The sequence below is a fragment of the Poecilia mexicana genome, unplaced genomic scaffold, assembly GCF_051168715.1.
Source record: "Poecilia mexicana isolate PSO_F unplaced genomic scaffold, ASM5116871v1 scaffold_17, whole genome shotgun sequence".
Lineage (NCBI taxonomy): Eukaryota > Metazoa > Chordata > Actinopteri > Cyprinodontiformes > Poeciliidae > Poecilia > Poecilia mexicana.
In genome coordinates, this window is record NW_028263386.1 from 11,515,916 (window position 1) to 11,571,686 (window position 55,771).

General features: G+C 37.4%; 2 protein-coding genes across 2 annotated transcripts in view; both read right to left on the reverse strand.

Annotated features, from left to right (window-relative positions):
* pter (phosphotriesterase related) overlaps window positions 1-69 on the reverse strand; it is a 7,420-nt gene extending 7,351 nt beyond the window's left edge. The window contains exon 1 of the mRNA XM_014998290.2: window positions 1-69. This exon is cut by the window's left edge and continues 16 nt beyond it. The gene's annotated coding sequence lies outside the window, so the exon portion shown is untranslated.
* A 27,841-nt stretch (window positions 70-27,910) lies between these two features.
* On the reverse strand, window positions 27,911-45,734 carry mmp16b (matrix metallopeptidase 16b (membrane-inserted)). The gene is made up of 10 exons (XM_088014706.1): window positions 45,589-45,734; window positions 41,466-41,614; window positions 41,162-41,176; window positions 40,781-40,897; window positions 39,380-39,684; window positions 35,742-35,903; window positions 34,871-35,317; window positions 33,274-33,424; window positions 31,177-31,292; window positions 27,911-29,582 (listed from the first exon to the last, which is right to left on the reverse strand). Exons 1-10 carry the CDS (start codon window positions 45,715-45,717, stop codon window positions 29,221-29,223), a joined length of 1,953 nt encoding a protein of 650 aa, XP_087870832.1. The 5' UTR covers window positions 45,718-45,734; the 3' UTR covers window positions 27,911-29,220.
* Window positions 45,735-55,771: the final 10,037 nt, after the last annotated feature.

The window sequence follows — 55,771 nt, forward strand, 5'->3', positions numbered from 1 at the left end:
GTGCTCTACTTCCACCACCAACCGAGCTCGGACAGCCGCTGCAGCAGATTAGCTCCAAAACACGTCGCGTCGAAGAGTCAATTATCGCGAGAGAATTCGAGACTATTGTTCATTCGACGCTTACTTTCAAGGTCTCCATCAGAATCTGGAACAAGGAATTTGATTTCGGTTCAAAACAGAAGCATTTAGAAAATAAATAGCTATATTAATATTACGAAAAATATATTTTATTTGTCTTTTTGCTGTGTTTAGATAAAAGAGGAAAATGAGGTTGAATTTGTGCAAATAGTGTCAATCCAGGGCACTGTGTCAAAGGTTCATAAGAGAGGCAGCCTGAGGGAAAAGTCTAAACAGTTTGTGTACAGGATGTGTCAGGTTTGCAGAGTTTTAAGCTGCTCTTGTCCTGAACTTAGACCTATTCAAATTTTGGAAAGAGATGATTAGCCCTTATGATCTTCTTTGCAGACCTAATTGTTTGTTGTGGTTTGGAGTTGACCTGTTTTCTGGATAAGCCAAACCATAGACATGAATTCACAAGCCAAACCACACAGTGATGGACAAATAAAGCACAGACTGAATAATGGCAGAATAGAAGATAAACAGCATCTCCCATGATATATTGTGTACTTCTTAAGTTTCTGCAGTAAGTAAGTCTGCTTTCTTCTGAACAAAACATCCACTGTGTGTGAGGACCTTCTCAGGTTCTGAGAAAGGGTGGGCCAACAAACTGGATCAGAATAACAGTGAAGTCATCTGCAAATTTCAGGAATTTCACAGATTGCTCTGCAGAGGTTTGTGTCCTTTGTGTCCAGAGTGAAGAGGAATACGAACTCTGGTCCGCCTGTTCCCTAGGTGGTGCAGGATGTAGTTTCAAGATGACTGCATATTCTGCAGAGTTGTTTGCCCCGGCCTGTAGTCATTTATCCTGGTGATGTTGCATTCTTGTTGACCATAATGATGGCGAAGCGCTTGAAGCAGGACTGAGCCTGAGGATTTGAGTTAAGATGGGGGTCAGCACAGGCTTCCGGGCGCAGGAGGAGAAATTGTCAGGCTCTGCAAGTTTCTTGCTCTTCTTATGCTCAGCGAACCTATTTACATCTTCTGAAGAGATCATATGTCCAGGCAGGTGGTCTGAGGAGAGAAGAGCGGCTGGTGCATGGGGAGCTTTCGTGTCAGAGTGAGATGTGGATAATGTGGTGGTGGGAGGTGTGAACGGCTGCTTTTTAAACCTGAGGTAAAAGCTGTTGTGGGTCGTCTGCCAGATAAGGATTCCGCTCAGGGTTATGGGATGGTCCACTGTATAAATGCATTTAGACATTTGTATTGTTCTTTATGTTGTTGTTAATAAATGGTTGTTTCCTATCTAACATGGACTAATTTATATGAAATACAGGTGAATAAAACTGTTAATAATTGCTTTACTAAATACAAAATGGAACAATTTTGGTATTTAGTGGTAAAGTAATAACTTTAAAATAATAACTTTGGAAGCTATTTGTTTATTTATTGGTAAAGTTTGATTTTGCTCTCCACCTATGAGTTTTGATTGTTTTGGGGGCAAAATTTTATAAATAGTAGATCAATCTTATGCTTTTGGTTAATTCATTTAGAAATCACAGGTGCAGATCTTCTGCCTTTATCTCACCCTATTTCCAGCAGAACCCTTCTTCACTGCATTCATGAATCTTCTCTGTCATTCCTCTATTTTCCTTCACCAAGGAAGTTTCATTTTAAACATCCTTAGTCCAAACCATAACAGCATTGCCTCTCTAACTTCATCTCAAAACCTGAACTATCCTGCAGGAAAACGTATTCCTTATCCTGTTCATTTTAGCCACTAACAAAGAAAATGTCACCCTGCGACATCCGGCTTTGCCCCTGTCTTTTTGCTGGTGCCACCATATCTAACTCATACATCACAGCAGGACTCACTGCCATTTTTCCCTTTCACCGTTTCTTTCACGCCTATTGCTATCCTTCTGACACAAATCATCCCTGACAATTGCTTACCTCCACTTCACCCTTCCTTCACACTGCCATTCATTTTTCTTGTGCACTGGTTTTGAATTGTTCAGCCAAGGTGCTTAAAATCTGTTAATTTACCTGCCTCCCCCTCATTTACACAAATTCATCTGAATTTTCCTAATTTTCCATCTATACCATATCTCTACCTGTGACGGCTCTTTTTTGTTTCTAATCCCTGCTGTCGCAATAGATCAGAATCTCATTCTCATGCAGTTCAACACTTGGACTGTGAGAGACTGGATTGTATCTTGTGCCAAATTCTCAGATAATGTCTCGGAAAACCCCATAGAGACATTATAAATTCTTCTGTTGTCCTTTCTACTCCCAGTTATCTCTCAAAGAAAATATTACATCTTTATACTCTAAAATCATACTGCTGCTTTCTGTAGGTCACCTCTTTTCTGGACTGATGAGCTTCAATATATCTTGCTTATGGCTCATCAACCTTATGTAAATTTGTACATCAGTATCAGAATACTTCTCTGTCCCTCAGGCACCCCGTCCCTCTTGATGATTGTGTTTTGTCCTCTCTCACTCTGACATATCCAAACCTTTACAGGTGATAGAGGTTGATAGGAATATCCAACTTCCTATTTTTCCACTAACGTCCAAACTCGATGAGTTGGCTGAAAAGCAGTTGCTTCTCAATTATTTTACAGATGCTTCAAATATGTGACTCTAAATATCTAATAACAAAACAATTTAACTATCGGTAATCTTTTCTAATCTGTGTTTTGTTGGTAAAAGAATATACATGTATTAATCACAGCCAATTAGATGGATTCTTCACATGCCCACATTGACACAGTAAACACGTGAAGATGATGCATGCTCCAGGAAACAGATTGTGACTTTTTCTGTTTGCTCTCCACTCAGCAGATGGTGTCCACAGCAGCATTTGGTCAATTGTTGTAGGGAACTGCCCTGTGCACAGTCACCACCATAGCTGTGAATGGTCAAGCAAATTCACAGACTGTGGGACGTATATGCCACTAATTTGTCGCTACAAATCAAGAAAGTAAACAGGGTTGAATGTGTTTGACGTTGACGATCAAAGTGGTTAAGTGTTATTTTGTCTTTGCTATTCTGAACCAAAGCAAGCTATTTGGATGGTTATTCATCTCTTGTCTGGAGACTAAATTATTTCAGTTTTCTCTCACATGTTTTATCCAGCAATAAAAGGTTAAAGTTGTGTTCCTTAAATCCCTTCTATTTTCTAGAACTAAAACTAGCTGAAATGTTTGACTTGCCATTAACAGCCTATGAATGTAAGCTTTAGTTGTTTGTGGTTATTTCTCTTTTTTATTCCTTGTTCATTTATTTTAGTACATACTCTGTCCTCTTTAGTGGGAGCGTGGGGGGGTAAGTCCAGCCCAGCAGTCAACCAACAAAAGGTGAAGTACACTCTAAAAAAGCTGGCAGTCTGACAGAGTGTATCTCTGTGTTATTTATCATTATCGTCATGTTGACTACTTTTCTTGTTTAACACATCTGATCTGTCCATTGAGTTGAAATGACAAATGTAAGCATGTCTACAGTCTTGCAAGATGAGCTCAAAATGTGTTTATAAAAAATTGTTATTCGACATGAGAGTAAGAGAAAAAAATCAAAGTGAGCAAATCAAAAAGATTTGCGTAATAAATCTAAAAAGATGGACATTGAAGCCAGAATAATAAAAGCACAAATAAATTCATAAATAAATCACTAACTTTAAGGACAAACAATCAAAAAAAAAAAAAAAACCAACAAAAACATAAAATCAGCAGATTTCATGTTCAAAGTTACAGTATTACAAAATGTTGTTACTCATAAACCTGGAGTATCATTCCACTCCGGGGGTTTCTTATTACAGACAAGAGAAAATGTCACCTCCCATTCATCTGTATGACTGACATGTTTCAGACGGACACAGCCACAGGGAGCCTCTTAAATAGGGGGCTGACTAAAACCATCTCACTCATGTCGACAGGCCTCCAGACGAATAGCTCAAGCGGTAACAAGTGTTTTCATCTCATGTACGGTTTGATGTTCTGAGACTGATTTACTTGCACAGTTCTGATGTAAATCAATAATTGACCACGGCACAGAAAACAAAAACTAAACTAATAGATGGGCCTTAACAAACCCATAATTTAGTTTGTAGCTTATTGTGCCTCTCCACATTTACATCTTGCAGCTATGTCAGAATCCAATATTGGATAAACAGAAATTGCTACAAAATATTTCAGTGACAAATATTTTCCTTCTAAATGAGGAGTGATTTTGTGGATCTGACCAGTCTCATCCAAATCTCCAAAAATCTCTCTCTGTCTTGTTGCTGAAAATGTGCTATATAAATAAAATTACCTAACCTATCTCTATTTCTAGCTTTCTCTCTATTTATCTCTATCTATCTTTCTATCTATCTTACTTCCTTAAAAACATTTATGCTTAACTTTATGACTTTATCTTGAAAGCCGGAGCAAAAAATGCAGCGAAGCTTTGTTTCTCAGCATTCTGTATGCAAAATGAGCAAATAAAACATATCTTGTGATGTGCTGCCCCCTGCAGATAGAGATGGGACACAGTATTTCAAATTAAATGTGACGGAGCGCATTTAAAGGCCACATCCAGCCTTTATTGGTCAACAGAGAATCTGAAAGTAAACAAGCAACATTAAAGTGTTGGTTCCACTCGCAAAGACAAGCATACTGCTTTTACTTGATAAAAGCAACAACTTTATTTTGAAGGTGAACGTGTCACCTATAGCAATATGTGTGCACTTTACTAATATTGCAAAGGACTGTTTGCCATGTAATATTTGTTGGAGTAAGAGCTGGCTGGCTGCCAGTTATTCAAAACGTAAGTGTTTTACTTATCCTTAGCCATTGTGGCTTAATCTAGCACATGTACATGACTCTTTGATGTTGTTTAATATGGATGGTCCCTTGATGGATAAATTCAAATTCATGTGGTAAACAAAGCTCTCTAGTTGTCCTTGTGAATTTCTTCAGGGTTAATTTTCTATGCTAAAGATCTCCTTGTGTTTCTCCTCTTAAAAGGCAACCCTCGAGCTGAAGCCTACACCAGGGTTCCCAAATTTCAGGCCTCGAGGGCCGCTGTGCTGCAACTTCTAGATGTGTCCCTGGTCCTAAACATCTGAATCAAATGGCCAAATTACCTCCTCAGTATGCAGTCGCATTCTCCAGAGTCTTGCTAATGACCTAATTATTTAACTGAGGAAGTCTAATAATGACCTGTCCACCCTCCAACATTTCAATTTACTCCTCCACTCCGTTGTTGTGTATAAACTGATTTAGATCTTATTTGGCTGACTGGATCTACTTTACGGCATTTAGTAACTTTATAAGTCATAGCAAACAAGAATCAAATGTGAGATTCCTCAAGGCTCCATTCTTGGATCACTTTTATATGAAATATATGATCCCCTTAGCTCAAAATGTGAACTACTACAGTTCATTCAATATCTATGCTGATGACATACAATTATATTTCTGTGGCAGCACTTGACCATAGTCCAGAGCAATTACTCTGTGTGTCCAAAATATCCAATGGATGGGTCAGAAAATCCACTGGCTCAATCCAGAGAAGACTAAAGTAATTGTTTGCTGTTTTTCTTTTTTAAAAAAAAAATCATGTTATCAAATAGAACACAAGGCTAAAAACCAAAGATCATCAAATCTGAATTTAAACCAAGTAAATTATTTTTGCTAAAGCAGCCTACTCCCACTTTAAAAACATGGGCAGAATAAAGTGTCCATTTAACACAGGAGACATAAACACAGGCACAGGTTGAGTTTTTGTCATGGGGCTTTTACTGGTTACTGTAAAAATGGATCAGGCAGCAGCACAGCTCCTTGAAACTTTTACTGCCAGAGTCTATTATTCGATCCGTGCTCATTCTGTTTTCCTGTCAAGGGACAGGAATTACCTTTAGTATGAACACTGCTTTACAGATGAATTTGCCTAGTCTATAGGTGTTGAATGTATTTGGGACTTTGATTCTGAGGCTTTTAATGACACTTTCAGACATATCCCACTGTCCCACTTTATAGTGAAATCATCAGCGATTCAAAGTTGAAATAGCTGTAGAAGAAGCTGCAATTTGAATCTAGTTTATAAATCAGATGACATAAATAAATAAAAACACCATATACTTTTTTTCTTTCAAATCATGATTTCTTTGTGACCAACCATCGATGCAGTCCCTGCAAACTTGTCACACAAATCCATTTTTCACAGCTCCACATGACAAGCCAATGGTTTTCCAGGTGCTTCTTCACATGACTGGCTTGTATAAATCATTTTCATTCGAAACATCCATTCAATACTTCTGGAACAACGAGAGACAAACAACAGCTATGGCTACAAGGACCTTTGTAGTGGTAGTCGTGTGCACTCTCTTTTTGGGAGTGTGCATGATCACAAGTGGGAAAGAAGACAATATTCCAACAACAAGTGCCTACTGCAAGATTGTCTGGTAAGACTTCAGCTATCTGTTTTTTTTTTTAGAGTTTTGGATGACATAAATGTATGAACTTATAATGAAAAAAAAAAAATATTCCACTCATTTTCAGGCTACTTGGAATATCATGTGATCAAGTTAATGTCGCCATTGTCACGCAGATTAAAGCCATGGCTTCATACAAAGTAAGGCAAACAGTGTCTTTTTTCACGATATATTTGCCTGAAGCACAGCATCATCTTAATTTCTCTATATTTGTGCTCCAGCTTGTTTCAGTGACTCCAAAACTAATTCAGGCCAATCACACATCTGGGTTTGGTCAACTTGAGAGAGTTAACTTCACCATGATACCGACCTCCATGATCCTGGGCTGCCATGTACAAGTAAGAGATGCAACTATGGCGACGATGTTTGGCCAGTGTTTCCAAACACATTTAACTTTTTTTTCACGAAATCTTAAGTGTGTTGTAATGGAGTTTTATTTGATAAATACAGAGGAGGGCATAACTGTGTTTACACATGAAGTGTAAATATTTTTAGCTTAGTATGACCTGTTTATCATGGATACTCAAATTTTCCGTTTCTAGATTTGGACAGCTGTTGGAGACATATTCTCAAAACTTGCAGCTGTGATAGCTAGAAAGGGTGTTTTTACAGAGTATTAAATCAAGGGGAATCTATACTAATCCATTAATCACTGATCAACATTTTATTTGAAAATACCTTAATTTTTAAACATAATTTTCTTTTCTTCTAATTCATGAGCATGAAATACTTTCTCTTGGTCTATCACCCAAAAATCCCAAGAAAATACAGTGACATTTGTGATTGCACTATGACTAAATGTGGAAACATTTACAGGGCTGTGAATATTTTTGAAGGCATTACATATTCTATACAAGTTATATGCAAGTTTTATTTTTCCTTAGCCCTGCATCAAACTGAAATAATCCTCTTTTCTGATCTGCAACTAGGGAATATCTGTGTCAGCAAATTGGTTCAGCCTGTTTGATAACGGCACCAACTACTGTAACCTTCGCAATGTAATCAAAGGTAAGAAATGATTTCACTTGATAGTGGAAGAATTTCTAGATCCACTTTTAAGTGCTCTCCAATTTTAATTCTGATCTTTTCTCTCTGAGCAGGAAGCGCGCTGGACAAAGCTCCCGGCTTCTTGGAGTTCACTAACGAATGGCTGTGCCTTAGCTGCGGATTGTCAGCCTGCTGATCATTCCTGAGTCCTAAAATGTGTGCAGAAATGTCAGTTTCAACATACAACACAGTGAATTGGTTAAATAAAAGCCCTGCTTGTAAAGATCACGCGTTTTTCTTCAGCGTTGCAGCATCTTTGCTGTGACCAAATATGCATGCTCCCAGGACTAGAGCTGGAAAATCGTTTTACTTGTGGAAAGCGTAAACATCCTGTCACAATCTAAGCCATAGTTTTGATTTTGACTTAAGACATGGGTTACACACTTTCCATGAGCTAGAAAGTTAGATAAAACTGATCTGATGGTATGATCAAATTCAACCAAGTTAATTAGTGAATGATATTTGTTGAGAACAAATAAATAAATTGAATTTTTGATTAGTTTCATTTGGTTTTATATATTTGGAGCAGTTTTTTAGAGTCCTTGTAATGCACTCCAGAAGATTCCATTGATTTCCAGCTTCACCCCCTGTACAATGGGTCCTCATTCAGTAATCACCCTCTTGATATTCATGCCCATCATCATTTTTGATTTATTGTCAGGTCTTTCTGATTCCATTTGGATTACGTTGTTACATCATGTTATTGTTAAGCTTCATTTACTATTTTCATTTTACAATGAAATCCTTTTCTCTTTGCACCTTCATAAACAATTCTGAGATTTATATGTGTGTGTGTATATATATATATATATATATATATATATATATATATGTCTGTGTGTGTGTGTGTGTGTGTGTTAAAAAGACCAGCTTTTTAACCTACAAGGTTAGAATAAATAAGAACAGACGTGTTCTTCATGTAACTCATATTTTTATCTTTAATTTTCTTGTAAACTGGTTAATTAAAGCAAGATCTCATCTTTTGCTGAATATTTTCAGAATACATAGCTCTAAAAAATGCTGGTCAAGATTGAGGCTATTTTTAGTTTCCAAATATTTCAACCCTTTAGCCAGCTGGTAAGTCAGAAAACAAGGAATAGGAGTGGAAAACTCAGCTTGAATTTGAATACTTAATGTAAAACAGGAGAAAATCACAGGATGGAGACAGAGGCCCATGCTGCGTTTATGACAACGTTGGCATGATGCCACTGCAAGATGACACAATGAGTGGCCTATTATGGAACTGTTCTCACATCAGAAGCTCTGAGGCGAAAAGTCATTTTGCAAGGTCACAACACAAAGTTTCTCTCAAAATGTATCAGAATCGTTCAGTATATTAAATATCCTCATTGAAGAGGCACCACACCTAAATCTTATTTCGGACACATACCAGGTTAAAAATGCAGCAAAAAAGGAACTAATGACGTTCCATGGCTTCTTCTGCAGAGTCGTGTCCTGGTTGTCCTGGACACCGGCATGTAAAGAAGGGAATTAATCCACAGTTGGCATCTGGCGCCCTCTGCAGACAGATTTAATGCGGTGTTCAATAAGAGGAAAGTCTTGCTATCTCCATTCAGAGTGCTGCAATAGGTATTTTCTCCCACTTTTTGTCTGGTTCAGGCCCTCAAACAAATCAGGCAAATAAAAAGGAAAAAAGTCAGAGGAATTGCAAATTGTATGCCGCTTCCTTGGTGGGAACAGCTGCCATCAAGTGTGATGACTAGAAATGAGTCTTTTTACATCATGGATGCTGAATGTGTGGCCCACAATCTTATGAGCAGAATTGTTTTAATTCAGCAAAGTGACCAGGGACCGCCTGTTTAAAGCAATGCTCTTCTTCTATCTATGAAGCTGAGCATGCAAACTATTTAGCTGAAATTATCCCTCAGGATTTTCTGTCAGAGATCAGAAATCATGGTTCCATTAAGTTACATCATGTTGTCCAGATCCTGAAGCAGCACAGTAGCTCAGACAATCACACTACCACCGTTATGTTTTACTGTGAGCTGTGGCATACGTTTTCTGAACAGGGACATTCCAATAATTTTTTTTTATTTTTGTTTTGTCAGTCCGCTGAATACTGTTTATTTTATTTTATTTTATTTATTATTTTTTTTTTTTTTACAAAAGTTATGACTTTTTAAGAAATACGAAACAGATCTTTGTGTTCTTTTGGTCAGCAGTGGCTTTGGCAGTTTCCACTGAGTCTTTTTTATTTTTAAAATCATGACACTTAACTGAGTTAACAATGTTAGCTTAACATTGCTTTAAATTCTGAGAGGTTAAATGACCTCCTACATGAGTCACTCATACACTCTTTAGTAACTGTGGACAATGTGTCATGTTTGGTATGAAATGGAGGATCCAAGTTCAGAGAACTGGCAGATAAAAGATTTTAATGAACAAGAATAAAAAATAAATTTACAACAATGTATATATGGAGAACACTCAGGAAACCACTGGACTACAGCAATCACCGGGCACCAAGGAAGGACAGGAAGAGCAGCAGAGTGCAACAGATGGAGCTCGTAAAAAATAATGAAACCAGGGAGCTTAAATATACTATGAGGAAATTGAACAGGGATGACGACACAAGACCCAGAGAAACTAATTACAGGTGAACGGATGCAGCTGGAGAAAGAGCAGGTGGAGCCAAATGAGGAAATGATTATCAGCTGGGACTGGGAGCAGAATGGTACGCTGAGGCGAAGTGAAACATGAACAAAGAGAATGAAAGAAGAAAGGTAAAGAAACAAACATAATCTAACATCTATTTTAACAAAACAAATCAAAAACACAAGCAACTAGAACTGAACCAACACAAAGAATACCTCCATTGTTTCCGGTGTTGCTAATCCAATGTACTTAATTGCATTTTCACATTTCCTCATTTTCTATAACTGATTAATTTGTCTTAATTGTAATCAGTTAGTGTGCCAGTCGTTTTTTTTTTTTTTGTCTGTTTGCTTAGTTAGCGTCATTTTGGTAATTTTATTTTTTTTGTGTGTCTGTATTTTTTGTATGATAAATGTCTGTTTATGGTTTTACACTCGCCATTATGAAAAGTGCTCTGCAACTAACCTTTGTTCTTAAATTTCTGTCAATCGGGACACAGTGTGTTGCTTTTTGAGGTCTTTTACTCTACTTTGTGTAAAGATGCAGATTCTATGAAGTGATTTTTTGATTCTACAAGTTTGGCAGTAACATTTTGATAATGAAGCCATCATGTCGGCATGACATTTTTTAGTTGTTATATTCGCCTGATACTAAAATTACTTTGATGATGTGAAACATACATTTTATTCACATTTTGTTAATGCCCCTGTCCTAATTATTTCTGCAAGTTCAAATGAGAAGAATGGCATTTAAAGTCAGCAGATTATTGTGGTTTCCCCTTTATTCTCCCTCCCTCATTTTCAAGCCATTTAGGCTGGGGAGGCTTCTGGCACTTTGAATTAATGAGCCAGTTTGTTGCTAGAAATAACAGCGGGATAATGGATGTTAAGAGCTGTGAAGTGTGATCTATTCCACATCGACCAAAGGGGCAAGCGGGATTGTGCTTGGTTGTCCGTCTTGTGTGTCTCAGCGTTGGCTCTCCAACTAAATCTGCCCAGGGTTCACTTGCCTCTTTCCCTGTGACAGCTGGGGAATAATCCACCCACCACCAACAGCAACCTGAACAAACTCAAACAGGGATGATGAACAAGTGAAGAAAATTTCACAGATGAACAACTAAATCATTTTTAAGCTTCTTCATCACACCCCACATTTAACAAGTGTTAAGAAAATAAATTTAAAATAATGTAGTTTTAAAACTTAACATTGATTGGAATAGCCTAATTATAGTTTTCAGATTAATAACTTATTCTGCCCTGTTGACCTTTACGTTACCTGTAGTTACAGCAGATAGTTTGCTAAGATCTTTTTGAACTGCCCTTTGTCTGTGTGGGAAACAATCAGGAGAAGTTCCGGTTTTCACACTGATCTGTGAAAAGCCTTAAAACAGCAGGAGTCCAGGCCAGTAGAGGAGAGTCTCTGATTCCACTTTGTTTAGACAAAGGGAGCAAATGGCCTTTGATCTTGGAAACAAATTGTAGGGAGTTTCTAACTTTAGAGAGGGTCAGAGATAGCTCCTGGTTGGATGAGCAAAGATACGCCTTATTTGAATAAATTAAAAGACAAGAATATGCCTTGACTTTCTACACAGGAGTAACAAATTAGAGTTGCTCTTGCAATTCTCCAATGACGTCTTTGCACGTCTTTGCTTTTCTTTCTATTCTTTCTTTCTTCTTCTTTTCCATTTGTCTCAGGTAAATGAATGTATGTCTCTGTTGTTCTGCAGTTTCTGTTGTAATTTCATATGTTGTCTTCTATTGGATTAAACTCTGTAATTCTGTGACGTCAACACTCATTGTTTTCTGTGTGGCTTCACTTCGGCCCGCCGGGAGAACCTGGGATCCAAGAGAGGAAGATAGAGCCAGAGATTTTCCAAAAATATATTATAACTTAAAATCTTCAACACAAGCAAAAAAAAAAACAAAAAAAAATATTTCTGCTACAGTGTCCTCTTAATTTCTTAAGTAATGGGAGGGTCCAAAATTTAACAAACCAAATCACAACTTTTAAAATATAATAATTTATAGACTTAAATTCCAGGCTAGTCTGATAAACCAGCCTAGTGGAGCTTCACAAATATTTTTATTTTCTTTTTCTATGAAATTTGCCAAGGAAACAGTGCAGAGGTGAAGCCGAAAGTACACATGTACTTCCATAGCCGTAACATCATAATCTGGACTTTCCCAAATAACCTGGGAAATTAATTTTAGCTTGCCAATCTGGAAACGTTTGATAGAGTTCAAACACACTTTAAAGGACTCGTGCCTTGTGCACATACGAACCACAAGTCATATTACGGATCAAATCAATTTCAAGCAGAGAGTTTCTATCTTCTACTTGTTCACAGCTCAACTGGATTAGTCATGGTGCAGACCAACAATGTGACAAAGAGTCACATGCATCACATAACCACAGCGGCTTAAATTCTTCTGGCATCATGACAAAAAAACAAACAAAAAAAAAACTAATACAAACTGTTATGGTTAGAGGTCAGAAGAGAAATGTTACACCGTCTTTTTTTTATACGACAATGTATTTTATGTCTTACTGATATAGCATCTAGTTACCACAGATCTATGGGTAGCATTTTCTTGGGTACACTCATCACATTTCAGTGCTAATTATTTCAACTTAATTTATGAGGAACTCATTGAGTTCTTGAAAGGGGATGATCTGCAAAAAAAAAAAAAAAAATATATATATATATATATATAGCTTTTAGCTTTTTTTAAAAAACTTTTTAAGATTTTCATATATATTGTAATCTTATAGCTTTGTGCGCACTGACTGAGACTGCCATTAATATGGTTGTGAATCTGTAGATAGATTCATGGCATGATGAATACTGTAGGAAAATATTAAGATTGTGTTACAAACCATACCTCTGTCATAATTATTGTGAACATCAAATCATAAATTTACAAAATAAAGATGGAGGATTTATTTTCCATGTTAGGGTTCACATGGATAAAGTAAGGAAAATTGAACCGTGACTTGTGTCACCTCACAAGAGGCTAGAACCTGAACTTTACTTCAATGTGACATATATATACTTTAATATGGTCATGTTCTAGCCAAGGCCCATGGGTGCAAACTTCTTTAATCGTCCTAGTTCACACAAGATGCTCTGCTTACAGTTGGCAGGTTTGAATACCTTAATAAAGCTGTAGAAAAAACTGAATTTCACAAGTGACTTTATTTACAGTTGCTCCATATGTCATTTAGACCTGATTTGTTTCATTGCTTTTGTCAATGAGAAAGTAAACACAAATGCTTGCTGTTCTTTCCAGATTTTTATATGGAAATCATTTGGAAATCATTTCTTTCATGTCACAATCATGGACAAAAACAGCACTTTGTGTTGATTTACAACATATATCACCATAAAATGCATTAATGCTTGTGGATGTAATGTAAAAACAAATGGTACAGTGCATATGATAGGAGAAACTCAGTCCTAACTTTAGATTAATCAGTCTGATGTCTTTTCTGACATACAACAATAAAAGACAAAATAAACTCAAAAAGATATCCAAAAACTTCTGACTTATGCATTTTATCCAACATTATTATCAATGTTTATATTTTCAATATTTTCTGCTTTATTGTAACCAAAAATCTCAAAAGTTTTTAAAAAGTATAGAACCACATGAAGAAATAAGATAAACAGACTTTATTTCTCAGTAGAAAATTATATAAAATAAAATAAACTCCCTGTTAGCTACGTTGGTGAATCCAGAGCATTAATTGTTAATGGAACTCCATTAATATCAGTAAGAAAAGAAAACTGCTTTGTGGGAATCAGTTTATGGAAATAATCTTTAGAGAATATTTAGACACATAAAACCTAAAGAAAAAGTGAAATGAGGAACACAGACATCTTAGAAATTACAATTATTTGTTGCATGTTGCTGATTCCATTGAAGGACATAAGCCTTTGTTGCAGATCTCCATGTAGCCTGGTACCTGGCTCAGACCGCTTCCTGTTGTGTAGAGATAAAGTTAGAGACTGGAGAGACAAACAGACTGTTAAACACTGTTTTGTGTAATATATATATATATATATATATATATATATATATATATATATATATATATATATATATATATATATATATATATATATATACACACACAATTTGCATACCATTAACAAGATTGTGGAGGAGGCAGTAAGGATTTGTCACTGCGGGAGACAAAGTGGTTGCGAGGCCCTGTGCAGAGTTAATAAGCAGCTCTATTACAGACAAATCTAGGCACCATAAAATGAAAATGGCATGGTGCATGAATTGATTGCACAATCAAGACATAATACAGATGTTTTTAAAAAAAACAAAAAAAACAATCAAAAAACAAAAACGTACCCTCATTGAGCAGAAGGAGGGAGATGCAGGTGGCTTGAATGTAAAGTTAAGGTTTGATGTTTTCTGGCTGCTCAGGTAAGTATGCTTGATCTCAAGATAAGAAGGCATCTTCTTTACAATCTGGAAGAAAAAAAAAATCATGTGAGAAATAAATACATTTTGTTACAAATCATAATATTTCTAAATCTCCTAATAGGATGCTGTAATCACCTGATAGGCACACTGCTCTTCACTGTCGAAGCACTTGTAAGTGCTTAAAGCTTTCACCTGTTCCACCATGGAGCTCTCAGGTTTGGTGCAGGGCACCTTAAAAATCCTTTGGGAAAGGGAAAACCAATTCACCCTTATTTAATCTCTGCAAATACCAGGCAGAATATGCCACTATTTTTTATTTTTTTATTTTTTTACAATACTTACCACACTGCTTTGCATGCTGATGGATCTGCAGCAGAAGAAAGCAGAATATGAAGGAGCAGAACGAGAGAAAATGCTCCAAGTAAAACTCTGAAACCCATCGCTGTAGTGCTTAATGGAGCTTGGTGAAGTGATCAGCCTCTTCTGAGCCTAAAAGCCTCAAGAAATACCTCGTTCAGGTCTTTAGGCTCCTCCCAGCCTTGGGCACATCACAAGATTGCTTCAAACAAGCACAGAAAATTCACCAGACAGTAAAATAAGGACATATTGTATCAAACGAACTAAATTGTACCAGTTCAGAAACTGAGATAAATCAGTTGTTCTGAAAGTGGGAGGCATCTAACAAATGCTGTCGCATTTTGCGCGTTTTGCTTGATTAAGCTTTCTTTTGAAGTCATGAGATTCAATGACACATGAAAGGCTTTCTACGACTCAGTGAGCTGACCACATGTAGAGACGTTATTTATGAGAGAACATGCTATGTGAGCAAAATGTTTGATGGAACCACAAAAAAAATCAAATCATAGTATTAAATTTACCATTCATTTATTAAAGATGCTTTTTTTTTTTGTTTACAGAAATTTGCTTAACTTGAATACTTTTTTGTTGAAAAGGTTGTTTTGTCAAAGACTATGAAATGTGAACATACAATTGTACTTTTAATTCTATATAGTTTTTATATGGGACATCAAGAAAATCATGAGAATAAACTTCTTTGTTAACTGACAAGTCCAATTTCCTAACCCAGTTAGAAGAGTAATGTATTCTGGAAATCAAAAGTATGTTGGACATTTTTCTTATGTATTTAAGGAACTGATCCATTTGTGATATACAGACATAAATATTATTGATTTAAAATGGCTCACAGATATAGAGGCAAAGGGAAATCAGATGATGTTGGATTGGATGGTTGGAAATTATAACCGCACTTTTGTTTAGTCACTCAGCACACCAAATCATCTTTGGCGCACTCATGTCTAAACTTTGACTAGGTCATCCAAAACTTTCTTTTGAGGTATTCGGAGGTGCATTTACTTTGTGGGATTTGGATAAATGTCCTCCTGCAGGACCCAAGTGTACTCCAGCCGAAAGTTAAACATTTTCTACTAGAATTTCCTGCAAGAGAACAGAATTTATGATTCCATCAATTACGGCAAGCTGTCCAGGTTCTGAAGCTGCGAAGCATCCCTATGTTATCACACTACCACCCACCACCATGTCAATTTAAGGTTATTTTCTCATTTATCTGGTTTCTGGTTATCTAACTGGAAACAAACCTTAGAAAAGTCATTATTTTGTCAAGTTGGAGACAGAATTAAGACTTTGTATGCGTTGTATTTTTTTTTTCTAGAATTTGTTTTTGATACATATTTTCTCTTAATAAATGAAAATATAATTTAAACAGCTTCTTTGTATTTACAAAGTGCATTTTTTGTCTAATATGTAAAGGAATAAGAATAAGGCTAAAACTGTAAAGTGTGACAAAGAAAAACAGAAGAAACTGAAGAACTGAAAGGAATACAGTTTTAGTAATAAAATCAGATCTGAGAATTCTTTTATACTACACCTGGATTATATTATATGCATAGTAGATTTTTTTTTCTTTCAAAACAGAGAAAAAATAATCAATGAAACATCTTATGGCAAAATTAAAAATATCTTTAAGAACTGATTTGTTTCATCAAGACTGACTTTGTTGTTTAATTGAAGAAAATCAGCAGAATTCAACACTTGGTCAGACAATAACCACAAGACTTCAGTCACACAAATCAATTTCAAGCTCCATTGCTGCGCCTCATGACAAGCCTGATGTATAAATTGGCTTGCAGCCCTCTTACTCATTCATGATTTATTGAGCGAGGAAGCAAGTCGAACAAATACTTTCCCACTTCTGAAGAAAGACGCCATGAAGACGGCGCTGCTGGCCTCTGCTCTCCTTTTAGGCCTGTTCGGCTGCTTGGTCGCCATTCCTCCTCCGGATCCTTTCCCCTTTCCTGTTCCTTACCATGCTTTCTGCAGAGCTTTATGGTGAGTACATTTCTTTCCCCCCTCCACCTTGCTGGACTAAATCTGAATTTTGATTTCATCGTATGTGCTAAAAAAACAAAAGAAAAACACAACCCTCTTTTTCCTAGGCTCTTTGCAACACCTTGTGCAGAAATCAGCACCACAATTGGGCAGCAGATCCAAGCCTTCAGCCCTGAGTATATGGTAACAGAGCACAAGTTTCTCATTCTTCTTAAATAAATGAAAGGGTCTGGTGTGATGTTCTGGGCTGGCTTGTTTTGTTTTTTTTAACAGCTCTCTTTGGCAACTCCTTTGAAAATCAAAGCTAACCACACTTCCCCTGATGGCATCACCGCTCAGAACATCACCTTCTCCTTCAGTCCCACCATCTTAACTGGAGGCTGCCGTGTTTCTGTGAGTAAAAGATTTGTGTTGGAGCTGATTTATAGAAATGTTTGACATTTGTTTTGTAGTTTGATTTGAGTAGATTTTTTTGTTATACAAATATCTTCTTCCTTTTAAATCTAAGAAGAAAATTGAAATCTAATGATACATATATCTTAAATCAGCAAGCACAGAAACTCTTAAAACAATTGATAATTACCATTTTTTTTAATTGGCTGCCTAATTTGCTCTGTATAGGCTCAGTCCATCTCTCTTGGATTCACCAGTCTTCTTGATGATGGGCTTAATTACTGCAATTTGTTCAAGCTGCTGTCAGGTAAGCAAATAAACTGGAAGAAACCCTTATACCGGACAGCATTACTTCAAAACATGTGTTTGTTATAACAGAGCTGCTTGTTTCCTCAATGTTCTACTTCTAGCGAGCGGACTCACCTCAGCTCCAGGCTTCATGGAGATGACAAACGAATGGGCCTGTCTGGGATACGGGATGGCCAAATGCAAAGCTTAAAGAAAGGCTTTAGAATACCAGTCACATAGAGAAAAATAATTCAAATCGCCTTTTGAACCAAAAGAGATGTAACTGATCTTTCTGTTACATGGTGGAATTTACTTCTATGTGTATGCTTAATAAATAATAAAAGCTGGAATTAAAATCTGCCCCTGCTTGTGACTGCTGTCTTTTTCATTCTTCACACTGTTGTATTTATATTATCAGGTAAGATCTTGAAAATATGCTCAGAAATAAAAGAAAAGGACAGTGCACTGTAAAAATGCCAGTGTTGAATTAACACTTAAAAGTGTCTATATGTGTCCAAGTCAGCAGGTGTTAAAGTAACACTTTTGAAAGTGTTAAATTAACATTGGTCTATAATACTGAAATGGGTTTAAGAAAAATTAAAATTTCCATTTCTGTGTGTTGTTTTGAATATCTTCCACTGGATTTGATTTATGTTGACACCTTGTGGGTCAATTATTTACTTTTTTAACACCACATTAGGTTTTGTGATCAACACTACACTGGTGTTACTTTTAATATATTTTAACACCAGCACCGTTGTAAATGTTAATGTGACACTCTGTATTGTTGAATTTAACACCAGCTGACTTGGAAACATATAGACACTTTTGGGTGTTAATTCAACACTGGCATTTTTACTGTGAAAAATGATTCTCAAATAATTATTTTTTCTAGTATCTATATCGATTTAATGACCCGTTTCTCCAGCAGTCACTGAGAGAGAGAGAGAGAGAGAGGGCTGTACGACTTAGACAGCCCTCAGTCCTCTTCAGTCCTTCACAGGACAAAACAGAGACGAGATCAGGGTATTAATTAATTACATTTACTCAGGTCTGTGACAGACTGGCGACCTGTCCAGGGTGTACCCCGCCTCTCGCCCGGAAAGTTAGCTGGAGATAAGCACCATCACCCCTCCCGACCCCACTAAGGGACACGGGTGTAAAGAAAACGGATGGATGGATGGATGGATGGATGGATGGATGGATTTACTCAGGTGGTTTAAAAAAATGTATTTCTCAAAGTAGTTTTAGTATAAAACTTACCTGAGTAATATTATTTTGAAGAAGGATACTCTCACTTGAGTAAAATATTTGTCAACTCAACAGACCGCTGACAGAGAGGCATGGTGTAGGCATCCACAAACTCATTCCTAGGGCCAATTTAGAATAACCAATTGACCTAACAGACATGGCTGTGGGAGGAAACCACAAACCTAGCAGTGACTCCATGCATACACAGTGAATATGCAAACTTCATGCATAAAGATTCCAGGCCAGAATTTGACCCTTCCTACTGCAAGGTAACAAAAAATGTTGTATTTATTTGCAAAAAATGAGAAATGATCATAATAATGAAAAAAGATGCAAAGCTTTCAGACCTCAAATAATGCAAAGAAAACAAGTTCAGGTTATTTTAGAAACAACAATATTAATGTTTTCACTCAGGAAGAGTTCAGAAATCAATATTTGGTAGAATAACTATGAGGTTTTCAGTGGAGTTCAGTTCAGTGGTCTTTTGATTTTTTTTTTTTTTCCAGAGCTCTATATTTTAGTAGGAGTGGTCATGTTTACAGTAAAACATAAACAGTTTTCATTTTGGATTGTGTGGGTTTGTTCGCATGCCTTATTGTGTCACCATTTTAATGTTGCAGATATGGTGCTTTTCCCTTGTACTTATATTACTACAAAAGAGATCAAAGCCATTCAGGAGGCAGATGATCGCTGATGGATCAAAGCCATGGTTGATTTGGAACCTGAACGCCAAAGAAGGAAAGACTTCATTCTCAATTGGTAAGGATGTAAATGTTCCACATATACATTCCTCTAGTCGTCTTTGGCACCTGATACTTGGAAAGAGTTGAGGATTCTACAGTATAAAAATCTCATGATGCAACCTGACAAGATGGTGCATAAATGTTAGGAAATGTTACTGGTGGACTTCCTTCTCTAAGCTCACCATATAATTTAGCTGAAGTCGGACCCCATTAAAAGGACACTGTGTGCTTCCACTGGACTGGACATGATGATTCTTTATTATAAATAGACCAAAAAAGCTGGAGTTTGATCAGCATGTTTTTATGCCTTCATTTTCTGAACTTTTTAACTATTTTTATGCCACTAGAACATGTATTTTACAGTCATATACAGCTCTGGGGGGGAAGACCACTGCACTGAATCCCATTTGACCATTTCTCATTTTCTGCAAATAAAATCAACATTTTTGTTTATAATTTCAGAGACTTGGTGTCAGTAGTTCATAGAATAAAATAGCAATGTTCACTTTATTCAGACCTATACCTATTAGTTCTGTTTTAAACATGTAACTTAATAAATCTGTGCTGCCGAATCTATGCTGTTTGTTTTATAGTTTCAGTTTAATCTCTGAAACCACGTGTCTCATTTGGTATCATTTCCCTTCAGATTTTATGTTCAGGCTATTGAAATCCACAAAGACACCACTGTGTTAAACTAATAGCATCATTCTCACGCCGTGTTGTTGCTTCAAGCTGTTAACGCAGACAAGATAGTCACGTCCTGAATCATCAGACAACCTCAAGTTTGCCATCACATTGAACTTTATTGCTTCAATTTGCATTTTTACATGATCAACAACAAATACAGAATAATATGTCTGTCTTGGTCATGTTTTAGAACATTTCTGATTGTTTACCTGGGCTTTAAACAAGTAAAAAAACAACAACATTTAAAAAAAAAACAAAAAAAAACAAACATATTTCTGCTGGATTTATCACGTCAAGAAAGAACTTGTTCTCGAGCTAAGAATAATTTTTCTGAATTCTTTGGAACAATTCATCTATTGACTTTCCTGCCCAACTCCTGAAATATATTTATATGGTCTAAGCCATTGTAATGCATACAATAATAACCATGGAATTATCCTCCAGGCTGTAGGACAGTCAGCAGGCTGTTGGTGCTGCAAGTGTAACAATTTTCTTTAGTAACGGAAAACAATCTCAAATCCACATGCATAATTGTTTGAGAACACAACAGTCTTGTGGTGAGCATGACTGGAGTGCAGCATTTTGTTGTCATTCTTTGGAAAATAAAAAGAATACGAGAAAATAATGTTATAGATCTTTCCAGACAAAGACAACAATATTTTCATCAAGCAAATATTTATTCACACTTTTTAATCAGTAATCTTAGTTCATATGGAGAGATCTGAGTTTTAACAATGAGAGCTTTTTCATGGTCGCTCCAACAAATGTGCATTTAGTCATGCGCAGGACAAGACAATCCTCCAGCAAAACAAAGCTTTTGCTAAAGAATAAACATGTTTTCTTCTTTTTGCTCAGTTGTTTTTAATCACACATTTTTTGTTTTCCTTCTCATTTGCAGACAGAAGCGCCGAAGCCAAGACAGAGCCACTCATTGGTGAATTCAACAAAGCCTGGGGTTTTGTTGAGTCCACTTCCTGAACAAGAAAAGACAAAACAAGTAAAAAAAAAAGACAAGTGGGCAAATGCTGAAAAATGTCATGACTGGAATGATTAACTGAAAATTTGTCTTGCTGATTATTATTTATCCAAGTGCACAAACCGACCTTTTATAACTTTGTAGAGGTTGCAGTAATTTGTTCCATTATCAAATGGGCTGAACCAAAATGGAGACACTGAGGAACCCTGGACAGATATGAATCCAGAATAGTTTAGATGAAGGAAAAAACACTTAGCTTTGACATTTTTTTGCTATTGCTTTAACATTAAAAAGTATATAACCAAATTAAAAATGGCTTGAACTCAAGAGACATTTGCCTCACCTGTACATGGCAACCCATACTCAAGGTTGTAGAGTCCATTGTGAAATTAAGGTTTGCAATTTCACCATCTTTGGCAGTGTGATTGGCTAGAATCTGATCTGGTGTTACCGGGCCAAGCTGAGGTAGAAGACAGAAATGTTTTTAGCCTCTATGAATCTGTACAACTCTGAAAACAGTACTGTACATTTTTTTATACCTTGTATGACTTTTTGTCATCTTTTATGCCAGTCACAATGGCCATGTTGACCTGATCACAAGGAACTCCAAATAACCTGGATCAGATCAGAGTTAGAAGACTGGCTCCATGCACAACACTTCGCTAAACAATATACACACAAACACTCCCTTACCAGATAATCCTGCAGAAGGCGTTTGAAGATGGAGCTGGTCTTCCACTTGTGATGATGATGCACATTCCTAAAAGGAGAAGGAATGCCGCAAAAACAGTCCTCACAGCCATGATGAGGGACTTTCTTCTGGTTTCCGAAGGCACGACTGACTAATTATTTCTTCCTTTGGGGCTTATATGGAACATTGCACTCAAAGGCAGTACCTGAAAGGCGCTTGGATTGTCATGTGGAGGCATGGAAATGCAATTTGGATGATGGCGAGCATGACCCAGGCAGCATGTTTGTCATCTTTCAAGGCTAATTAAGATATTTTAGTGAATCGAAAGTTCCGGGAGGAGGGCAGCCATTGTGACTTCTGTCTTAAAATAATCTGCGCTATCCCAACTGACCCAAACGTGAAAGCTTGGACTAATGTCAAAGTGAGAAAAATATTAGCATAAAATATATTTTAAATTAGCATCCCTTTATATTGGGGTGTTAATATTTGGTCTAAACTGTTAAACAGACAATAAAATTGTGTTATAATTGTATTGTTATATAACATGTTGTTTAATGCATTTAATTACATTATATTTCTTTGACCTTTTTGTAGAAATAAAATAATAAATAAATTGACACACAGTTCAGTTGTAAGATAATTTAAAACTATTAAGGAGCCACATTTATTTCTGAGCTATAGTGCAAATATATGTTTCTTTTATTTCATTTTTAGATTACTTTTAGATTTCCTTCAGTCAGACAAATGATTTTGTTTTTCTGACAAACTTCTACCTATACAACGAAAGATATATTTTGATGTGCAAAACAGGTCAGATTGTATGTGCTCTTCCTGGTTGTATACATGTACATTTCTTAGGAGTGATTTAAAATGTATTTGTAAGAAAATTGAACATCTGTGTAAATAATCAGTTTTCCAGAAGATGAAAAACAAAGTCAGCAAAAAGTCACCATCCATCACAAGGACATTTGCTTTATTGCTTGGCTTGTTCTGCTTTGTGTCTGTCTCACTAATGTCACATTATGTCATCACAGAAGATATAAATGACTCCTCACACGGGGAATTTCTTTTCACAACACAGCTCTCTAGCTGCTGCCACCATGACTCTCAGCTCTTTGTTGGTCTTTGCTTTATTCCTGCAGTTTGTTTTACCCGCCTCATCAGCTGTAGATCCATCAAAATGCATAGCAATATGGTAGGAAATGAAAATATTCACAATTGTTCAGATGTCTCTTTCTTTTGTATTGCTTGTTACTTTCATTGTCTGTCTGTCTGTCTGTCTGTCTGTTCTAAGAAATGAGAGGAATCTTTCTTGCAGGACTTTTAGGCTGCCCTGCTCTGAACCTGTGAGTGATCTGGTGAACCAGCTGAAGGCTTGGAGCACAAAGAAGTGTCGAGACGGTCCGGAGAAGTGCATGTATAAGGTGATGAAATACTGAGCAAAAACTGAGCAATGCAATTCTTGCAGTGGTATACATATATATATATATATATATATATATATATATATATATATATATATATATATATATATATATATATATATATATACATATTAAAGCACATTTATTTGTTGATATTAAACTGTGGTATGTTTGTTCTTGGTTTTGATCCTTAGATAATGAGCGAGTCCCCAGAAGAGCTTGAAGTAGTGCACACCTCCCCTAAGTCAGGCAAAATTACAGAAATTAACGTCGTCTTTGGCCCACTTGCGGCAAAGTCCTTCTGCAAAATTAAAGTTAGTTTGCGATACTGCATTGCAAATTAAAATAAAATAAAAAGAATTGCAGCATGTTTGTTTTAAAACATATATACGGTGTCCGTCCACAGGCTATTTCTACCACAAAATCAAAGAATGGAACCGATCCCAATGACTATTGCCTCCTCTATGATCTAATTGATGGTAAATTATTTACTCATTTTTACTTAGTAAACATTTCCTGCAATATAAAAAAAAACTGATTTCATTTATTTTTGTTGTTGCTGTTTTTACCTAAAAAAGCAAGCGGGCTGACCCAGGCAGAAGGCTACAAAGAAATCTGCAATAAAGAGAAGTGTCCCTCGATGTCATCAGCAGACTGTGACAAAGATCAAATCTTTTATGTGTGAATGATTTCCCTAAAGGCTGATTGTTTTTAGTTGCTTATAAAATTTTGTGCCTCTATTGCATCAAGGTTCACAATCAGTTCACGATCATTCTTTCTGTGCTGTCTCTCTCTCTTCTTGTTGAACAATTATTGTGGAGATTTAATTTTATGGGGATGGCTGTTATTTTGTTTTTCCTTTTTCTTCATCTCAGTTTGTGCAAATAAACTATGCATTAAAGGATAGTTCAACATTCGATCAGTCGAGCTTCATTCGTAGAGCGTTTTCAAACAGATTGAATGATACAGACAGACAATAAAAACAGCAAGTTGAATAAGACTATTTTATAAGATTAAGATAGGGAAAAATTCTAAACACAAAGAGAAGTGAAAATATACTGTGGAGAGGGTTTGGACCAACTTGCTGTTCAGCCCGGATTTAAAAAAAAGTGTTGAACCTGAGTGTTTGTGTGAGAGCCTCACATCCAGTCAGATTTATTATGCACCTCTTTTATTTACAACACAAATCATCTTCTTTATCCATGGAGTAGATCAAAAAAAAAAAAATAAAGAAAATGTCCAAAACAGACAGCAAATAGCCTGGCTTGTACACTATATACATATAATGCAATAATGTCAACATCTTATACAGTTTGTCTGTGAGAATAAACTTCACATATCTGCATAAAGCATCTAGAGTGCAGAGATTGCTCCTTGTCTTTTCTTCTTTACCCTCTCTGGTGTACTGACTGCTGTCCGATCAGTCCCCTCTGCTTCCTTTAATGTCACTCCAAATTAGCCCTAATGCTTAGCAGCAAGTGTCAAGACAGACTTGGAAAAAAAAAAAAAGAAAGAGCACTAAAGAGTCAGCCACGATTGATACATCAAGACAGGAATTAGTCAGACTTCAAAATAAAGCAATAAAACTGTGTCTAACCTCTAAGTGAGTAAGAGCTACAAGGAAATAAAACGAATTGTAGACTATGGTATAACTTTATGGACAATCACCTAGAGTCTGTCGAACTGAAATAAAATGTTTTAAACTGAATTCTATTGACAACTATTGACTTCTTGCCCTTAATGCAATGCAAGACTTGAGGAAGGATAATTGCAAAGAAATACAGTACAAAGTCTCCTTCTTGGTCATGTGTAACTCACACTCTCATGTGCCCTCGCCATTAGTAAACAAACTCACACGACATCAAGCACAACACCTAGTAAAGGCTTTGCCCCTTCTCCAAATTACACTGGTCAATGTGGGTAGATCTAAACTGTAGATCTAAAAACAGTTTCTACTGGTTTCACGTATTGTTTATAGATTTAATGATGAAAGCTGGAATAACAAAGAGAACTTTTACACCCAGCAGAAACCTGCTAATACAGTCCTGTCATTTAACCCCTCAGCTAAAGACGGGTAGAAGAGCAGTTCAAGGTTGACAAATGTTGTCTCAATTCAAATCTGCATGCATTAGCTTTTGCTGTATGTAAATTTTTATCTATTACAAATGATAAAGCTACAGTAAATGCCAGAGTCATCAGCCACAGTTCACCCAGAGCTCCTCTAGATAACTGATATAGGAGAACGTCTTCAGCTTCTGATCTGCTTCGATGCGTCTTCGCCTTAACATCGGTGAAAGATAACATCTTTCACTGATTTAATAGAACAAAAATCAATGAACACAAATATTCAAGAAATCACAAATCATCTACCAAAAACACCATACAACTGTAATAAATGGAGAACCTCAGGGCTTCAAACAAAAACAATAAAGCAAACAAATGGTTCCCTTGGTTTAAGAAATTCTCTCCAGGGATTTGCAATCAATATCCTTACTGTAGTAAATGCTGTGCATGTTGAAAAAGAGATATTGTGGAACGTTAATTCCTGTTACATCCACTTTGAATGGTGCAGGTGTCTTGGAGTCAAGTGTTCTGCTGCATCAGGACATTGTACACCACTACATCACTGCACTGTTCCCTTTATACTGTACAAGACATCATAACACATTTTTTTTTAGTCCATTCCTGCTTCAAACACACGAACGAACACAAATGTTTGCGAATCCAGTTTTTTTAAACCGAGGGAGCAAATTTCTAGCACTTCTATTTTTGCTTTGCCAAGAGGCTCTTTGCAACCTCCACAATACTTTTTGCATTTGTGGCATTCCAAAGACAATTCCAAAATAAGACATTAAACTAGCATTCATTAGTGTTATCATTTGCATCTGTACATATAATACGTAAAAAAAAAAAAATGGTTTAAAAACTCTCATTCCTGATCATTTTAACTCCATTCTACAACAGAGAGTTTCTCTTTCATTACATTGGCTGATTAAGTTAGCTGAAACAATATAAGATTTACATATACAGTTGAGTTGTATATACGTGTGTACAGAATATATGAAATGTCATGGTTTCATAGTATATATTTAGAATTGCGTTCATCAGATTTAACTTCACTCGTTTTGACTTTCCAATACGCAATTGCAATCCAACAATATTTAAATAGTTCTAAACATTCATTAGTAATGTGTTAATTTGTTAATCAAACCGACCATATGTATTCGTTTGTATAGCGTCTAATTGAGGTTACTAGTGTAGAAAACAGAAGACACAGGCAATATTGGTTTAACATTTTTCCCCTAACACAAAAATTCAGCAAACTGTAAGATTAAAACAACAAATTATGTCCTGGTAAAGCTTAAAAAGGCTTTCTTCTCAAAAACAGTTGAATTCAGCTAAAACAAAATAAATAAAAAAAAACAAATGTTTCAAAGTTTTATAAGATGATAGATAGCTAACAAAGTTTAAGTGCTTCTGGTAGTAAAAGAAGCAGATTTTTTTTTCCCTTCTCTTGTTCCGTTTTCCTCGCTGTTCCCTCTGTTGGGCATGGGCCGGGATGAGACTCTGCCTGTACTGCACTCTGTAAAACACCACGTTTTCACCATAGTGACACATATACTTAAGACAAATATGGAAAATCTGATCCAATTTATTTTATTTTGAACAAAAAGCAAACTTGTTTCTTGTGACAATAATATAAAGCTCTATTACATTTATGGCATTGTCTTGTGTATTTATGTCTATATCTTTACATCTATAAACAACTCTAGAGAAAAACGAGATCTTTCCAAAATTTACATTGCTTAATTTTATGATTAAAATTGTTCAATGACAAAATAAAATCAACTATTTTGAATACATGTATTTGCATAAAAAAATGTCAAATGAGATGAAATGGCTGCCTTTCATAAAGATGCTCATTTAAAACTTTACACTGGTCTCTTAAATGTTTTCCGGAGCTGCTTTTATCACATTGTTTTTATTTTAATACATAGGATTTAAAAAAAATATAAAATAAACATCTCCTAAATTTAATCAAAGGTTTTCTTAGACATACTTTCGTGCAAAAGATTATACCTTTTTTTCCATTCTGCCCTTTATAGAATAACACTGGAAGTGTAACAATACGAACAAACCAAATTTACGCACTGACTTTCCGGAGAAACGACGGAAACTGACTTCCGCAGATGCACAGAGATTTCTCATCTACTTTTGACTGCGCTAAGTGAGACGGTGAGCAGGTGCAAGGGCAGGAGCACAGCAGAGAACATGTGCAGTGCTTATTTGTTCTGCAGACCTCCCATGATGTCATTAATTTGTGTTGCCATCAACGCCAATGCTCCAAGTTTGCCATTCGGATTTTCAGAATAGCATCAAACCGATAAGAGTGAAGAGTGGTACCATTTTAGTTTCCACCCCATGGGGGCAAATGTTTGTTTTGTTTTGCAACTAGAAATATTCCAGAGTAGCCAAATTAATATATTTTCTAAGTGAGAAAACAGTGTAGTAGCCTAAGTTCAAAAGTGAGTCTGGGCATATTCTCAGGTGTCTCATTAAAAGGACTTTTAAAAGTAGAACTGGTTTGATGGAAAGCTTTAGGAGTTTAAAACCTCGGTACACTTTGGAACCGGCCCATGCCTTCTTCTGACACAAACACTTAAAAGGTTGCTAAACTGGTTTGAAGTACGTGAATCAACATAGATAATGATAAATTATAGCAGAGCTCAGTACTTACATAACAAGGGTGATTATTCATTCTTTCACACGTACACACAGACAAATTCACAACAAAATCTTCTCTCTCTCTCTTTCTCTCTTGTGAGGCCGCAAATGAAAGCTGATCTTTGGCAGCTGACATTTTCGAGATCTCCTCTGTGGACCGAAATGTCCTCAACTACTGGTTTAGCGTTGCATTTTGGGCAGTAGTAATGACTTCACACGCATTTTCTGTCTTCCCGCTGTGTCACTCAGTATCCATTCTCCACACCAGTGGAACAGAAGGAGAAAGGATTGAAGCAATCTGTGATTAAGGCAGTCTCATTAGTATTGCAGAGTGTTTTTTTTTTATTATTTTGGCCCCTGTTGTGGAGACAGACTGCCACAACAGTCATGAGTTTCTTTTGCTCCTTCTTTTCTGTCCTTACAGAGAAGATGAGTAGGTGTGAACAGTAGCGGTGAAAGAAAATCAGAGTGTGATCCAAAACGTTAGATCCATGGAGGAAGAATATCTGATCGAAAACAACATCAAGCTGTAATCCTCTTTGGAAGAAAAACGTCATATTTGGTTTATGTATGATATTCGTATCTCCTCACGGTGAATTATGTTTTACAGGGGTCCTAGACTAAAAAAGCACAACCCAGGGTGATTGAATTAAGTAAAGTAGAAGCCTAGATCTAATTTGTCCTCTGAAGTCAGTGCTAGGGGGCTTTTTCAGCGGCGTGCAGAGACGGGGATAGACAAAGATCCCGCTTACGGTAGATTATTTCTGTCTCACTTAACTGAGTTCATTTCGAGATCCAAAGAAAAATCAAAGCAGATACATACACATTAGTAGGACAAAGAAGATGAAGCTCTGCCACTGTCATCTACTGAGGTCAGCTGATAGTTTCCCTTCCTTGTAGCGCACAGTTCACATGTTCCAGCTGTCCTGAGATCTGCCCAAACAGCAAACCTCGTCTACTGTACTTCTTTACAGTCCTTCAAGTTATAGGGCTTTAAGTAACGACTTTCTCAGAGCTCTCTATACTGTAACAGTCCCCTTAGACCCACTCCTGCATGGAGCGCTTGCAGTACAGTATGTGCCGCTGAGTGCTCTTCCTCCTGAACTGGAAAACGGTGTAGAGGAGGACCATCATGCACAGCGCCAGGACGCAAGGAATGGCAATGGCCACAGCCTTCTCCGTACCCCCAACGCTGTCCAGTTTGATGACGACGTCCACATCGTTGTTGTCACAGTGCCTTTCGTCTGCCGCCGGGGGATTCCAGCCCCAGTCGGGGTCAGCGGGGAGGCCGTCGCAGCCCATGAAGTCCCTCAGAATAGACCTGGGGTAGCCGGGCTCCACGCGAAGCAGCTGGTTGTTGAACTTCCAGTACTCTTTTCCCTTGTAGAAGTAGGTAAAACCTGCAACGGAGATATGAAAATAAAGGGGGAAAAATTGAGTTGTTAAGATTATTAAATATTAGTCTTGTAATGGTAGACTTAATGGTGCCCGGTTCAGTTATTTTGCTGTCAAGTGATGCACTGCGAGTGGGATGTCATTATGTTGAACTGCAAAACTTTATCTGGCTTACTGTTTGCCTTTTGTCTGATAATATACTTTCATGCTGAGATTTTAGGCATAAAATCCTTCTGAAGATGGAAAACATATCTATTAAACTATTACTATAAAATCCATCATCGAAAAGTGAACCGCAAATTTACAAGCATAAAATTATCACATAAAATTAACAATCCAAATGTCATCACATAAGTTGAAAAAGGCAGAAACAAATTAAACTTTTCAAAAAAACAACTAAATTAATTACAAGGTCTAAAGTTTAGTTCTGTCATCACAGATTGAATTTACAGTGAATACAATGAAGGCTATATTAATATATGGCAAAATTGTTTTTAGAGTAGAGGACAATACAGTGAGATTGAAAACATTTTTCAGTACAATGCTAATATATATGTATTAGCTAATATCAATATGCTAACATATATTTAAGCCCCAATTAACTAAATCTCTTAAAAGATCAAAACATGTAAAAGGAGTATCAATTCACACAAAGATAACGAATGAAATTTAATCAGAAATGGCGTGTTAAAAACTATTTATATCCTTACTTAATACTTAATATTGCTATCCAACTTTTTCAATATTTCCTCTGGTATTTTTGATTGTCTATCTTTAGGTTGGAGCTCCAACTATTACTGCTTCCAGAGAGAAGAAAGGTAAAGATAAAATGTTATTAAAATCAAGAGACTACTTCATGTCCACATTTATTTACACATCAAATATGCAAGTATGAAATGACTGTTATAATCTATTGATGATCATTTTAAAAAGGTTTAAGCTTTAATTTGAGTTTTCTTATTCATGTGTGAAAAAAATCCTACACAAGAAAACAATAACATCAACAAAGTCACCATTGACCCTGTACTACTACTGATTATACTTTGTCAATACAACCCTCTTTTGCATATAGGACAGTATTTTGTCTCATAAGAACAAAACTCTCACATCAGGTCAAAGCCTACAGATAAGAAAACTCTGCAGGATAAATGTCTGGGAACTGTGATGGTAATGGAAGAAGGTTGCTTTCATATCCGGTCAACCATTGCTGTGTAGACTTTCTGCCTTTTTAGGAGTCAGTGATGTAAAACCACCAGATTTTAAAACATTTCCTGGCATTTTCAAAAAGGTATTTTGAGATTAGCAAACATCACAATCTTATTTATACATGTGACATGAAGACAGAAAAGACATTTTTTCCCCCCATTTTCTCCCCCTAACAACCAGTTTGGATGTGGATTGGGTCTAATGTTTTTTACGGAAACTTTTCAAGATAACCTTGCTTGGTGCAGTTCTCCAACTTCCAGTGAGCTCTGGAAGTTATTTAACATCCTTTAAACCTCTTCCCCCTCTGTGATGGAAAGATTAATATTGATCCCACTCCAATATTTATTTTATGGGGATCTTTAGAGATTCCTATAATTTTTGCAGCCCACATACCGTTTGCCTTGTCCACAAAAGCACCCTGTGGAGAGTCAGGGATGCCCTTCCAGATGGTGATGGGTTTAGGGTAACCTGGGTCCATCGTCCTCATGTCCTCGTTATACCTCCAGTATCTAAAAAACAAAAAGAAAGGAAGTGATAAATACCAACAGTCTGCTACTTCATAATTGATTCAATATGGACAAAGACTCTGTTCTCACAAAGACAGAACAGTTTTCTCTGCTACTATTTAAAACATATATAATTAGAACAAAAGCATGAAGTGTATAGGTACTGCACTTTCTCTGCTCCTAAGATGCACATGAAGCAGAATATCCCCCAAAAAGAACAAGGTAAATTTGCTGAATTGTTTTTTTTGTAGCCAGATAAAAATATGTAAGGCATTTATCTGCAGAGTCATAGCCTTTTGCTTGCATTTTCATATTTTGTAGTTGTTCATGTTGCTGTTTTTAGGGATGCTTTAGGGTTGCCGACAGCAGCTAGTGATGATGTGAAGAGCTAAACAAATAAAAATAGATTCGAGCATCTCTCCAGCTCTATGCCTACTAATTTATTAGGTTTTCCAACACAACTTTCTTTTATCAACCATATCCCCCTGTGTTTTAGTTTGCAAAGGCAATAAACTGAATGCTACAATTTCATCAGATGTGTTTCTAACGGTTCGATCTGAGTGCTTTGGCATGTTTTATTAAAGCTTCCTTTTATATTTCTAATGGACTCGTGTTAAACTCTTGCTTAGTGAAGAGATGAGAGCTAATTTAAGGTCTAAGTTTGCAAACTAAACATGAACATTTGTTCTTACTCTAGTTATTAATGCAAAAATTTAAATGTGTAAGTATACAGGATTTAAGCAACCTGGTAATAGGTGTTCCTTATATAAATATTTAAACGGGTGGAGTCATTATTTTATCCCAGAACAAACAAAAAAAAAAAAAGTTAAATTCATCTGTAGTTAGACAGAATTACTCCAACTGATATGATGGTACTTTTCAGAAAAAAAGACCATTAGCTGACTCCAATCAATCAGTCATCCACGGCGTGTCTATCTGCAATGCAGATTAGCCTCAGAAGTTTTTGTGAGTGCTCACACGCTGCTGCTGCACAAACCCGTAAAACTATAGATAAAAAAAGCCATTTGAATTAGAGCACCATCAGCCCCCCGTCACACATCCCCGCTGAGTGATAAAATCAACTTTAAAATTATCCGCACAACGTCCCTCTTTTATTAAATGGAAGAATCTGTGGAAGGAGATGACAAAGTGTTTTGTCAGCTCCATCCACAGCGTCCTGTGACCTTTCAGGATATGATTTATCTCAGCAGCTGAACATGTGAGTCAGACGGGCATATTCTCGTACTGTACAACGGCTCTGACGCACGTGAATAAACAACGGATCTTCTGCTTTAGGCATTCTGGAGAGACAACAAAAATAATTTTGAAGTTCCTTTGAACTAAGCTAACACCTGGCCCCATAAAAAAAAAAAAAAACTTCACCAAAGTTGTTAAAGTTAAACTTGAGTATCTCTTTTGTGGCTACAAAAAAAAATGCACTCAGGTGAAATCAGGAATAAAACTTTTCACATAGAGATTCTTTAAAACACAGCTTGGGCTTTATTTGCTCGTCTTGTCTTCAAAGTAAGTAAGTATAGGTCTCCTTTTGTAATTCATAAGTTGAAATACTAAAATGAAATAAAAGATTTTTCTTTTACATGTTTTAATTAGTTTATTTTGATATAATATTATATTGGCTAAAGCAGCTGCAATTGATTTTCAACAGCGCCCCTATAGGATGACTGGAACATACAAGTTGTTAAAAAGGCCAAAACCATCCTAGCCAGTAGAGACCACCCACATTTAGAGGAGTGTTTCCCTTCCCTCAAGTCAAACACAGACAAACCATAAGGCGCAATCAGTACAAATGCTGTTTGTCCCGAGCACAATTAAAACTTCTGGAACATTTTATTACTTGTTGACGTGTGGATTATGCCTCGACTGTCTTTGACTGCCGCTGTGCTCCAAATTTTCCCTTGTGGGGGACAAAGACGAAGTGAAGTGAAGTGAAAAACTGGCACTGGAACTAATGATGCAAACAAACCTGTCTCCTTTGAAGAAGTAGGTCTTAGCGACATCTTCCCACCAGACGGCCGTCTCGATACTCTGTGTGGGCATGCCGCTACCGAACAGAGAAATGTCCTGAGGGTAGGAAGGCTGAAGATGCCGGTCCTTGAACACCCAGAAACGGTTTCCTGAAACACAGAAACACGGTTAGTAAGCGCAACAACCTGGAATCACACCAAATAATAATAAAAAAAATAATAATAAACTGCAAGATTCCTGCTTGTTCATGCCCCTCTTTGTGGGTTATTTTTCCTTCATGAGATTTCACAGACCAGATGTTCCATAAGCTCGTTTAAAGATTATCTTCGCAGCACAGAATGTAAGCTTGATGGTGCTCTGAAGGCAGCTCTGCTGAGTCTCGTTGTTTTGAGTCTTATTGAAGTTATTGTTGCGTTTAATTCAATTTGATCATAAGTGCCTCGGGCCGAGGGAAGAAAGCTGTTGTGGTGCAGTGTTTGCGTGTGCTTGTGTGAGTGCTAGGTGGCTAGACGCTCACGTGCACACACCCACGAGTACGCACATGGTTAAGTCCTTCAGAGTGAATAAATAAAGCATGAGGCTCTCTGATCCCACTGGGTGACAGATGTCATGTTAATCTGTCTGATGGACGGATGTCTCTCTGGGACCTACACCCATTCTCCAACCATGCAGACGTCTACGAAAGCCCAGGGTGAACCACTCTGGTTTCCAAGTAGCAAAGAAGATATTGTGTGTTTAAGAGCTGACAGTTCAAGTTGTATCAGTCAAGATGTTTTCAGATTGATATTTTACTAATGCACCAACACCACTGTCACATTACAACCACACACTTTAATGTTTTTTTTTTAATGTATTTGTCTGAGATTTCATGTGACAAACAATTGGAAGAAAAAATTATACATTGTGCTCAATAAAAAAAATAAAATAAAAAAAATAAAAAATCTGCAAAGTATTTAGTACATATCTGCAAACCAGAATTCTCAAACTTTGTAGGACCAACTTTTGCTGAAAATACAGCTACAAATCTTTTGGGTTGTCTGTAGCAGCTGAAAAGCTGGCCGATTCTGACCTCTGTATCTCTGTGACCGCTACATATATTGTGACAGACGAGATGACTTGTGGGCTTCATCAAGGACTGATGGAGGTTGTAACTATTAATGTCCTGTCAAAAGATTCTCCCATCTGACTTTTGCATCTCTACAGCTCCTCCAGAGTTACCATGGGCGACTTGGCTGCTTCTCTGATCAATTCTCGATACTCCTTGCTTAGCCTGTTAGTTTAGGTGGACAGTAATATCTAGATAGGTTCCAGACTATATACATTTTATTTTGTGGATTGAGCACTGTTTTGTGAGAAGTACATAGCTTATAATAAGCCTGAGGCCTTTACAGAACAGCTGCATATATGCTGAGATTAAACTATGCTGTTGTGGACTTTATGAATTAGTTGACATTGACATTTGAATTGAAGGGCTTATTACAAATCCATAACAAAGTGTTTAGATGTTTGTTTGCAAAAAAAAAAAAAAAAAAAGAAGTTAATCATCTTGCTTCAATTCCCTGCAATTCAATTCACAAATATATACTTTATATTACCTTTAAAAAAGACGAACTTCCCTTCACTGTTTTCATACACTGCATCAATTTTGGGAGGCAAGCCTTGCCAGAAGTGGTTGATCGGCATGGGGTAGCCCGGGACCACTGAATTGTCCCGTACCCTCCAGAACCACTGGTCCTGCAGAAACAAACCATGCAAAATTGTTGTTACCTGACGTGGCTGAAACGTCAGCAGGAATGCTTTCCTCATGGTGATAATTTGCTTTACCTTGAAGACAAACAGCTCCTGGCGTAGGATGGCCAGAGTGTTGAAGCCTCCGTCACAGATGTTTGGTTTGGAGTTGGGGTTAGACGGCTTGGACCCCTGCGGAGGGCGATGGGGTCTGGCATGGCGGTCGTGTTTCCGGGGGTCTGAGGGCGGATGGAAACGAGGAGGTGGAACTGTAGGCGGAGGACTGGTGGGCTGTGGAGCTTTATCTGGTGGTCCTATAAATACAAACTGCAGCGTTACAACCTGTTCCTGTGAATCTGAACTTCACTGCTGTGCTTTTATGATATTTAGCAATTTCAAAGACTGTCCCCGCTGATAGATATTTTAACCAATGCAACCATTTCTTTTGGCACTGATTATTTTCCTCTTTTGCAATCTGTTAGTTGACTCATGTTGCTTTGAAAAACACAGATTGGCTGACCTCTTTAGCAGCTGACAAATGCTGTTTACTGGCATTCAACCCAGCATGACTGACGCAGCAGCAGTTGCAATGTTGACGAAATTTCAGAGCTTTGCAATTTGATGTTTTGTGATGTGGTGCATCTCTAATAAAGTGTTGGAACAGCTTAACTCTTAACTCATACGAACTGTTACTTAATGATGTATTATTTCAAAGGAGATTGTATTGTGGTACATTACCATAGATTTTCTGGATTCCCTGCAAGTCATCTTGAGGTAGTTTGAAATTCTCTGTGTCCATGTATTGGTAGAAAGGAGCCATGATGGCAGTGGGGTCATTTGAGTGCTCAAGGCCGAGGGCGTGCCCCAGCTCATGAACTGCAACCAAGAACAGATCATTTCCTGGAGAAGGGAAGAGAAGATCTGCAGTGAGAATCTAAATCCTTGATTATATCCAGGACAACATAAACAGACTTTACAAAAGTCTAAATGTTAGAAATTGACTCTTGTGTATTTACCCACATCAAATAATTGATGTGGGTAAATACACATCAATTATTTGATGTGTATTTACCCAAATCAAATAGACAGCAAGAGGCTGTCTAAGTAGATTTCAGAACATACCAAATGTAAAAGACATGGCATTCCCTCTAAGAGAGAAAGAAAAAAAAATGATGCAATATCCGTAAATAATGATTAGGCTGAAAAAATTTGATAAAAACCATTTTCAACATTCAAAAAGTTGGTTCTTGTCTCCAAAACCATGTTGTTTTCTTTACCCACCATACATTTATTTACCCACCATATGTTCCAAGAGTGTGTCCAAAAGTTTTTTTTTTTTTTTTCAGGATTGTACTTTATTCATCTCCATGATTTTTCTCATCAACTCTGACCAGTATCTCTGTCCTGTGTGTTTATGTTCTAACGTCTAAGCTACCGTGTATCTTGACTTCTTCTCTAATTATTGCACTTCTTCTTCATCCTTTTAAGCCTAGATAAATGGCCAGGTCTTAAATGTCTGTATGATGGACAAAGGAAAAGGGCTTAACTGAATATTATTTAGGGGTATCAGTATAGAGGGGCTGGAAGAAAGTACAATTTACATTTTTCTGATTGTATATGTTAAAATATTTTAAAACAGTGGTTCACTTTCTTTCCAATTCCACATTTATATGATCATTTGCAATGGTGCATCAAAAATAGCCCTCATAAAATGCATTGAAGTTTGCTGCTGTAAGGTCATGTATTCAGGAAAAGCTCAAGGGACATGAATACTTTTATAAGGCACTATATCTCTCAGCTCCAGGCAATGAGACACTGCGTTTGCATTTGGATTTATTTTTACACTTTGTATTATTTTTATTTAGAGCTGGTTACTTCTATGTCTAATTTTTAACACATATTGATTCATATTATTTTTGCACATATGCTGTGAAGAGTGTGTCCATTTGGGAACTAAGCATTTAACGACAGACAGCAAATCAACCATTTTAATGCAAATGAATGACTCAATCAATATTTGTTATCAAGGCTTTTAATTTTTTTCCCCACGCATTTCGAAAATGTTGTAGTTTTTACCTGCTTGTTTAAGCTGAGCATTTTAGCAATCCTGCACATGTCATATTTTAGGCATTTAATTTTGTTGTATTTTTATGGTTTTTCACACAAATAATTAAAATACATAAGCCACAAAATGAAAATAATTACTCGCTTTCCCTGCTCCACAGTTGTAAAAAAAAATGTACAAAACATTATGAGTTAAGATTACTGGAAGTGAATCATGAAGCAGCAAGACTTTCTCCTCAGCTCGAAAAAGCAGAAGGACACACATTCATGTTTTTTGCCAAGGACATGTTCGTAATGCGCCTGAGCATTAAAAAAAATGTCGGCCAAGAGCCGCTGTGTGTTGCCGAAACACACACACACGAAGACAGATGCAAAAGTAAAAATGTCACAACCAGTGGATGCAGTCAGCTCAGAGTGTCAGTCTGATTTAGGAGGAATTACAACTCTTATGTACAAACAGTGACTGAACCTGTCCCGAAGAGATGGTTGCCCTTTGCGAGGATGATATGCACTCATGCCAGGAGCGCGGCATAAAACCACCACTGACCCTCAGCCAGCAGCAAAAAGGTTACACTTTCCCCTCATCCAACCAACTACTGCCACCGATATGCGAAAACGCCCCACAAGGATTCCTTGGAGACAGACTGGAGCTACCATTAGCACACATGTCAACATGCAGCATTTACAGATCCACTGCTGTGAAAACGCATTAAAGATGGTGCAGCTTCCTTGGCACACATGCTGAGACAGGAGCTTTTTTTTCCCCTCCTTTAGCGTCAGAGCTCCAAATGGATGACAATGGCATGCTGCTCAGGGGCGAGCATGCATCTGACTTGGGAGTCTAAGACTATTACCATTAGAGAACAAAAAGAGAGAGCAAAGGAAAGGAGCTGATGGGTGGCAAGTGGTATTCCTGCACAAACACAATGCAAGCCACAGCCCTCCTCCCTCTCTAATGGAAGGGGAGAAAGTTTGTGCACAGCAGTTGGATAATAGCGAAACCGCCTGGTGGTGCTTTCACAAGCCTTCTACCCCATAGGTAGAGTAATTAGGGAGTGTTTGGTTGAATGCCTCAAAAAGGTATCCTATTCTCCTCTCTGAGCCGTGCCACTGCAACCGCTCAGCTACATCAAATTCAACAAATGTGGATAACCATAATCATGTGCCAGCAAAAGCAAAAGTCCTAAAATAGCAGCGCTCTCTATCCTGTCATCTGAAGAGCTTATTATACAGACAGAAACCAAAGTCCTGACAGATGGGGGGATGCATCTTTATAGAGCGGCGCCGCATCAAACACATCTTAGCGTTCTTTGTTTTTGGCTGAGCGTCCCTCACACTCTGCCCTGCGATACTGTCGTTCTCATAACACCCTCCAGCCAGGCCATCTGTACTTCCCTGATCTGGCATCCATCACTTCTTATCCATCTCTCCACAAGACTGCACTTTTTACTGTTTGCTTTCCTCACCTCTTCCTCTCAGGGTTATTTATTTCTCCATCGTCTTTGTCGTCTGTCTCTCTGCCGTTGTCTCTTCTCTCCTCTATTATTTCTAGCATTGATGCATTTCTTTCTTTTCTAATTTAGACATGTTGCGACCACAAACCTTCATATAGTTTATTGTGCTTTTATGTCATTGACACATTCAACATATTTTTACAAGCAAAATCTGAAAAGTGTGGCATGCATTGGTATTCAGCCCTCCCCGAGTCAAATCAATTATATGACCACCTCCAAGTCCTTTGGTCTATGTCTATATCGGCTTTTCACAGATCGATATTTTTCCACCTTCTTCTTTATGCACTAATTCAAACAAATTTGATATCAATAAAAGGATTGATATCAGATTCTGAATTAGATGTGGACCATTACTTTAACTTAGCCATTCTAACCCAGGAACACATTGGGGTTCTTTTAAAGCTTCAAATAAATTTCCTTTTAGGATTTTTCTATATACAGCTCCATCTAGCTTCCTTGCTGCAGGGACACGTCCCATCACCTTTGTTCCACCATAGAGATGGTGCTTTAATAATACAGTTAGTTTTGTGCAACATAGCATTTTGCAGATTATTCATTCGATTTTTAGATGATGCACTGAATAGTGATCCGTGACGCAATCATGCCCATGATGCAACATTTGTTTTGATTAAATTAACATTGAACAATTTGTTGACTTCTGAGGGGCATTGATTGCACTGGGTTTTATTTAGGTGTATCAGAGTAAAGGGTGCTGGGAACATTTTCAGATTTTTGTTTGTAAGTCACTTTAATAATTTACAAACAAAATAATAATTTTCGTTTACATTCCCTTCTCACCGTCATGGTTGGGGTTTCCGAGGGTCCAGGGCTCATCTGAATCAAAGTGTGTGTCCCCTCCTATGCCAGGCCCTGGGAAATAGGCATGGGCGAGGAATCCGCCCTCCCCATCGAAGGGCGAGCTGTCACCGTGAAAGCCAGAAGCGAAGATGATGGTGATGTCCACGTCACGCCTGCCAGTCTCCAGGGCACTGTATGGAACGGCCTCGAAGCGCAGGGGAGTCACACCCTGCCACACATCAAACGCCCTCCGGATGGCATCATGAGTCTCCCGGGCACCCACCTTTGGTGTGATATTTTTTATGCTGCAGGAAGACAAACAAGAAGCTGCTTGAGAGGCTTCAGAGGGGTGGAGGCTGGCAAAATATGGAAGTAAGATCCTCCACACTTCTCCCCCTTGAGTTTTTAGCTCATTAATTTGGAGTGAATATTTCCAGTTTTTAGAATGAAGCGACACTGGGTAAAAAAGTAACACTTGACACAACTATTTAAAGACCAACAGCTTTCACTGAACTTTTAACACAGCAGTCGTTATCAGTCCCTGGCAGGCAGAGAGGAAGGGGGAAATCATCTTCTCCCCCCCCCCTTCTCTCTCTATCCACTCATTTTCGTGAATAAAGCTCGGGCAGCGGCGGCGGCAGCACCGGCTCAGCACTGATTGACATTCCATTAGACGAGGTGGCTCATCAATTCAAATTCAGTGAGCAAGCAAGGAAGGATTTAAATAAATTGGCAGTGTTATCATCTATTACTGCTGTAACCTGTCAATTTGCGGTTGTGCTGCAGACCCGTTTATCAGTCCTCCTCAGGCCCATTAAAACCCAAAGCTTAATTATAGCAGATAAGATGAGTTTCACAATTTCTGCTGAGATTGTGGATAGTTTATTCTCCCAGTTTCATATATCAGGGTGAGGGCAGTTTGTTTAGCTTAATGAACGGGAAAGAAATTGTGTAATGGTTCAAAACACATCCTAATTCATTTTTAACTGTGCTACATGCTATTTATACAATGAGCAGCACACACGCAACACACAATTTAGGTGTTAATCTGTTGTTATGTGCATGTGCGAATACCCCCCGCACAAGCAACATATTTGTTCAGTCTCTATGACAACATGGCAGCATACAACCCCAGGTGGTCAGAAGCAGCAAAAATATATATGAATAAATGGTGTAAAAGTAAATAAAATGAAAAGAACGAACAAAATTTTCAAAATGTATTAAAAATAAAATAAGAAACATATTTTTAAATACACAAGTTAATAAAAACAAAATTACAAAATAAACAAACAAAAAAAATGATGCTAGATTGAAACACTATTGAAATAAAATGCTATATGGGGAAAGTAATAAATCTGAAGAAACTTGCCGGCCGTCACAGCTGATGTTTCTGTCTCTCACCTGTAGGTTATGTGCGTACGCTGCCACTTCTGCCCTGTCAGCGCGTATCTCCTCCTTCTTGACCTTGTGGCACTTTTAATTTTATCTGGAACTCCACAGCGTGGCCTCTGCATCCACCTAAAAAGTAAGGGAAAAAAAAAAAGTCAATGTTCCATTCAGCATTTTTTCCATCACAGTTCGCACTCTATATGATGACACAAAGCGCAGAAGTGAACTCGTCAGTTCTCTTCTCGGGCACTGAACCACAACGGCCAAAGAAGAAAAAAATGGATGCAAAAACACTGCTAAACTACTTCTAAGACTACAGTTCTCATTCGTACAACATAATTTATCACAACTACTGAACAAACACAATAGAATGGCAAAAACATTAGTTCTCACCTTAGAGTGATATCACTGCATGATCATGCAAAACGAGAAGAGGGAAAAGTGTTAAAACCTTCACCTGGTGTTGTTTCAGGTGAAGGTGAAGAGGAGGGGGTGGGAGGTGAAAAAAAAAATCTGTATCTGTCCTTGAGCAGCTCATTAAGGTAATCATAGTTCCTACTGGTATTTCTAAAAAAAAAACAGGCTTTTCAGACTCAAATTTTCAGAATTCTCAAGCGGCATCATGTGTCTTATTAAGGTGTTTGTGTTGCACGGGTTGTGTTTGTGCATCTGCAACACATGTCATGTGTCCACTTACTCCTTGGTTGTCTCATCCAGCGTCCCTGTGACATTGAGACCGTAGATGCGCTGCATAGCAGCAATGGCTGACTGCATGGTTTTGGCTGAGCGCAGGACAGACATTCCCGGTTCTGTGTGGGGAAGGTATCCATACCTCTGTAGCCATCCCTGCAAGGGGTAAGATAAAAAAAAATAATAATAATAAAAACATAATCCCATCAAAGAACATTGCAATTTACACAGGCTTAATCAGATATGAAATTAAAAATACAAAGCTACAATAAAAAGCTACTTTAAATATAAAAGTGAAAGAAATGTTTGTTAGAGGAATGCTTATTTCAAACACTCTATTCATGTTGTCTATGCTGCATAAATACAGACCACAAATATTCCTCCACTGCAATGTTGCTTTGCTTAAAGCTTCAAACACCACTGCAATCAAATGAGAAAAAAATAACTTTGTTGAAATAACTTTAAGTAAATAAAAGTCCATTCTAATGCCCTGAAAGGTTGTTCCCAAAGTTTTTTTTTTTTTTTTAATGATGTCCCGTGGAAGTCTATATGGGTATGATACAATGAAGTGGGTCTTCTTACCTTGCAGTTTTAGGACAGATTTGCATAACACAAGGTATTATTTCTGATTTTGCAGGGTTGACTTTAATGATTTAAGCCACAAAACACTGCATCTGGTTTCGGCAACAAAGTGGAGAGGCTGCAGTATCAGCTGAAACAAGACAACCGTTTCCCAAACTTGGGTCACAAACCGCCAACAGAGGACTTAGGTTTCACTTTAGAAAACGATTACTAACCCTATTTAAAAAGCAGATTTTGCTATAATTCCCTTCAAGAAATAAAGACACTATTTTCAGACAGATTAGTTTAATATTTGGATTTATGGTGGTCTTTCTTTTACCGGCAAGTGAATTCTTGTAAAGTTAAGCACTAATCTGGATCCTAAGTCTCTTCCAGTGTTATGTTGGTGATAAGCTGAGGAGTTTTGGAAACAACGCCCTAATGCAAAAGTTGCCGTTTTTGTTGTGCTTTATCATATTGCCTGGCTACTAGTTAAGTAACGGTTTATATCCAATGTTAACTTTTCAGAAAAATTCAGCTTTACTTTGAAAAAAAAAATCAAAGTAAACTTATATACTTTAAGTTCCACTCTCCTCTTCCAGTCTCTTGGAAGATTAGTAGACCACTTAGAGAGGGAGCGAGAGAAGTTCAATGACAAAGTCTTACAAGTGTAAGTGATCTGGATCTGCTCCAAAATATAATGGGTACATCCTTTGTCTGCACTTCAGCTTCCCTTCAGCTGATTAAATCCATGTTGACAGAATTGGCAAAAATCTGCTAACAGACAAACATTAATGAAGATAGATCTCTGCCAAGGTGGAGATCAAAACACTATATATGAAGTATGAAGATGGGTGTCTTGAAGCAGTGACCACCTTTCTCCAAAGGTCGATGGGTTGATTTTTATATGTGTTTCAGATTGGGGAGTCCTCATTATTTAACCCAGAAAAACACTCTAAAATTAGACAGTTCAGCCCATATGTCCATCCAAATGCATGAACCCCATACATACTTTTTTTTTTTTTTTTTTCTGCGATTGTTATTACCACTTCTAAATGTTGACTGAGTTCCCAAGCTGATTTCCTCCCATTGTCAGTACCTGCTTATCTGTATGGAGTTGCAAGGGGGAGGGCACCCACTTCCAGCTATCACAAAGCAAGAGGCAGAGTTCAACCTCCACAGGTTGCCAGGATACCATGGAAACAAACAATCATGCACACACTTCTAAGAGTAATTTAATAAGACCAATCAACATAACATGCATATTTTGAATCTTGGATGCTGCAGTACTCAGAGAGAGTCCATGCATGCATTGGCGTGACATGCAAACTCCATGCAGAGAGACTGCAGGCCTGGAATGAAACCCAGTACCTTCTTGTTGCAAGGCAATAGCACTAACAACCATTCCACCATGCAGCCCCCAAGCAGGTAGCCCAACCAGGTGAAATCAGCTTGTTTATACAGTTCAGTGACACTATTTATTTATTTATTTTTGCCATGGTTTGACAGTCTCTAAGGTGCTTTTAGGCAGAACTTAAATAAGCTGTCATGAGCCGTTTAGTGAGTGTTGGCTTCCGCCAGGTCACTCTACCACAAAGCCTGATAAATGGAGCGTGTTAGCAGTAATTGAACTTCTAGATGGTTCTTCTATTTCCACAAAGAAACACTGAATCTTCACTTTAGCGACTTTTGAGTTCTTTGTACCCTGTGGCAAAGGGTCTTGTTCCATAATAACTCAGTTTAATCTAGAGAGGGTTCTGGAGGTTTTGTAATATTTTGTAAATAATAGACAACTCTGTTATTTTCAGAACGCTCTGAACTTGGAGGCCTAGAAAAAAATTCCCTTGAAACTTCATTGCTTGGTTTCCACTGACTTTATGTAGTCCACTGGTTTCCATTCCAATTCAAGTTCAGTCAACTAAGCATATTGGATCAGGTTACAGAAGCATGTCAATGGAAATCAGGGGCACTTGAGCTTAAGCCCTATATACCAAAGTCAGCATATTCGCCTTGGTTAAATGCATTTTTTTAATATAAAGTTACAAATCAATCTCTGAAAACACAGTTTACACTGTATGGACTATCATACAATGTAAACTAAATTTTAACTGCATTGTATTATAACTGGGATTGAATCGGAATGTAAGAATTATAACCTGTTTATATGATTGGGATGTTTTCATAAAACACTTCTGAATGTAAACTGAGTGCACCCTTTTACAAGTGTTTGTCTTGTAAAAGGGTCTTCAGATGACAGTTGTCTTGAATTAATGGTATAAATATAAACTGTATTTAAAATAATTTGAAATTCACTCAAACTGGTTTTAGAATAAGACTATGGAGTAAGAAAAAAAGTGCAAAAACCGATGGGGAGTGAATACTTTCTGATGGCACTTTGTGTTTTTGAACAGCAAAAGGAATGATTGTTGCTCTTTTTTTTGGGGGGGGGGGGGCGGGGGGGGAGGCTGTTAGATGTTCTCATTTGACATTTTTGTACAAATATTTTTATTCAGGATTATTATGCAGTGAGAATCTCATACCACCCAATGCCCTGCACCGACTGTTATTTATCATCTTACTCCTTTATGGTCAAGCCTCTACAGTGAGCCCGGAATGCTTATTGGACCTGGTCAGCAGAATTGAAAATGTGCATCGTTAGAAACGGTCCACTCGGCAGGGCTTTAGATTTAAATGTATTCACCAGAAGCTGAGGAAGCACTGACGGTGAGAGCAGTCAAGTGTTTGTGTCTTTGCAGCTTCCGGTTGGTGTGTGTGCATGTGAAAGACTGCGGCCCAGTCCTCTTTTCATCCTCTACGAAACCAGACTGGGGGTTAATGCATACAAAAAGCATCACCAGACTCAGACCTAAAGACATCAGGTCCAGGTGTGTCCACATCATCTGGAGCTGATCTGCTTCCTCTGTCCATCCCTCCCCATTGCTCCCCAATTTTTCCTTCTCTGCTCATCTAAACCTCTTGTTCATCCTCGTCTTGTCTCTGTGGCTTGTGTTTTGTCTATAGACAGTGATTTTTAGACAGATCCATGGACGGACTGAAGCGAGCCATTAAATTGAATAATGATGCGTGTGTGTTACTGTCAGTTTCAGCGTTTAATTTCTCCAGAGTGGAAGGAGGAGGGAGCTGGGGGGGGGGTGCAGCCTGTGGTGAGGATGGAAATGACATCAATTAATCAGGTACAAACTAGCAAATCCTATTATGCAACTTGTAAATGTTTAATCTTCTTTAACACTATATGATGCTGTCAAAACATCTCCCAGCCTCACCTCATGATGACCTGCCATGAAAACACCTTCAATGGGAAAACAAGCATCATATCTAGTTCAAGCACCGCAATGTAACATCCTCATATGAGCTGGTTCACTATAAATGAAGGATCCAAGGAGCAAAAACATTTTTATTTGCAGCTCATAATGTCTCCATCATGATCCTACAGAGCCACAGCGCGCTGATCCAGCCTGCATATATGTTGTTTTTCCACGCAGAGGCAGATGATGTGGAGGAGAGGAGGAGGGAAGGCCGTGCAAAGAGAGGAAAAAAAAAAATCTTACCTCAACGCTGAACTGATGCTGCTCCTCTCCGGACACGGATCGTGAAATCCAAAGCAAGAGATGCAAGCAGAGCGCTGCCGCGTAAAAGCAATCCGGTGGTTTTCTTTTACTGACGGATACTAAGGTCATAATGACCCGCTTTTCTTCCCGACTGTTTATTAGGAGAAGCCGCCTGTCTGCTTTGTGTCAAATGAAAACCATCGGTGCGGGCTGTCAAGGCGAGATTCGGCTGAATTCAAGAAGCGTCTTTTAATTCAAAAATCAAAATAAAAGACCCGATGATGGTTGAAGAAACGTGCTCGGGTGTCAAGCAGAGATAACTCGGCGCGTTATATTTGCTGTCCTCGCCATTCTCATTTACAACAGCGGCTGCATCCATCCACAGCGGTATCAATGGCCATGTACAGTAAAGCTACCCAGTCTGCGCAAGATAGGCTCCCTCCCGACTCGACGCCTGCGCTTTGATTCCGCACACAGCGCAGCATCACAAGAGCTGCCCTATAGGCTGCAGACTGCATGAGAGAAAACCCTTCAGGACGCTCTGTACAGCTGCAGCTCAATCGGAAATCACAATATCATCGACAAGTCCTTTTATCCAACACCGTCACTGTATGAAATTTGTGTAAATCTAGTCAGACTCCGAGCAAATTTGATCATTTTTGACTTCTCTGTGCTTGGAAGACTTTTTATTCATCATCTATGTGGAATGATGACAAAGGGCAAAATGTCATTTAAAAAGAAGCTGACAGTTCATAATGTTGTGCGTTAATGGAAAATTAAGTGGAAGGGGGGAAAAGTGGCTGAAAGAAGTATATGATCAACAAGGATACCTGCAGTTTTGAGAGGATTTTGACACAAAGCCAATTCAAGATATTGGAGGAAATTCGCAAGTTGTGGACTGCAGCTGAAGTAGAAACTTAACCCTTTCCAGGACATGGCATTCGATGTACTGATCCACTCCTGAAATAGTGACATCAAAGAGAACCGCAGCTAAAAATGAATGAAAATACATTTTTTTAGTTCATCATAAAATTGGAATACAACAAAATAGGAACAAAGAACATATTTCTAAAACAAGAATCCTATTTTATAGCCTACACAATCGTAGAAACAGTTGACTGGTCCAGCAGAGCATCAATGGCACCCTTCAGTGTAAGGTGCAAACACCATTGGTAAAGAATTTGGGAGATCAGAGTGCTGCATATAAATGGAAATTTAAGTGGAAGGGTAGAGATGGTATTTAAATAAGGTCCACCAGCAATAGCACTCTTGAGTCTTTAAGCAAACAATTATAACAAAGAATTTGAAAGAAATTTTCAAGAACCCAGGACATGGGCTACAACAGTCACATTATTTGTGTTATGATGTGAAATTAAAAAGAATATGAGTTGTTGAAGGCTAACAGACGTGTTAATACAGACATTTGGAGAAATGCAGACGTAAAAAAAAATTCTACCTCTTTGAAACAGATCATATTTGATAGAAGCAAAAACAACCACAAGATGGCGGCGTTTCATTGTTGAATTTAAAAAACAGCTATTCTATTTCTGCGGTGTCACATTTCGATAAAAAATACTACATACATAGCATTACATACAATATATAAGAACATAATACATATGTAAATGAAAAAGAAATCTTTGTCAGTATATTGATTCTTAGCCAATAAATAAATAAATAAATAAATAATAATAATAATAATAATAATAATAATAATAATAATAATAATAATAATAATAATAATAATAATAATAATAATAATAATAATAATAATAAAATAATAATAATAGTAATTAAAAAAAACAACAACAAGGAAGAAATACATAAAATCTACATCAAATATGTAACTCAACAAACTTGTCTTGATTTAGCCAACACATTAACAATTAATAAATATATTTAATAATTAATTCATGGTCAAATGCTGCAGTTTTTTGTCACTTGTCAGATTCAGCCCTCAGTGTACGGAGCTCTGAAGGTGACTTACTGTGGAAGTTAACCAGTCAGATCTCCTTCGAAGCGTCACAGTGACAGTATTTCACAACAGTACAACTGAACAGAACAGAATAATTCAAGATTTTATTTTAAAAACATTTTAAAAAATTGTCACATATGACTTTAAACTTTAACTACTGAATTTAACATTCAGTTATATTGTATTTTAAATGAATCATTGAGATTTTTAAAATAATTTGCAAAAACATAGTCATTTCTTGTTTTATTTTCATTTTCAATTTTGTCATGAATAAATAACTATTTAATTAAAAAAAATAGATTTTACTTTGTATCCTCTTTGGTACTACGTTACAGAATAAATCACAGCCTCAGTCCACCCATGAACAAGTAAGCTGAGAAAGTAAGACTTTAACTTGATATGACAGCCAAGGAGAACAGTGAAAAAGAGAGAAGTTTGCTTTTTTAATCATTACTAAAATGTAGTGAAACAAGTACAGAAGTTAGTGGTGCTTGTGTGCGGTAAAACTCATGGACTATCATGAATCATCAATCTGAAAAACCTATCCGCATATCCTGAGCATATTCTTCAGTCATTCCTGCTGATGTGGCAAACTTTTCAAAAACAGAAAGTAACTCAATTCGGGGTTTTTTAAATTTGTTTTTCTTTGTTTGTTTGTTTTTATTTGGCAAACTGTTATATTCTTTGTCTTTCAGAGTCATGCGGGAAATATGAGCTTCTTCAGCCAGTTTAATCAAGCTTCTGATCGCCTTCATTCAACCATGCGAATGACTCAGATCTTCCAGAAGTGCCACCCACATCATCCAACAAAAACTTGAATGGAAGTGGAAGAGAGAGAGGGCAGCTGGTTACTGAAAAAGAAAGCAGTCTTCTCCAACAGTCTTCCAATTCAAAACGCTCTACACTTACTAACACCTCTGGTTAAAATTCATAAAAAGCTTCAAACTAAATCTGTACCTCTTTTGCTGTACCACAATGTTGTAGTAACATTTTTGCTATTATTCAGTAATATAACAATCCTAGTTTTACCAAAGAAACAACCAATCAAAATCAGGAGGAGGGTCTTAGTGCTGTCAATCACTCTCATGCTCGCCCACTCCCGCTTGCTCTTTGTTAAGCTACAGCTGGTTCACCACAACATAGCCTGTCACCAATCCTAAGGCTAATTAGCATGGTCACGGTGATAATTGATAATGTTTTCCTGAAAAGGTAAGTTGTTTCTCCACCATTAGCACATTAAGCAGCGCATACAGGAGGATGATTGGCTCCTACTGGCTCCAATTGGTTGTTTCTGGGAGCTGAGTATTTTTGCAGGCAGCAATAGTAGCACTGGGAGGAAGTTGAGGAGCTCAATTTTTTTTTCACAAATTACCTGTCTCATGCCAATGACATGATGACACTTTTAATAAAGGTTGGAAAAACATATTTTTGTAAAAGTTACATTCTGCAGCTTTAATGAGGATTAGGTACTCTGCTGTGTTGTGGACATGAGCATGGTCCAAAAACATGCCAGTGTGCTATAACTTATCATGCAGACTTTTATTGAATTTGCAGCTATCAATTAAATGTTAAATTAGTTGGCAATCAATTTTCTATATCAAGAGTTTGTAAAGGGACCCATTCACTCAAGAACCATCAACTGGGAGAAGATCGGTGTGTTTTTAGCTTCTTTTTTCCCCCCTAAGGGCCTCAAGAGCTTGGCATAACTGACTCTTTGAAATACCAGGACCTTTTAAATACATATCTTCTGACTGAAAAACTAAAAGAAAAAATATAATCTTTGGCTCTTTTAGCAGAATAATAATCCAAACATATTGCTAATTGTGTCCTATTGGCAACGTATCAACTACAGGGTTGCCAGTATGTAAGTGAGGCCTTTACATTCAATTATCATTGTAGCAATATATTATAATCATTTTGTAATATAAACCAATCTACTCTAATTAGAGCTTGGATAATCTTCAGTATGACTGCAATAAAGCAATTTATTTTAAGTTGTTTTACAAATCTTCCCCATGAATGCCTACAAACATAGGGAGCATTGTGCATTTTGTGATTACATTCCCATCATGCCACTCTCAATCTGTAAATCCTGGACACGCTGATCTGTTAGGATCCCATTCACCTTGCTCAAAGCTGAGAACAAGGTGTTCGGTTGTGAAACAGGATGTGACAGGTTGAGAAGTTGAGAAAGGGTTGCCTATCGGATTAAAGCGAGTTCATTCATTTACTTTTTTAGGTGTTTACTGTGTAACCCATCGGGACGCCATGGAAACTGCATGCTTTGGCAAGTGAAAATGGCTCGGAGCCAAAGAGCAGAGGCCCTGGATGGTAAAGCTAAAAAAGGAAGAAAAAAGCAGAATGATCCAACCTGAGCACAAGTTATATTGTTCCTCATAAGAGATCAAAAACACTGGACATGTGTGGGATGGTGTAATCAGGGTCACTAATTAAAGGTTTACAGTTAAGATTTTGTTTAGGTTTAGCAGCTTTAGGTTTGCCTCTGGGCAGCCAGATGGTGAAGCGCAAGATAACATCACTGACGTCCGTAATTAAAACTAATTAATGGGTGCCAGACAGTTTCCAACAAATGCTTGAGGCTTTTCCACCATAGTGTTGAAAACAAGACCCAGAATATTTTTATTAGACATGTGGTGGATTTGTTTAAATCTAGTAGGAATATTCTCTGATTGCCATGACAGTATAATTTCACTGTTCCCAATTCCGCCACCATAAGAGATCAAAAACAAAAGATGTGTGTGGGATGGTGTAGCTAATTTAATCTAATTTAGCTTTTTTGTAATTATTTTTGGCTTGTTGAGAAAAAAAAAACATACAACATCCAATCATTATGTTTCCTTCAGGTATATTTTGACATTTACAGTCAAAAAAGTAGATATTTTATTATTCTCAGATCTGATGAATGAAGAAGTAACATATACAGAATCTCTCTGACAATGTGAAGTAGGCTAAAATATCTCAAATGAAAAACAGAGTTAAGAAATTAAGGAACAGGATGACATCTGTTACCCTGGAAAGGTGTCACAGTCATTTATAAAGTTTTTTTAGGCTCCTGCAAACCACAGTGAGAGCTATCATTCACAAAACATGGAACAAAACATGGAACAGTGTTGAACCTCCCCAGAGCTGCTAGCCTTATTCGAAGAGTAGTCCGAAGAAGGTCACAAACGAACCAAAGACAAGATCTAAAGCTCTGCAGGCCTCAGTCACCTCATGTTTTTTTTATTTTTATTTTAATTGCTTGGTGTTTAACATTTTGGTTGTTGTCTAAAACACAACTCGAGAGATGTTTATGAGAGGAAGCAGCAATCAGAATTGAGTGGTGACAGTGACTATCTTATATGATCCCAGATTTTTTTTGTTTTTTTTTCTTGCTTCCCCAGCGTATTCTCATCCCGGCCACCTACTGTATGTGAAAGAGCGTAAATAAATAAATAATAATAATAAATAAATTACAAATGACTGCGTCCTAGATGGTGGTGTTTTCATATATTCTGGGATGTTGTCGGGTCCCCTTGGTTTTTTCATGACCCTCTGACAGCATACCTTCAGGATAACCAGCCATCATCCCATATCCTTCACTTGCACAGCTATTCTGTCACACTCAAGCATTTAATAGGAGTCCTTGTCTAAATATTATCCCCAGAAGTGTTAACAGGGACGGGCGCCATTTACATCTCGGCTCTAATGCTTATTCTTAGGGGAACGTCATATATAATATGAGCTATTAACCTCATGCAGCTAATTTATAACGTTCCGGGATCATCCACACGGCGCTTATACAGTATAAAAAGATGGGAAATGTGTGAGTATTATGAGATGGGACATGTGTTTATTTTTCCAAAAGATGATATGTCTTGTATTGCTTCCCAGCATTTTCATCCTTCTTTAAATGTTTTTACTGTGTTGTGTTTCTTGAACAGTCTGACCATTACTCTGGTTGTTTGGTGTTTTTGCTCATGTCAGTAGTGCAGAAATCTCAGCTTCTTGCAGCAGGAACTGAAAAAAAAAAACATTGAAATAACGGCAACTTCTTTCTTAATTGGTGTAAACCATTTCATAAGGAGGCCTTTGCCAGAGGTTTGGAAATTTTCCACTAGTAAGATGCCAAGGTAATGACATTCATTGTGTCTTTTCCTTTCTCACCCCCTTGCTGCTTTAACGAGTCTTATCTGTGCCTTGAATGTTTTTTACATTTTACCACACTGCACACTTACATTTTACCACCACTGGTTTTACCAGATAATACAGATCACAGATCGTTCATAGCTGTAAGTTAGAGGAAAATTTTACCGTTTTTAAGTCTTTTTACAAATAAAAATTGGAGAAGTGTGGCATGCTTTTGTATTCCATTCTAAATGAAATCTTCTACAATAAACTGTGCCCAGAAGCCACCCAATTTATAACTACAGTCCACCTGTGCGTAATATCATGTCGGTGTAAATAGAGATGCTCCATAAAGTTCTCACACATTTGATTTCATAAAGAAAAAGAGTTTTCGTCAGAGACATTCTGAAGGAGCTGCAGAGATCTACAGCACAGGTGAGCAAATCTGTGTGCACGGTGTTCTGACTATCTGTGCTACCTCATCAGACTTTCCTACCGTAGCATGGATAGATAGCTATGTCTATATGTCGGTGCTACCAGTCTAAAACTTCTACCGTCATGCCTACAAACCGAAAACTATGGCGGGTTACAAGACCGGAGCTTAGGATGGATGGATGGATGGATGGATGGATGGATGGATGGATGGATGGATGGATGGATGGATGGATGGATGGATGGATGGATGGATGGATGGATGGATGGATGGATGGATGGATGGATGGATGGATGGATGGATGGATGGATGGATGGATGGATGGATGGAACTCTCCCACTGCTCAGACACAAATAAAAAAAGAGAAACAGGAACTCAGATGAATTATTTTCATTAACATTTATAATGGAAAATAAAAATCCAACTGAGAAGAAAGAAGCTGTTCAGTGCAGGACCGAAAGGAAGAAGTCTTTGCTTACTTCAGTTAAGTAAGCTAAACCAATGCCTCTTATTTAGGATGCATATAGTGACAGTGGAGAGGAATAATCTTCCCTTTAACAGGAAGAACCCTACAGCAGAACCAGAAGTTGGCTCTGTATGAAAGGCCATCTATCACTACCCCCCGGGGATTTGAAAGGACAGAGTAAAGAGAGGAAGAAAAAGAAAAAGAGCTGCTCCAGGAGTGTTTCAATAGGAGAAAAGAGAGTTAGTTGTAGTAGAAGCTCCTTTGGTGGCTTTATACATGAGAAAAAAAAAAGTTATTTGCAACAAAAGCTCTGCCAGTTGCTTAGTCTAGGAGAGAAAATGGATTAAAAACAAACTTAAACACTGAAGGACAGGTCCCAGTCGATCCCCTCTTCATCGACTGGGACCTGTTAATGTAGAGGTCAGTTCAGCTGAAAACCTGCAAATAAGAGTTGATGGATTACAGTGTGAATGTTACCTCTGTGACCTCCAACCTGCAGCTCCAGCAGATCTCTCCATTGTCGTCCAGAAGAAATTAAGTCGCGTGACAAAATTGCACAAAGCCACGCATGTTGGATTTTCCATTTCTATGAACCATCTAGTTGTGAAATAGCAAAATAGAAACATAATTTTCCGCCACTTTTCAATTTTCTCTAATGTGTTTTGAAACAAAAAATTCAACTTAAAATAGCCGTGATTGCATAAAACAACAAGTGATCGAAATGTGTTTTAACATGCAAGACAACAGTTCAGTGTGGCTACACGCCCTAGGAACTTTCTGTCAGCTGTCGGCTGTTATCCTGTATTATGTCACAGCGTCATGGCGGCACAGCGCTTTCCATACATGGAGGGGGAAAAAATCATAGCAGTCTCTTAGTCCACTGAATAAGATAAGTGATTATTATATTTTTATAACACCAAAAATCACAAATAGTGTTAAAATTTACATTTTCTGTGTGCAACTAATGTCACATATTTTCTACATTATACTAAAACAATGACTATGGTTGTGTGTAATTCTCTTTCATGTTCAGCCTTCAGTGTGAAACAGTTCAGGACGCCTCCTTGTGGATTTAAATAATCCCTTCACTCCTTTTAGAGCCTGAGATTTATTGCTGGTGTGTTTTTCAGAGAAGAAAAGCAACACATGGAAAAAATTTAAAGCCCATTACACTGGAGCAGCAACCTGTCATGTAACAGAAGCACGTTTTCTGATTGCTGTTTCAATACAAACACAAGTTTCAGACAAAGTGGGAAGATTTCTGAATTAAAGGCTCGTGTTCCATCAATTTTCCGCAGTTAAATCTGTAAACGTGACCATCAAAAGCCAAATGACAAACTCATCAGGTATTTTAAAACTCAAATTGCACGTTTCACTTTACGCTGACCCTGAAAAAGAACTGTTGAATATAGTCATTTCTGACTATGAGCTGATCTTATTCATTTTGCCACATTTTCCTGTTGGATAATAAATTAAGGAACAAAAAAAAAAATCTGAAGAGCCGTTTTGGAGCCGACGCTTTTTAGTGATCCAAGTCAAAATTGATAAGAAATCTGCTGAGAAAGCAGTATGTGACGTAGCATCAATGTGTGCATGCACACTACCACAAGGACGGATTAATGGGTAACACAGATAGTTAGAACAATGGCATTCATTAGTTGTGCAGAAAGTCATTGTTGAAATAAAGCAGTAAATAGTTTGATTTACATTTTGCCACAAGCCATGCCAGAGACACAGCAAATGGAAAAAAGGTGCTAACATCAGATTAGATCTAAATGAAACGGTTCAGTTGTCGACATGGCAAATTTACAAAAGGTAATATTTGGTAAAAAAAAAAAAAAAAAAAAAAAACTAACATTGAAAATGAACATGAACCACATAAATGGGGGTGACACCGTCATGTTATGACTTACTTTTCTTCAGGATGCATTTCTTTATTAAAGACTTAAAACTATTATGGCAGTTCATATTCCAGCAAGATAATAACCATAAACTTGCACCCACAGCTTCAATGGGAAGTTCTAGACCAAAGAATATTCACGTTAGAATGTCCCAGTCAGAACCTAGACATACATTCAATGGCAAATGGAAGATATTTAAAATATATATGTTCACTGTTACCATCTTTCCACCTTGACTGGTCTTACGTATTTTTGCAGATATTCTAACAAAACATAAATAAATTGTGATGTATAGTTTTGCTTCTGCTTCATGATTATCACTTCCTATTAAACTGCATCATGTAGCCCCAAGCAGAGGTGAGTAGCAAATCATTTTTAAAACACCAGAACTTGCACAAAACTTTGTGTTGTGTATCTGTTTGAGATCATCGTTTTAAATATTAAACCAGAAGTTAACTACGTTTACTTTTTCTTGTGAATATGTTGAAGTAGTGCTAGTCTTACTTGAGTACCTCTGTTCCCAAAATACTTACACGCTATGACTTTTAAATGAATAACAGTAACAGCTGAAAATGTTCTTTTGCCATGAATACACAAGACAGAGTACGTAACAAACTTTTTATTTTCCCCCAAGGTATCTGAAAAAGCAAAGGATGTGTTCAGAAAATCCTTTCTACAGAAAGGTACCACAACCTGATGTAGATTTCTGTGGAAAGTAACTCTAGTTGGTTTCCTCAGTAAATACTTCACTTCTCACTTTCACTAATCACATCAGCATTTGTCTGTTTAGCAGTTAAAGCCCTCAAACTGATGGTTGCGTCACATCCACTGTGTAGACACAAATCTTACGGTGCTGCCACATGTGAAACGTTAGCCTCACATTAAGCAATTTCTTCTGGAGCAGAATGGCCATAATTTCACTCAACACTATAACCTCTTCCTCCAGCAGCACAGCCAAGGACAGTTTGCAGAAGCATTAGGCTTCAATAATGAAATAAACACCACAGTGAGAAATGATTTCCATCCCTGCTGTCCCCATAGAGCCCAATATGGTTACGACAAACAAACACATTTTAGGAGCTTTGGTGTCCAATTAGATTCAGATCTGGTAAGATTGAAGATTTGTCAGCAATTTAGACATTTTGTGTTCCGCCCCTGTTCCCTGCTGCTTTTTATGACTGACTTTCATTCAGCTTACACACATATTTAATATAGATATATATACCAGTAAAATAATATTAGAATCTAAACATTGTCTCCTTTATCAGGCCCAAATTTCA

Coding starts and splice junctions, on each gene's coding strand:
- mmp16b (XM_088014706.1), bottom strand. CDS start 45,717: ATGACCTTAGTATCCGTCAGTAAAAGAAAACCACCGGATTGCTTTTAC. Junction 33,425..34,870: donor GAAGTTCGTCTTTTTTAAAG/GTAATATAAAGT, acceptor TCTGTGTTTCAG/GAAACCGTTTCTGGGTGTTC. Junction 31,293..33,273: donor TACTTCTTCAAAGGAGACAG/GTTTGTTTGCAT, acceptor TTTGTTTTTTAG/ATACTGGAGGTATAACGAGG.